The sequence below is a fragment of the Haliotis rubra genome, unplaced genomic scaffold (assembly GCF_003918875.1).
Source record: "Haliotis rubra isolate DU_JTF1 unplaced genomic scaffold, ASM391887v1 Scf2135, whole genome shotgun sequence".
Lineage (NCBI taxonomy): Eukaryota > Metazoa > Mollusca > Gastropoda > Lepetellida > Haliotidae > Haliotis > Haliotis rubra.
In genome coordinates this window covers 1-62,996 of record NW_025766154.1, presented here as the reverse complement: position 1 = coordinate 62,996, position 62,996 = coordinate 1, and the positions used below count along the sequence as shown (strand labels likewise).

General features: G+C 41.4%; 3 protein-coding genes and 1 long non-coding RNA gene across 4 annotated transcripts; all 4 read left to right on the top strand.

The window, feature by feature from the left end:
* Positions 1 to 18,907: 18,907 nt before the first annotated feature.
* On the top strand, positions 18,908 to 22,419 carry LOC124276822. Its single transcript, XM_046712472.1, has 3 exons — positions 18,908 to 19,044; positions 21,855 to 22,138; positions 22,414 to 22,419. Exons 1-3 carry the CDS (start codon positions 18,981 to 18,983, stop codon positions 22,417 to 22,419), a joined length of 354 nt encoding a protein of 117 aa, XP_046568428.1. The 5' UTR covers positions 18,908 to 18,980.
* Positions 22,420 to 25,944: 3,525 nt separating this feature from the next.
* On the top strand, positions 25,945 to 40,678 carry LOC124276821. Its single transcript, XM_046712471.1, has 13 exons — positions 25,945 to 26,192; positions 26,680 to 26,775; positions 27,235 to 27,285; positions 27,574 to 27,658; positions 28,181 to 28,240; positions 28,685 to 28,861; positions 29,214 to 29,340; positions 30,811 to 30,919; positions 32,219 to 32,291; positions 32,945 to 33,109; positions 33,731 to 33,864; positions 34,385 to 34,580; positions 40,628 to 40,678. Exons 1-13 carry the CDS (start codon positions 25,945 to 25,947, stop codon positions 40,676 to 40,678), a joined length of 1,572 nt encoding a protein of 523 aa, XP_046568427.1.
* A 5,450-nt stretch (positions 40,679 to 46,128) lies between these two features.
* On the top strand, positions 46,129 to 49,359 carry LOC124276820. Its single transcript, XM_046712470.1, has 5 exons — positions 46,129 to 46,207; positions 46,537 to 46,784; positions 47,162 to 47,307; positions 48,791 to 49,028; positions 49,321 to 49,359. Exons 1-5 carry the CDS (start codon positions 46,129 to 46,131, stop codon positions 49,357 to 49,359), a joined length of 750 nt encoding a protein of 249 aa, XP_046568426.1.
* Positions 49,360 to 50,035: 676 nt separating this feature from the next.
* Positions 50,036 to 51,985, top strand: LOC124276819. Its single transcript, XR_006898668.1, has 4 exons — positions 50,036 to 50,097; positions 50,796 to 50,892; positions 51,400 to 51,495; positions 51,962 to 51,985. It is a non-coding gene; the product is annotated as an uncharacterized LOC124276819 (long non-coding RNA).
* The last annotated feature ends 11,011 nt before the right edge of the window (positions 51,986 to 62,996 follow it).

Genomic DNA, 62,996 nt, shown 5'->3' with positions numbered 1-62,996 from the left:
CTGGAAAACATGGATATAAAGACGTTTAAAATATGGTGCGGTTGCGGCTCGTAATGGGTACAGGACTGTCATGTCTGAGTGGAATTCATGCTTCACTGCGGCATGTCACTATGCCAGCAGTCTGGGCTGCAGCCGCATACATACACGCGAAATATCAGCACGTTAAACCGTTTCACCTCACCTGTTGTTTGGAAACACCTCACCACCTACTCGATGCCCATTCATATACTGTTTGTCATTCTGTCTTCAAGCATGTTTGATGAAACACTATCTCCGTATGCTACAAGCGAGTCGACCCTCCGACAGTGGTGGCATCGATTTGAACGGGTGGAGTCGTAACACAACGGGCATGTGAACTGTGAACGACCGGGCGTGACGAAATACCTTCAGCCATATGGTATATCCTTCAGTAACTTCAACATGATGAGTTCCGTTATGGTATTGCTGGTATTACGTACACTGTATTTGGTCATTAAGATGCGTGGTCGTGTTAAAATAGTGATAATAGTGATAATATGGTTTATATGCCAATCGAGTCGGGAACCTTTGCATATTTATCGGATGATCTGGTATTATAAACTCATGATAACAAATTCATATTTAAAATTGCCAAATTGTCAATGCTGGTAACCGTAAACCGTTAATTCACCAAACAAAAACTGGAGATTTCTGAAATGTGTCGATACCTGCAGTGGTGTTGAACAGAATGCTTAATCCAGCCGACTCCTTCGCCTGGATAATCGACTGGTCTCAAATGAAACTGATAACTCCTTTGTGGTCGGGATTGTCCTTCCGCCAGCAATGATTCTTAAAAATATTAACATGAAATGCCAACTGTCAACACCTTGTCAGTGGATGCCTTCCTTAGCGAAACAGCATAATAAACGACAGGTGGCATGGCCGTTTACCGTCTCCGTACCTGTGGCGATGCGGGTCATCGTAACGTGAACATATCGGAAGCGTCATGGAAAATGATGCTCCAGGTGGGCCGCTCAGGCGCCGGAAAAACCTGATTGTCGCTTATTGAGCCCATATCGTTGGTTTCTGTCCTTTGACGGCGTGTTGGCAGGAAAACATGGCACTTTAATATTAAGCGCGGAAACGTCGTCGGGCCATTTATATTTGGTTTGGTACCTCCAGCGTCACTTTGCTCTGACGCTGCGAATGCGGAACGTATCGGAAAGTTCTTGCTGGGTTCGACAAACAGGCGTTTCTGGTCTATTCGCTGTGACAGGGGCAAATTTCAATGGTACATGCCGGGTCACAATCTGTAAACATAATATGTAGTCATCAACATTATGGTTATCAGCCTCTCAAAGTCGCCGACAAGTATGTTTAACTGGACATGTTACGTTAGTCTTCAGCCCGCTGTTCGCCAGTTTGTGTCATCGTCATTTCGTGAAACGTCAGCGGTGTCATCGTGTCGTTCGACTATTCTGTTCTAAATTTATTTCTGTCGGTGTTAACGCTCCATGAATAACGCTGGATTCGTCTCTAATGGTCGATGCAGAAATTTCGTGGGTAACTATGAATGCGTCATAGCGTATTTGCAGCCAATAAATCCCTGCCGTACAAACTATATAACCGTACAGGGGCGAATTATCAAGCCGCTCGGCCACAAATACGCTGCCGTGGTGGTCGTACAAAACCTCCGTGGTGGAGTTAAATCGCCGGAAGCGATCGGGTTTTCGATCCCGAAGGTCATACCAAAGACGTTATGGTACTGTTGGTCCTGGCATGGTGCAAGTTTGGTCGGCTCAGGTCAATGGTGTTATGCCAGCTGCGGCATGGGCCATAAACAGCCGTCTGAACGCATATGAAGAATATTCAGCACGACGTTAAACCCATTTCACCTCAATACAGGTAATTCTCAAGCCGTACAGGATGACGATCCATAATACTATCAACGTCCAGGTGAGCGCCAGGTCACGGGCATACGTGCGTATGTTATAGGATATCTTGTTGCGTATCACAATGGTCAAACTGTGATGCATACCCACTGGGAAAACGTTAACCAGCCGATGGTGTGAAATCATCACGTAATGCTCCTATCCTGGCAATCTTCACATTTCGAGGAAGAACCGTATTTTCACCGCACATTTTCAGGCGTCGACTTTCCAGTTAATCAATGAACAAACCGAGCCGCATGCGTCGACTGTTGCGTCAGTTATGTCTTTGTTTTTCAATATTGTTAACAGTTTTCTGACATGGATTGGTCCGGAATGCATAATGACCGAAGGTATAGATGGTAAATAAAGATAATCTGGTGTTTGGCAGTCGTATTACAGCCATACCATTTGTAGTCAGTTGCCGAAATAAACATGTGAAGTGAGCACATAAGCGATATATCTACCGTCGCCAGTCAAACACATCGTCAATGGACTAAATTGATCAGCTGCAATCCATTAGTCGCGTGAACGCGCTGAACTAGTATTCCTTTTCTGAAACAAAAAGATCGACCAATGCTGGTTGTCTGATCAGGTTCATCACAGAGACCAGATGAGCCAATATTACTGAGAGACTGGCGTACGTTAGCACCTTTTCTCCAAACATCTGTCGCCAGTCACCGGTTTGCCTGGTTCAGACCAGATGATATTTGCAGAGATTAACGGCTGGAAATGGTGTTGACCGCCGAGATACAATTGATGTTGTGTCAATTATTCAGTCGGTCCAGCAAGGTCCTGGCAACACGACCCATCACCTGATAAACATTGACAGAGGCTATCCATCAGTGAGTCCGCGCACTTTCATATTATGTCTATAGTCGATGTAAGTCAACTCTTTGTTTATGCCAGATATATACTGAACTGGTGGCCATAGAATGGAGGAATGAGTCAAATTCGCAAGTGGACACTTAATGATTGACATCTTCCCGGCGTAATGCGTCATTGCAATGTGAGCATTCAAGTGACGAATAAGGATTAACGTAAATGTAACACAGTCATAGCAAATACTGGAGGGTGCATTCCACAAGCGGGATCGTGATTGTGACTCCTGACATGAACCGGTTCTCGTCAGGTTTCGCTTAGGATTTAGAACTTCTCGTCAGCTGGAGAGTGTCGTTGATTATATAAACAGATGAATCGTGTTGGCAGCCAGTCTGTAGCTGGTGGTTGAACTGTTCAGGCCTTGAATACCGAAACATGACGGAAGTACTTCTATCTGACATCGTCGGTAATGTAAGCATATAGAGTTCTGGGATGAGTCAGAGGGTAGATTGATGGCGTTTATGGCGGTTCTGGTTCAATGGGTGGTCTGGAAGTTACTCTGAATGTGCGACTTTGGGTTAATCAGGCTGTATTTATCAGAGTGGGTTTAAACTAACACTATGTCTGGCTTCTCTTCAGACAGTGGTGAAACGGAGCCGTCGATTCATTTTGTAAAGGGCAACTTCTGGTGGTCATGTTTAACAGTTCACGTCTGAAAAACACGAGGGTGCACATTTTTGTGTTGCTTCCGTACCGTACGAAGGAATCAAACGCAGTAGTAGCCCAACATCTGTACCATGGCCTCGGTAACGTCAGCACCATCTCCAGTAACATCTAAACCCATGTACCTCCGTTATATGAGCGTATGCCTCTTATACGACATTTGTCATTAATTTATGACACCATGTACTCGGTTATGCTCTAGTGACGCCGTATGCAAAATGATTATGAAACCATGCCTCGATATGACACCAAACAGTCAAGGCACATTATAATGACACCATGTACCTCAGGACAACATGATTGCAACAATTTCACCGTCTGATTACATGAAGACAGGAACGTTTTACCTGGTTATGCGATGAACATATGCCGCATTGCCTCGGTTGTGTGACCAAACACAACATCACCATCCAGTGCCTCGTTGATGGGCACAGTGGCGCTTAAATTCTGCGTTATGGACGCCGTGGTGGATGTCTGTTATGCGCATTGCTTATGGAGATACCTCCGGGTATGTGATTAATACTCTGCATTATATTCAGTTACGCCGTGTTTACGTTTTGGGTACATAATGGTCATTACATGTAGGTTTCGTGAATCCCGGACTGACTTAACCCCGTTATGTGACGCCGTGGTACTCAAACTTCTCCGTTGTAATGACCAAGTGTGCCGTTAATATGACATAAATGTTTTTCCGTTAATAATGACTAATCCCAAATATTTATGACATAACATTGTTTATAAGTCCCGTTATGTGGTTTTTGTTGCCGTGTGCGCTGTATGTATGACGCGGCAGCTACTGACCGCACCCAGTGGTTTTGAAATACCGTTGTGCAATATTCATGTCCCAGTTCTTGCTCAACGTATTCGCTATTTAACATCGCCACTCTTGATTGATAATAGAGCACGGTCAACACTGTTGTCATCAAGTACGATCTATAACTTCCTTTCAGTTGTTTTCATAACATCACCATGCCACCTGACAACCCGAACATACTTTCAGCATTGTTTACTAATTCAGTGTATAGAATCGATGTTTCCGATACTGTGCTGGCACTTGACCAAGAATTACCAATACTGATTTACTTCCAGGAAAACCCTAGTCCTTTCTTCGTGCTGAAGGTCAAGCGACGCGCATCATTCTAAACCAGGGCGGTACAATGACTTGCTGTATCAGGCATAACTGCCTCAGAAAGTGGTTGGCGTCTGTTGGCATGTTCAGGTAAGCTGCGTGCACCAATATGATTCGGAAAGGCCTGAAATATATTTATTTTAACCTCAAGTGAATCCGGGTTAGAATCAATCTGTAACCACTTCAAAGGTGGTATCATAACCCGTTTTATAGTACTTGAGACATGTTTGAGATCGACTAATTTCAAACGGAAATTGACCATTCTTTATGACCGAGTACAGCAAATGAATGATAAATCAGAGTATCTGATATTTATTATGTTATAATTGTGACCCACTCAACAGGGAGGACGATGCACTTTGTCAGGTCAATTTGCAGAAAATTATTTACAGACAACGAAGACCATTGACAAATTCCCTAAAGGCAAAATAACACGAATTGAAAAATGGAAAAATCGCTGTTCAGTTAAATAACAGACAAAATAAACTTTAAACAGGAAACCCGCTGGGCAACATAATAGTCATGCATATTTTTGCCATGAGCATGATAAGCGGCGCCCCGAATTGATCTTCTGAAACCCGTGCCGGTCGCAAGAGGCGACTGTAACGGGACGTGGGTCAGTGCAACCCTGCAATGCATGAAAATAACTGGATTTTGGTCACCAGGTTGTTACATGTAATGTCAAATCGCCGAAGACTGATATCAAAACCACTGTATGATCATACGCATTACTTCACTGGATTGTTCGTCCAGACTCGAATATTTGTGTTCCTGTGGTTCTGCGAGACCGCCGCCGTTAAACAACAAGGAGCTTGATATGTTATCAATCAAATTTCCTTATCCATGGTGAATGCGTAAAATTTTCCATGATACCATCTGCTGATTCGAGTGATGGAAGGGCGAAAAGTGAGTCCCAATCTGCGAAGGCAAAACATATCACCCGTGTCCATGTGGACCAGTGAAGATAGGGCTGACTCTAACCTGACGTCTATATTCGCCAGTGGTCTTTAATGAGTTGCTGTCTTCGCAAGTACAGACTTCGGGATCTACCAGACGAGCTTCATGGGACTCCTTATGATTTTGCTTTTTCTGTCTCCAGTCACTTTGAGCTTTCTGTTCAATAAAGGAGGCTTCCATCGACCTCAGCGAAGATGGTACCAACTATTTTTACTCAACTCCATAGATAATGACATCGATAGTTAATGTCGTCACTTGCCAAAGGATATGCAATATTGAAGAACAGGTTATATATTTCATCGCCAGTCTCCTGGTACTGTATTTGGTGAGCCACCAGCCCATGGTATGGTAAATGTTCAGCGTTCGGATCATATTATTCCATGGCATGTTATAACAGAAATAATCTAACATCTTCATTTGAAATAACCTAACCCATTCTATTAATAATGTAAGTTACAGGGAAATTATAAAACCGTTACCTGAAAGATCAGGCCTACACCTCGTCTGTCCATATCAAAAGCGAGTGCACTTTACGTCGAAACAAACTGGCATGCCCAGATTCAGAAAACCTTTCTATTTGTTGGCGGATACTGTCATCTCGCAAGTGAATGTCTGGGCTCACAAGAATTAAATGCTCGAAATGATGCAAGCCTGGCTTGTTATTTGTTATTTGTCTGTAGACCCGGTCGCTGGAAGATCCGTAGAATAGTTGGACATGCTAAGCAACCCATTCTGGAGGTCTTGTCATAAAAGGTTTACGATTGTGTGGAGGCTCTTCGCTTGTCGTAAAGGCGATAACTAACGGGATCGGTGGTCAGGCTCGCTGGTAAACATATTCAATAGATGACCTCTGGCTGACACATGTCATCGGTTAATTCCCACCAGCAGATCGACAGCTACAAATTGCCAGGATGTTGATCACTGGATTGTGAACAAAATCTGGTCCAGACTCGATGTTATTTACAGACCGCCGCCAGAGCAGGAGTATTACTGCTGAGGCGGCGTAAACTAACGATAAGGAGTAAACTCACTCACTCACTCAATCACTAAACCACAGGTTCGTAATTATTTGTGGGCTTTCTGAAACCTTATAACCATGTTAACGTTTCAGATTATCACATTCTGACTGCAGTGTGAAAGTGGAAAATAATTAAGATTACCCACCGGCTCGCTTGCCTGGATGAAGTCGACTATTAAGCACCAGAGCTGGCTTCACAGGCGCTTTTAACATTGTTCAGGACCAGTCACTGCATGATTCATGTAAAGAATAAAAATATTAACATAATGTCATTATTGCCAATGAATTTGCAGAAGACAATGTCCAAAACAATGTCGATGGATGCGTAACAAGACGGAACATATCTTAACGATGATTTAATAACGATTGCTTTCATTTATCGTCTTCGCCTCACCCCACTTGGCTGACCGCGACCTGTGAAGACTGGTGTCAGGGTGTCATGGAAATGATCTTTCAGTGACCGTGTTTGTCGTAAGAGGCGACTAACGTAATGGTGGTTAGGTTTGCCAGCCTCATCGGTTCCTACCGTATAGATCGATGCCAACATTGTCATGCTTTTGATAAAGCCAATGGATTGTTTATATCATTGATTTTCTGATGTCCAGATTGATATTTACAGCAACCAACGCCATATAACTGGAATATTGCTGAGGCGGACCTCGCGGCGTAAAATAACTACATCCAAACTCTTTTCACTGGTCAGGCCCCACTCACCTCTCGGCGCCCTTAACCTCATCAATCCCATGTTGTGCGCAGCCTACGACACTCTGGAGCAGGGCTGCCGTGTTCATGACGGGATGAGTTCTTTTATTTCCTGGTTATTCATATTATCTGACTGCCAGGATGAACCCTCTGCCTTTTCATCTTAACCTCAAACATAAGTAGTAATAATCAAAATGAATGCTATTACATTTGTTAACGTAGTAGAGTTTGATCTATTTTCATATTGAGCAAGACGATATCTGTTTTCTTCTTTAGTGCGAAATGTTGATAAACAAACACCAACTCATTATTTCAGGAAAGTCCCAATTATGCCCGAAGTCCATGGTGCATTTCAGGGCTGCTCTTCGGTAGTGGTTGTCGTCATTTTCCATGTTTATGGTTGCTGCTGGAAGCTTCACCCACATGTATAGACAATCCTGGTGTGAAATTATGTGGCTTTCATATGCGGTCAGCTTCTGTCGGCTTTTCCAGACCCAAACTCGACTGTTGCGCCTTGTTTGAGCGGTGCAGTTGGTCAACATGGGTAGGGTAAGCGGTCGCTGATATAGTATCTCCCAGTAAGGGAATTAATGAAGTGGTCGTTTGAGACTGGCGACGAGGCTGAAATATTCACTGTGCCAAGTAAACCAACACAACGCTCATCATGAAGTGAGTACAAGATGAAACCAAGTCCCAGTGAAGACGCCACCATGCCTGTAGGTGTCAAGATACTCATACATCACCTTTTCTCATTCATTCAGTGGCGCTGGATTCCGGTTTTATATGTTGCCTGGTTCCGAACCGATCGATATTTACCGAACTAACGTGGTTCATTGACCGGTGCAATGTCGCACCCAGTCAGTTGTTGTTCATAATATCCATCATTCAGCAGGTCCTATAACATCCATACTTTCGACAGGGCGGCGTTACTGCTCAAACAACAAAAACATTTCCAGAATTACATTACGTCGTATACTCGTCAAGACTTTTCCCATTTACAGTTCATATTCCTTTCTATGTCTATAGTCGACTGGTGTTGTATTTTTGCCAGATATAAACTGAACAGTTTTGTTTTATTAATTGCAAAAGATTTTATGGTTGTCCTGTCGTAATATTTTCATCAGCATAGCATGAGTGTCGCCGGGACGTAGTTCGTCGGGTTTTCGGTATGAACGTCAGTGTCGTTGACTGGTGTATGACGGCCGGTGGCACGGGTGGTGATGGTTCGTCAGGGTGGACCGTACTGGGGTTGAAAAATGTATTGGTCAAATTAAACATGTTCCATTCTTCATCAGACGGATGGTGAAAACAGGCGTCCTGTGCAAAAGGAATTCCATTTAGCACATTGCCTTGGTGAACTAAAGGCTCACGAGACCTCATTTACGGCAATGTTGAAAATCGTCTGATAGATGGCTACCTTGTTATGCTGCTGGACTTTGTCGGCGATGCTGTGATAATGATTATATAACAAACAGTCACTATCACCAATAATTTCAGGAGCCGCAACATGACGAGATGGCACTATTTCGTCATTACATGAGACCGGACTACCAATTGCTGTATGGCAGGAACGCCCACCATACAGGTGAACATGGGCACCGCTGCGTCAACACGAACATCACCATCCGGTACGTTAACCACCGATATAAACCCAACAGAGTTTATACCCGCCGTCACATTATAACGCACATTTCATTACATTCGAAACTGCAAATGTGATTAACTTGCATTACTATTCAGTTACGGTGTTTGAATTACATAATGATTTCAACATCATGAGGTTTCAGCAGGTATCGACAACCCAAAGTTATCTCCCTTGTAGAGGGCGTTCCAAGATGACTAATCCCAAATGGCAGCGCTCCAGTTGTTTATAGAAGTGTGGTCGACTTTTTGCTTGTAGCCTGCACCGTCACTAAGATGGTCAACTTGATTCGTTTGCATCATCTTTTGCTTCCAATGCATCCTTGGAACGGTCAGCAAGGTTTGGGGCGCCACGCCATCACACCCAGCTCGACAACCCTCTATCGCTGGTCTCAGTTTGAGGTGCAGACTGACCAGAATACTTCCATAGATGTGTTTGTAATACGCAGCGTTTCTTGCTATAATCATGGCTGAAGCGCGTGGCATAATAGACAAACCACAAGTGACAAACTGGCGATCTTCCTCGCCGACGGTATCAGGTGGTTGGTGTTCTATGATCTGCAATCAGCATGTTCGGTTGCGCCAACAGCCAGTAAACGATTTTCTTGTAGAGTGAATCCGTACAGCGATATCAGCAAAACACAACGGACCTCAAAATGTTCAACCTCATAACCCAGGCCACCGCTGGCCGAGGTCTCTTTATATTGCTCAAAAGGACGTCTGACGGTTCTGAGATCCCCGCGCACTTTACATAGGTAAATCAAAATATCGATAAAGGCAGCTATATGACGGAGGATATTATACATAAGCACTATCGGTCTGTTTCATAGCAATAGTCACCTGTAGTGGTGAACAATTCACTTGCATCGAGCCCTTCTGTTACTGTTCAGATAACATTTTACTTAGGTCAAGCCTCAGTAGTCGTGCGTCGCCACTTTATATGAGCAAGAGTTCAGCCCGTGCTGTCATAGGACGAGCCAGCAGAATGGTCCAGGCTGATCGATGAATTTGTTCACACGCCGAGCTGTCTGTTGTCACTGGTAAACGGTCCGGGCGTGACATCTTATGACAGACAGTAATAGATGCAAACTCTGACGCATATGTTTTCTGGTCCAAACTCCTGGTGAACGTTTCTATTATTGACTGTCCGTCTTATCGCTGCGGCCAGTGGGCTGATGGTCATAGGACGGTATTGCTTCGTACGAAGATGGTACCGATTACGGATGACGGACAATAACAAAATCAAGAGCGTGCTTATTGATGATATGCCACCCTTTGGTTACGTGACGCCCTGATCCGGGTGATATTAACAAACGCATATAGTCATCTACATTATTCGTCTTCTCACATACGCAAATAATCCTAACCCATGCTGTTTTGAGGCACGACCCATGATATATACCGTTACTCTTTATTAAATCTCAGTAGCTCCGTATCAAAGCGGATATTAAACGGTGCGTCGTTTTATCCCTTTCCTGCCGGCACTACAGAGGCCCGGACTGAGGGATCTGCTGTCAGTGGCGATGTGTAGAAAGTTTGATGACTGTGCGCCGTTCGTAGACAGTCCGTTGTCGGGTTCAGCAACTTCTTGAATCGTAAAGGCGACGTTTATACACAATCGTAAAACGACTAATATGCCTCTTGTCTGGTAATCTAGCCGCCGCATATGTCGTCGGTTTGGCCGATATGCACAGATATTGCTCATGATGTTGATCACTGGATTGTCTGGTCAGACATCTCCACTCATTATTTACAGACCGCATATGTACCAGGGAAGTGGTATTGCGGCGTAAAATAGCCGCTACTGTTCATATTATCTGGCGGGCTGGTTATAACCGCGATAAACTTGCCAGCCGTTATTCCTGATGAAGATTGAAATAATTAAACTTACTCCATTGTTCCATACCCACAATTCAAACTTCACAAGCACTTTCTATTGTTCATATTATGGTAAACATGCCAAATAATGTCTAAAAATTTAACCCGACCGTCGGCTGATAATATCCCTCACCCACCGTGAGAATCTGGCAGTCCGTGACCCGTGTTGTAAATAATTCTTTGATGGTCGAAACTCGCTGTCCTGGCGGTGGGGCAGGCAGCATGGAACGCTGATAAAATTCTCAGTCCGGATCTTCAGTAACCCATGCTTTACAAACCGCCTTAAGAGGCGACTGGAATATTGCTGGGGATCGGTGGCCAGGCTCGCTCGACTTGTTGACACATTGCTGCACAATCAAAATGGTTCCCAGTCATGTAGACCGATTTGATTGCTCTGATCACTGGACGGATTGTTTGGTCCAGACTCGTTTGGCTGATTAAATTCAATCTACAGACCGCCGCCATATAGCTGCTGAATAGTGCTGATGAGGTGGCGTAATACTAAATCATGAAACTTCACCACCGTAGCCAGTCAGTAACTACAATAGAGACGAAACGGCTTCATTTCCATAAAGGCGTTTGGCGACGAAGGTAATAAATAATGAACATAGATCAAAGTGGCGTTAAACAATCACATCGCTCACTGTGTCCTGAATGGCACTGTATATGCTGTGCTTTGAGTCATCATCTTCAATTCATATGTTGCCTGTTGTCGGTGATTTCTCCTCAAATACCAATAAATTGTTTCAGGATGCCATAAGAGGCGGCGTTAAACAAAACATCTTCAACGCTGGCGATCCCGTCAAACTTTCCAGCAGCACGACTTTACAGTTACATATTCTTCTGTCACCGACGACAACCTTTTCGGGATTCAGTTTTGTTTATTATTTTAAGCATTTTGTTGCATATTTTCTTTCGTGGGACACACCTAGTAAATAACGCGTTCTTCATCAATTATTTCACACGTCCTATTCATTCAGGGCATTGCCTTAAAGCAGACCTCGTTATTGATGGATCATCATTAACCCCGCGTAGGTCCATCCCAGCTCATGTTTGTGGTTGCTGTCATAAACTTAATTGGAGTATGTGGCGGTTTATACATTATAAGCGAAGGACCCTTCGGTACATTTCCAAAAGATACATTTTGAAACTGTAACATTTTGTTCATCGGGCAATAACTTTACACAAACAATATTTACGCATACCAACAAAAACAAAACAGATATCACAATAACGTGATCCATTTAGTTTCTCGGTTACCTCATGGTATCGGCTTACGGTTATCTCCTGTAGGGCGTTTAGATGGCACAGCAACGTGCACCGTCATTAAACTTGGGGACTGACGTTTATTTATCTTTAGCCAATCTGCAAAGACCAGGACTATGTGTCCTCTATCCCAGTCCACCAGCCAGAGGTAGATCACAATACTGTGTTTATATGCGTGAATGGCACCCTCTGCCTGTCGTAACGTTTTAAATGGAGCCGCACAACTAACATCTCTCGGCGCGCCCCAGTACCATGATCAGCAGCAGACAGAATTCCAGGAGCGAGATAAAACGATGTGCAGTTGAGATTGACATCCAACGATTAGCAACGGGGGAAAATACCACGTTCCAGCCTTGAGCACAATCAGGTTGCTCGGCAAAGGTATATAAAACATCCCAGAGATTCATACAGAGTAAGAAACTGGAAAACAACGATAAACGCTATACATAGCTGCCACGTCATCAACACATTTCCACTTATAATAGTCACACCTTAGTGAACGTTCATGCGCCGACAAACAACTAACCAAACTTACATTTGCTGCTCAGCTCGGCATCGCCGCGGCAACAAGGATCATGGGCGAACTGATCGATAATTTGTATTGCTACAACGCAACATCTGGACAATGGATACCATATGTGGTCGTCACGACAACGTTGTCCGTTCTTCAACGTTACCGTCGGCGTTTGACGTCATCACCAACAAAATCAGGAGCGAAACCAGGGGAGTCGCGTCCGGTGTTGTAAAACGCATATGGATAACCGCATACACAAACGAACGGGAAATGACCAGGATATGGGGCTCTGGCTTAAATTCCCTAACTCCGTGAACAACGACGGAGCGGTGCGTTTACCCTTGTTTGCACGAGGCCAAGAAGATGAAAGCACCGGACTGGGGACTCAGTGTCGGTGACGTGAAAAGTCAGCCACTGTCATCGTCGTCGTTCGATCATGAAATCCTGACGTTGCTGTCGTGGCGTTACTTGTCACCAATATGTGCCTCTTGTCTGTAAACTGTTTTAGCCGCATATATCTATAGATCAACGATATGGCTGAACGTGAAGTTGCCGATGTGACGTTAAATGTATCGTAGAACACTCACTCACAACCGCATATGTACCGGTCAGGACTGGTAATGAAACTCAAAACTTCAGCCGGGGTGGGGACCACAGGGCTGGTTTAGATGTAAAACTTGCCAGCCTATGACAAAACGCACATCCTACCCTGTATGGTGCGTGATCATGTGCAGCACAAATTTTAGCCCGACCGTCGGGCTGATAAGTGAAAATCAGGAACCGTGCCAAATAAGCACCCGTCGGAGGGCGGTCGACAGGCAGATATTTCGAAACACTTTGATCAGCAGTAACCATGCTAATTTTCGCTGACTATTACGTCATCGGTTCTGATTGCGTAGACGTGCCTTATGCTGTTGTCACTGGTTGTTGGTCAGATGTTTATGCAGACGCATGAATGCAACGAGTGTGGCAGCAAACTCGCTCAGTCAGCAACCACGACGTGCACGTCAAGCTCAACGATAATGAATAATAGACATCAGTCGACCTTATGGATACATCAACTTCTTGCTTATTGTATAGCGCTAAGTCATCATCCTCAAATAAAATTGTTTCGGTGTGCCAGGCCAGATTCTTATATCAGCACGACCTCCGACGACAGCCTTCACGGCAAGAATCTGACTGTACCGCCGAAACAATAAACAGGAAATTGTTATCTACGTCCCGATCCATAAGGCTCCAGGTAGGTCCATCTACGTGGTTGCATGCTTCATTATTATGTTTACGTTTAGTCAGCGACCTTCACCACCAACTTCTAGGGACGCCAAATTGTCACCATACTGTTCAACCACACTTTCGACATTTGACACAAACTACCGACAAAAACAGATACAGCGTGATCAATTTAGAGTTATTGTCTTTATTGCATTTGGTTATGCTAAGCATTTCCGTGCAAGTGCATTAAACGAAGAAATATGACACTGTGACATATATATCTGTCCGCTTGTGTGAATGGAAAAAGACCGGACAACACTCAATCAAACTTGTGCGCCTTGAGCAAGGCAGGATGAACACTATATACTCCCAGGGAGTGATTGAATAGGTCTTATGTATAGCCGCAACTATTTATGTTTCACACATCGGAAAAACATGAAGACATTTAACACTTTGATAGAATACCCTGATATATTCTTAATATCCATAATAGAGTAAGCCATTTTCTGTGGGAATTTACTTATGGTAATTTTAAGATATATCTAAACTGATCAAGTTTGTTGTCTGTCAGTATTGTGCTTCAGAAAATTAGGTCATGACTTTCTGGACCAATGTCACGACAACATACTCATCCCTCTTCCTCATCACAAGACATACAAGACCCATTGGTGCCTTTTCAGATTCCAAATAAGGAATGTTGTTGTGGTGGCGTTTTCGGATCTGACCAAAGGCATTGCGCAAATGATAATCTAGTTTCAAAACAAAACTGATAAGATTATATCGTGGCGTTTTTCTGCATGACTGTATTTGAATACATAATCAATATGAAAAACGAAGCCATATCATTGTAGAACGCCAAGTTGTGGTTTGTTTGATTACTCGAAACTTTTTAACATATTGCCTGTTTGTAACAAAATAGCATTTTTATGCTATTGCGTGTTGAGATATCAGCACAGAAGATTTATTTCGAAAGAATACCTGGAGAGGAGTCGGATTTAGCACTGATCAGCACTTTCAAGATTTTGTAGCAAGACGTCGATCAACATAACATCATACGAATGGATTTTATGTGGGAATTGAACCTGGCTTCTTGGCGACGAGCAAAACTTTAAACAGTAGACTACTCTATGGCTGATTTAATTTCACCCATTGTTAAGTTCTTGTATCATTAATCAAGAGTTAACAATTCACCCCACCACCCCTTGTTAAACGGAATAATAAACAGAGACTACCCACCAATCCATAGATAAATCTTCATTACTCTTCATAATAGACTTCCACCAACTTCCTGTTAAATGTAGAGTTATCCACCACCACTTGTTAAAATAGATTTCATAACCACCCATTGACCATCTGTTGTGGGAAGGTAACACCAATAGACTACTTCCAGCCCGATGGGATCACCACTTGTTAAAAATAGACTTTGTATGGCTTCCCACCACCCATTGTTATGTGTTTCACAGTTATCAAAAACATTAATAGACTATTATTTCTTTGTTAAATACCACAATTAGATTCTTATAATAGATCATTTCCATTACCCCTTTTGTTATATATTAAGGCTGATCCGAGTTTGCTGTCTGTCTTGTGCGGAGTGTCGTTTTCGTCACATCCTCTTCCTGCAAGACATATTAGATTACTCGCATCAATTTCTTTAAAGAACAAGAGATTCTTTACTTCAATGATTGTTACGTTTTCAGTTATATATTAATAGATTTTCAAGACCATTGACTCCAGATTTTTCTTCAAAGAAAGAGCATTTCACACTCATGAATAGATTGAAGCCATATTACTTCCACTCACTTTTGTGCGCATATATATTAGCTGGATAAACATTTTCACTCTTTTGATACACAATAGATTCATTTCCACTAATTCTTTATGGTCGGTTGAGCAAAGTTAAACAATATACGATGGTTTTACATATCGAGTCGAACCAGCCTTCACTTTTGTTGTAAATAAATAGACTACTTCCACCACCCCTTGTTAAACAATAGACTACTTCCACCACCCTTTTTGTTACACAATAGACTACTCCACCACCCGTTGTTAAACAATAGACTACTCCACCACCCCTTGTTACACAATGGACACTCCCACCCCTATGATACACAATACACTTCTCCACCACCCCTTGTTGTTACACAAAGACTACTTCCCCACCACCCCTTGTTACACAATGGACTACTCCACCACCCCCGCTTGTTACACAAGAGACTACTCTACCACCCCTTGTTAAACAATAGACTACTCCACCACCCCTTGTTACACAATAGACTACACCACCACCCGTTGTTACACAAAAGACTACTCCACCACCCCTTGTTACACAATGGACAACTCCACCACCCCTTGTTACACAAGAGACTACTCTACCACCCCTTGTTAAACAATAGACTGCTCCACCACTCCTTGTTACACAATAGACTACTCCACCACTCCTTGTTACACAATAGACTACTCCACCACTCCTTGTTACACAATAGACTCCTCCACCACCCATTGTTAAACAACAGACTACTCCACCTGCCTTGTTAAACAATAGACTACTCCACCACCCCTTGTTACACAATAGACTACTCCACCACCACTTGTTAAAAAATAGACTTCCCCACCACCCATTGTTACACAATAGACTACTCCACCACCCTTTGTTACACAATAGACTACTCCACCACCCATTGTCAAATAATAGACTACTCCACCTCCCTTGTTACACAATAGACTACTCCACCACCCATTGTCAAACAATAGACTACTCCACCTCCTTGTTTACAATAGACTACTCCACCACCCTTGTTACAATAGACTACTCCACCTCACTTGTTACACAATGTACTACTCCACCACCCCTTGTTACACAATAGACTATTCCACCACCCCTTGTCAAACAATAGACTACTCCACCTCCCTTGTTACACAATAGACTACTCCACCTCCCTTGTTACACAATAGACTACTCCACCACCCCTTGTTACACAATAGACTACTCTACCACCCCTTGTTACACAATAGACTACTCTACCACCCCTTGTTACACGATGAGCTGCGGAATAGTCATGATGGTTCATATGGAGATCATCTATTAAACCGTAACAGTTACAGCGTTATCGCGTGTGTACGTGCGCGTTATTTCACATGGATACTCCACTCAGAGCGTGTGAGTGAGACAATCCAGTGATCAATAGCATGAACATTGAGCCATTCGTCCACATTTCTCCCTAGCTAACCAAGCCGAGGTTACTCGCTCTGGAGAACAGACGCACACATCATTGGCTGCCAATTCATCCTATCAATTGTGTTTGTCAGAGATTGGTTTCAGTTATCTCTGGTAATATAGGTTATACATGTGTAGTCTAGTTGTACCAGATTGTACATTTGTTCGTGGATTGGTAATCAGTGACCCTTGTCAAAGCCGATTTTGGTTTTGATCCCTCAGATCTTTTGTTTCAGTTAGCTACTGATAATAAAACTGCGAACTTTTACCATGTTTTCTTATTTAATGACATCCGATTTAAGAAGCAGCTCCGTGACACCTCGACATATAATTTCACATTTACTGTCTTCCGTTGTTGTGCTGTTGTGGTATCTCGTTATGCGGAGTGAGTTTAGTTTTACGCCGCAGTCAGCAATATTCCAGCTATATGGCGGCGGTCTGAAAGTCTTCGAGTCTGGACCAGACAATCCAGTGATCAACAGCACGAGCATCGAACTATGCAACTGGGATACGATGACAACCAAGTCAGCGAACCTAACCACCCGATCCCGTTGGTCACAAGCGTGGGTTGCTGGAGACCAATTCTAACCCGGACCTCAGGGGTTGGCAGGATACGGCAGGGGATGGGTGTAACTACAAGATAAATACAAGACTCAAATACTCTTTGACGTCTTTACGATCAGCTTTTTCCACACCTCAGAAAACACTGCATTTGATGTTGTGGTAAGCTACAAGCAAGGTTGAAGAGACTCAATGCTCATTGTTTCATATTTCAATACTTAATTTCTGAAAATTTGACTCCTTTTTAATTTGTTAACCATGCCCATGTTATGCTACACTTCAAGACTATGTTAAATGTTTAACAAATCAACTAGAAGTAAAAGAGAATATAATCCAAACAATATGAGCAAGACTCATTACTTTAATGGGAACTTTGTTTATGAAGAAAAACTGCAACTTACAAATGATGCTGGGCAGGAACTGCTCCGTTTGTCTCAGGCGCTAAAACATGTAGTGCAGAGCTGAGTTCCTTAGACTGACCTGTACGCCATGTTTGTAGGTTAGAATTCTGATTCTGTCATGTAGTGTTTCCAGACGTTTTCAGCAACATATCATGCTACTACGTGATAAACGCCACTTTCCTTCCCCAGTTAAGTTGACATCAAATACCTCGACACGGCATACTGCTTTTCACTTGTATGGAGGAGCAAGAATGCGCTCCGAAACGAAAAGAAAAGCAAGGTTTATGGATGTCAACTTCTTTGTTGTGAATAACACCACGTTTCGAACGGTATGCTTGCTCATTCATCCGAAACGCTTCGAAACGTCGCGTTATTCACAATAAAGAAGTTGACATCCATAAATCTTGTTTTTCGAATGGTCTCATGGTTCTCAGATGACAGTAAGGAACCGATAATCCTTGCAGGAATAACAAATTTTCGATCTAACATCCCCAAATTAGCCAACAATTACTACTGTCAACAGCTGTGGTTGAGCATGGTTGTACACTTATAGTCTAGCAAAGTCATATTTGGCGGTCGCAAACTGGTTCTTGAATATACCAAACCAGCTTAATACCGGAACTCCGAAGTAGCGCCTCGCGAGACTTACAGGCCCTATTTCACGTTTTGGCATGACCAAGTAGAATAGGATATATCTTCTAATTTACTAACTTCTGTTTATGAGTTGTGAGAAACCTTATATTTTCCTTATGATCCGCAGGAGAACACCAACCAACATGTCCACAAAACGTCGCATTACCTCACAAAATATTCTTTTCCACCACACACATTCCACATTTTCAATCAACCAGTCCCTATAGTCAGTCATTATCATCACCACTGAAACTATGACGGTTTGATAAGGGCTGCTTTGGTTATGGGTCACGTGATTAACGTACCGCTATACTACACGTTGTGTACCTGTACTTTGTCCTATACGAGATGAAATACGGGGTCACTAAGGTGACAGATAACGCCTACATCGAAACAACAACAGTTGACCGCAACTAAATCATGGCTGGCTACTGGTCCGGTGCAGTACTACTTTGTGTGTGTTTCACCTGCTTCCCAATTACAGGTACGTTATGTCTGTCGTGTCACAGATAATATTATCAATATATTCCTACGCGTTCGGAAACAAGTCATGTTGACTGCTGTTATCTCAATCCCGTGAAATAGGGTCTAGAACTGTGGCCTATATGTTCACAGTTTACCTGTGACAGTTAATATGTGTTGAATATGATACTGATTGTCAAAGAGACCCTGGAATGTCACAAAGAAATCATTAACTTGTAACAAATAAGAAGATCCACGTCAATACACATATCTTTACATATAAACTAATGACGGAAGACTAGAGAATGATACCTATTTAACATTCGAGTTACCGTAAAACACCGTTGTGTCGAACTTATGACTGTCTGGAAATAAAATTGTGGTCCCTTCGTATGCTTTCTTTATTCATCATTTTCGGCTTAGTCGAATCTCGCATTACGCGAAGTATTTACGTTGGTCACTTCACACGACGCCTTCGAGTGCTCGACTGAAATGAGAAATATATTTCTAAACAGTGCCGCTACATGTGTTGGATTCAAAAGCTAGTTATAATATGAGGTTTGGGGGCTGGCGTATGCAAAGGTGAAATACCAACGTCACCCAGATACAATCTCTGCCTTCGCTTCGATTTCGCAAGTCAATACGTGCCAACCAGCGGGTGTATTTCCCGTTTGACCCTGTATCATGGTGACATCCGTGTTTGCCTAGGACACTGCCACTCCTTATCTCAGTAACATTTTCGAACGGGATCAGTGGCTTTATTGTTACACTGACGGTGACAGTGAGATGTAGTTGGGTTTATTGTTACACTGACGGCAAGAGTGAGATGTAGGTGGGTTTATTGTTACACTGACGGCAAGAGTGAGATGTAGGTGGGTTTATTGTTACACTGACGGCAAGAGTGAGATGTAGGTGGGTTTATTGTTACACTGACGGCAAGAGTGAGATGTAGGTGGGTTTACTGTTACACTGACGGCAAGAGTGAGATGTAGTTGACTTTATTGTTACACTGACGGCGAGAGTGAGATGTATTTGGGTTTATTGTTACACTGACGGTGAGAGTGAGATGTAGATGGGTTTATAGTTTATTAATCGTAATTGTCCAAGAGACATATTTCAGGGACAGGGACGTCCACATTTCTCCCTAACTAATAAAACGGAGGTTACTCGTGGAAGAGATCAGACTAATCATTGGTTGACAATTCATCTTGTCGATTGTCTTTGACAGCGATTGGTTTCAGCCATCTTGGATAACAGCGATTATACTTTGGTTATACCAGGATGTACTTTTGTTCATGGTTTATTTATCACTGACCCTTGTCAAGGCCGATTATGGCTTTGATCCCTCAGATCTTTTGTTTCTGTTTGCTTCTGGTGATACAACTGTGTACAATATTTTCTTATTTAATGACATCCGATCTCAGGAGCACAGCTCTGGGACACCTCGCGTCTTCCCATGTTGTACTGTTGTGGTGCCTCCGGCTCTACAGCGTGACGACCGAACACTTTAACCACTAGGCTACCCCACCGCCCTCTAAATCTCTAAATTAGAATTCGGTCGCATATCCTGTTTGTAAAGATGATCTTCATACAACTTCGGGTCTTGACTTGATGTGAGATGAGAGAGTCACAAGCTTTCCCACTTGTGTAGCATCTTCTAGAAATGTCTGCTGGATTACTCTGCATCTGCTACGATTACAGGTACACTTGATTCCACAAACATCGAAATGTAGTAACTTCCAAACCAGGGTTTACAATGTAACGCGTTCCTGACAGCTAGGTTTATCAGAAACGAAGTGCTAAAACGTTTGGTTCCAACTCTACAGTGGGACTGTTTCAAGTAGGAGCCACAATAGGTTTATCTCCTACATCGGGTGTTTACTGTGTGTAACCTTGACCTTGACATTTCATGATGTCCCGATGGTAAGGACTTCTGGCATCAACCAACGCACTTGCTCAGAGAGTCGTGATTTTTTTGCAAAGCTAAAGAACCTGCCTCCTTTCAGTGACAACGTTCATATTGTTATTTTTCTTTGGTGTTCATAACATCGTCTTGGTAATGAAGTCACGTATCACGATTGTCGTAAACATTTCCTACTTGTTTGGTGTATCCATTGTTGATGATTACCGGGGCGATAGCATGAAGTTAGTCTGGCTCACAGTTACTGGTCCTTCCGTGAAGTCCTTTGTGTAATGGGGCCGGTAGCCGTTTGGTTAAAACCTCCGCTAGTAACTCTGAAGACCCGGTTTCGATTCCCCACATGGATATACAATGTATGAAGCCCATTTCTGGTGTGCCCCACTGTGATATTGCTGGAATATTGCTAAAAGCGGCGTAAAACCATACTCACTCATTCACCTACACGTGTAATGCAAACGACACGTATGAAGCAAGTGTAGGTTTTACTCAGGTCCAGAATCTCCAATCTCACAGGGCATTTCAGTCTAAATGGAGAAGTTTGTTCTATCACAAATATTTATTTTCAGGGACTGAGCGTCAAAGGAACATCTACCGACACTTCAGAAACCTCAAACTTTGTAGTATTTAGAATCTGGTATGATGAAGAGGAATAACATTAATGGTGCTTCATTTCGGTGTTAGCATTTTGTCTATCCATAGAATTTGTTCCTATTCAACTACCACAAACTACTGTCTGAGATACCCGGGTGCCCTTGGACAAATAATCTTAGCGCATGGTGGTCGTTTTCCCCATTCCTTAACAGAGACTTAGGTAGTCGTAAGACTAATGTTGTTTGTATAGTGGCACTCGGTTCTATATAGTCCCACCCCAGAGTTAAACACTTACACGTGTATAACCGAATATGTTTCAGCCGATGCCGATGTCTTCAGTGTAGTTACCTTCCCAGACGGACGTTACGAGATAAAGATCAATAATGTCACGTGGTTGAGCAGCGCCCCAACATTCTTCGTCATCAACGACACGCGCTTCTCCGCCGATGATGGCAGCCTCGTTCTCGACAGTATCAACACTACCATATCCGGTACAGGCCAGTTCGGGGTCGAGGTCTCCAAGAACTTCCATTACCGAGCTGGTGACGTTCCAGTCATCACGAGTATCGTCATATACGGGACATCAATCATGTCCTTCATAGTGGTAATGTACATTTCAAACTTTTCAACGTTCAGAACGCAAAAAATAATCTTTATTGTAGATGGATGTAAATACATTTACACGTCCCACATTGATGCTTCTCATTTCGTTTTACATTATTGTAATTATTGTTACGTTAGGGAACAGTCTTTACTTATAACATGTTCTTTCTACGACACACATCTAGCTGGAAATTTCGGCTGCGTTTGTAAATAGTTACGTTATCTGATTGTTTCGGACTTCCTCTGTTCCCGTCCACTTGCTTTGTTTTGTATAAGTTGTAAACAATATATGTTTGAAGTTTCTGCAAGGAAGCACTTTAAAAAACACGAGGATAATTTGGATATTCATGATGACTCTTTCATTTCATCCTCATCCATTCATTTGATGAAGCGCTTCCCCGACGGAGCCTCAAACACAAATCAAAGCAACATAGACGGTGTTATCTGTGGTTACCCCGGATTCAAACTGGACACCACGTCCAAACTGGGATACATGTCGTTCGGGGGAGCTGACTTTCAAGAACAGTCCGTCGGAAGGTACGCTACTCGGTGAATAATAGACAAATTGCTATTTGCACTGCAAGTAACAATGGCGATAATAAAGTTGAATTCATGTCAATCCAAAACTTTGTTTTCTAAGTAAGGATTAGATATAACTTCTTTGTTTACAATGTAGACCAACGATTCGGTGTAGATTCTAACACTGCTATAAAACAGGTGATGTACAGGGTGGTGTAGGGAAGCTAATATACAGATATGAAGTAGCGTTTTACAACAGAGCATAGACGCCTGTTGAATACACAGGAGAGAATCTGAGATACATTAGGTCCTTACAAATGAAACCAGTCGAATATTAACACAGAAGGATTACCTCTCATTGAAGTCTTTGATGAGATGATGGTAAGCTGGGGTATGTATCAGCCTTGGTCATGACTGATAGATGGTTGAAGTCTTAAATATGGATGTCTTCTTGGAGATGTCTGAGTTTGAAGTGAGGGCTCTGATTTTGTCGTACTGGATGCTGTGGTTTTAACGAATATGGTCAGATAGATCTGATTTCGTGTCTTGTTTAGACACCGAGTAATGTTATGTTGATGCTTGTTATCGTATCCCAGCAACGTAGATAGATGCTCCAGGTGTCAATCACCCGATAGTCTTGTTGAGACTCGACTATGTACAGGCCACTGTAGCTGGTTTACTGCGTGTCTCGAGACAAACGAAAACTGGATACGATCTATTCTCTTGTCTCTTACCTGACGGCACGTATTTGGCTTCTTGGGCTTACTGCATTGATACATTGACTCAATGTCAACTAATGAAAAACAATATATGTCGGAATCTCAGTGTGTGAAATAATATCAAATGCTGGAATTACTTCCATGGAGTGAGTGAGTTGCTTTGAGTAATATTCCAGCAATATTGGGACACCAAAAATGGGCGTCACACACTGCACCCATGTGGGGAATCGAACCCAGGTCTTCGGCGTGACGGGCGAACGCTTTAAACACTAGGCTACCCCACCGCCCCACTCCCATGGAAGATCGTAAAGATGAGTAAGAACATATAGATCGAAAAATGTCTTTTCAAAGATTTGTGCAGTGTCGGGGTTACAGCACGACAGCTTTGAGATTGGTTTGTACTAGACCTTATTGGGATGTTTCGAATGTTCACCCTTCAGTCATAATTTCCCAAATGTCCTTTCTTCTATTGCGGGAACACTTGACTTGCCTCCGACTGCCACCCGTGAGCATCTGCTATGATCCTTATGACACAGTGGAATCGGTGATTTGTTATTACGAAGACATGTTCCTGTCCCCAATCATATTGAGTACATTTCGTCACCCGAATTAGTTTATTTCTTATTTCAAGACCCCCAAAAAAACTGCAATTAAATTCCCATACATAATATCTCCCTGTTACTGGAATATTCTGGTCTGCCTGTGGTCATGCACGAACATATTCCTGTATCTGACACTCACGAAACACTGACTTTTCTTCAGATGGGATCCGTCCGCATCCATCCATGATGGTTTGGAAGGTTCCAGCCCCTTCTCAGTGTTTGACTCGAGTGGAAATGCTGTGGCATTTGCACAACTGAATAATGTCATGACGACACCAATGTGGCACGACAAAACCAACAACTTCCTGTACTATGGAATTATGGGAGGAATCGAACAGATCCCGACAAATTTCTCCTACCACATTTTGGCAGCATATTCCTCAGGGGGACCTGAAAGTGTAAGTATATATTCTATTTAGTGAACATCTCGTCGGCTCGTTTGAGGAATAAATGGTGTTTAAAGGGTTATTCATTCAGCGACTATATTTTGTCCATTTCTGAATTTCAAGTAGGTTCTAAGAAAAGGGTGTTTGGATCAAGTCAATAAACAAAATGGCTGCCGTACCTCGTTTTCATCCAAATACTAAAGACACCAAACGTAACCCTTGCCACATGCACGAGTAGAGCACACACAAGGTACAACCAGACATGTCGGTAGTCCTTGTGTCTTCAACAGGTATTGAAGGTTAATGTTGTTTATGAGTAAACAGAGTTTCAGTGTTGTTGGTCGGTAGGCATGTCGTTATTGTTGGTTTCAGTGCACACCGTGTCTTCGTCCTTACTATAGGCACCGTGTTATGGACGCAGTTCTGTCGAACATATTAAAGACAACCATCTGCTCTGAATATCATCCTCTATATACATGGGAATATGTGTTAGTCTGTTACGATTAAGATCTACATTTTTAACTTATCCAAATGTGTTGGGATTTGAATGCTTCTATTTCTGAGATGAAATATTTCAATATATTTTCATTGAAAACACAGAAAGGCATCCCTTCCATACCAAAAACAACCTCAACATATAAAACATCCATATGGTAGGATAATCAGTTATGTTGTACATAGTTTCATCAGCGGACTATCATCGGGTTCTGCCAGGACAATATGCCTGTGTATAGCTCTGGAGTATAGCTCTGTGATACCGACTAAATATACATGTATACCCAGCACACTTTGAAACTGTCGACAAACCAATATTCGTTAGCAGAAACTAAAACTCTCTCTCTTAATAGATTATTGTGTGTTCCTGACTTTAGATAATGTTTCCGTACAACTGCTTCAAACTGGTGATTTTATTTTCAACTTTTCAGAGTCTGTCTGTGTGGGGTTTCGTAATCAGGAGCTTTGTATACAAGGAAGATAAACCGGCGGATCCCTCTGGGGACACACTGGGGTACTGGACAGATGAAGGTGACCTTAAACAATTTAATTAATGTCTACTTTAGGTCATTGCTGTTTGACAATGGTACAAGAATCCGTATAGACGCGTCTCACCCACGAAATACAGAAGTTGTTATCCATAAAGTGTGTTAAATAGTGAGCTTGAGGTCTTGGCTTTGAATGTTTTGAGACAGTTTCAGGGCAGATTTGTGTTTCTCCGCAAACGTGTCAGTTGTAATGTTATTGTCTGAATAGAGTACGTGAGTATAGTTTTAGCAATATTTCGGCAATATCATGAGATACAGGCTTCCCACATTGTACTCATGTTGGGAACCGAACCCGGGTCTTCAGTGTCACGAGCGGACGCTTTAACCTCCAGGCTACCTGTCTCAATAGAAGTCATCAAGCAATATCTAACGACTCAAAGGCACAAGATAATAGTATCACCAACATATGTCACACTGAAATCCCCTTGTGTACAATTATAACTTCCAGTCACCTAAATCGAGGGTTTGAATCCCACTTGGTATTTGTCTAGGTTTGGTAGCACCATACAAATGTTCTTTTGTTTTCGAAGAGTGGTGAATGCCTCAGTGGTGGGACCTTCTGCCTTCATGTGCCTACTGTTTCCATGTCAAGGCGTCAACGTCCTACTTTTCCCATGTCAAGGCGTCAACGTCCTACTGTTTCCATGTCAAGGCGTCAACGTCCTACTATTTCCATGTCATTGTTACAGGGTCCTACTATTTCGATAAAACCGATGGAACATCAACGTATGAAGATACATTGATCAAAGTGTTTGCTGATGCCCGCAATAGAAGTATAACATACAGGTACCTGTATAGTTTTGGTACAATAGGACAACAATTGATAAGATGGCGTATTGCGTCGATGAGGCAATGTATTTATGATTAATTTACAGTATATATATCTTGATAACTAAAACATCTGGGCGATTGAGTCGCCTGAGGTGCAGATTTGTGTGACATTTATGTATTTCCGATGACTGAATATTTTAGACCAAAATCATGAAAAATGGTTCCAGTGCCGCGATATGTGATTAACGTGAACATATCCTGCAACGTAGCATGTTACCCATACGCTGTGATATATCTCTATTTGCACAACAGATAATCTTTATTCCTTGATCTTTTTGTTCGGAACATATATCCTCATTCCTTTTTCTCCTCTTTCGATGCTTATCTTTCTTTATTCCTAAATCTTCCGTATTCCTTGGTCACGTATTCTGCAAATGATCTATTGTTATTCCTAACGCATGCACTCCAATAAAGGCTTATTTCTGTTTCATATCTTCTGCAGGTATGTAGAACTGGACACCTGGTGGTTTACAAAAGGTCAAGGTGGAGGGGTCAAGGAGTGGACAGCACCAGCAGACATCTTCCCCAACGGCATCGAGTACGTCTACAGTAATCTAACATTACTGATGGTAAATCAGTTTCCATATTGGCACATTGATATTAATGGTAACACTGTACTACCAAATAGTTTTAGTGTTCATCAATACATAGGTAGCCCGACTGAACAAGATTCTATTCGATTTACAACTTTGTACAGATTGTGTTCGGTTTTACACAAGTTCTGAAGGAGAAATTGAACGTACTTGATAAATCCCAGCAACCCTCAACCCTTATGTAGCAAGTCATTCGCAAACGCACGCACGCACGGAAATAGAAAACAGAGTTTTTGGTGGAAGGGTAGTTGTCTTGACATATCCCGCTTTAAGACCTGACCTGCCCATTGAGAATAAGATGATGACATGGATTGTTTTGTTGTGGACTAGTCGGAAAACACCACCTTCAGAACGATCTGGGAAAACGGTAATACAGATATAATTTATGTTATGTTTGTTTTCAGGTATGTCCACAGGAGTTTGAACGTACCTATTGTGGCGAAAAATAATTTCTGGTGAGTTGTGAGAAGGGAGCTTCGCAGAATGAACTAAGTGAAAGCATTAACATACTTTAGTCTTTGACGGCTCAGTAGGGAAATGATCGGGTTTTCTGTGTCTTTGTTGGGTGAGAGGCCCCTCCAGTTGTCCTGGAGGCAGTGACTTCGCTACACTTCCGAGGACATTGTTTCGTGGTCTGTTGCGGAAAGAACTACGATGTCCAGAAGGACATTAATTATGTTACGTTGATTCCGTGAAACTGTGGCACTTTCAAAAGAACTCATTTCAATATTTATTTATTGCAGGTCCAGTGATAACATATATGCAACACAAAATGGCGGAAAGTTCAATTTTGAAATGGAAGGAGACATGGCAATACCGACAGATGAGGCATTTACAAATATTATTGATTTATACATATAGTTTACATTGAGTGTGGAACGGTTTTATTTCATCAAAGTAACTGGTCTTGTTTCATAATAATATGATATATTTATGTAATCAGTTCTAATACTGAAATATGGAACCATGAAGATTTAGTATTTGAAATACGACAAGTGTATCACGATGTGTCTACAAACAATGTCAGTTAAAGGAAGTGATCTACTGATCCACTCAATTTTTAACCACTCTGACCCTGACTTTAAACCACTCATCAACGCCCTGTGGTGGTTGTAAGAGGCGACTAAAAAGATCCTTTGGTCAGACTAGGTTGTTTAGTAGATTGCCTGTCATCATACTGCGAAAGCGTGGAATGATTGAGAGAGCTGGATTTTTACGCCACGTTTTAAAGCTTGTCTGATGCTGAGGCTGCCTCAACAAGCAATGGAACAATCTACCAATGAAGTAGCTGTGAAAATACTTTTCGATTCGGAGCCATGTGACGTTAGAGAATGATTTGTTTACTTCCAGGCGTTCTGGGACAAAATCTTCAGTGATTCCAAGCAGTGGGGATTAGCCACATATATACAGGTAGGATTTGCCACCATACGCTCTCAGTTATATTCTGCAATGAATTATTCATCGATATTTCTGGGAGAAGGCTTTCTTAGGACGTTTAACGCTTATGACGTCACAAAACAATCAGACGTTTCAGAGTAATCACCATTGTAAAGAGGCGGTCGTGAAATGTTTTATGGTACATATTGAACAAAACAGGGTATTAGCAGAATGTTAGCAGTAAGTGTATGTCACGGTGCTTATTGTTATACACGTGAAGTGAAAGTTCTATACGGAACAAGATATGCTGCATGCTTTATATTCACGCAATTTCTAAACAATGATGATAAAAAATCCTTCCTGACTGATACATATTAGTGCCTGTTGGCTCCAGTGATGTTTACATATACCTTACAATACCGCTGATTACGAAGTTTAATCCATGTGTGTCAGTCAACAGAATATTGTCTTCTGCAGGACAACATGACGGAAATATTCCGTACTTTCCCACGGATGCAGACGGACCTTAACTTTGCGCGAGATTGGTTGGTTAAAATGGCGACGTCTGCTTTGAGACACAACATCACCATCCAATACAGTGGCGCCACCCCAACGATGGCGCTCTTGGCACTCCAGTTACCGGCTGTCACCCAGGTCAGAAACAGTCGTGGATGTTGATGTCGGTACATTTAGCATATTCACAGTGACATAATACGCTTACTGTGCATCCACTTTAGGACAAATTATGCATCCAGTCATAAGAAAGGTATGATCCAGTCTGATGTTTCCCCCGATACAATCCTCTGTCGCAACAGGACATATTTTGTCATATGCCATGACGTATGAAACGACAGTGAAACATCGACAACACTATAATTGGGCTATAATAGTTACATTCAGAACGCGTCATTTTACTTCGTTTCGAGTTACACAACTCAGATTTGCTGCTCCGAATGCTTCTCACTCGCACCGAGAATATATGTCGGATATTCATGCCTTTATCCAGGTGCGCGTCCTGGGAGGCTATGGCACAGAATTGGACCAGAGGAATATTCTTGCTTCGTCCGTATTCTCTTCACTTTTAGATGTGTTGGTCTTCAAAGGTGTGCTCCGTACACAAGACCAGAAGGGAGGTGGTAACATTTTTTATGGTTGCTATTGTGGTTATGTTAGTTTACGTTTTTGTTGTTGATGATATAACCATTCCCGTTGTTATCGGGAGCGGCCATTAAGCCTAGTGGTATGGACGTCACGTCTAAACCCATTCTCTTCCCACAGAGGTTACTCCTGTCATATCTTCCTACGTAACCTCTGTTCTAATACGGCCATATTTCCCGGTGCTCGTAAAATCCCCTAGCGGCAAAATATCGCAACACGAATTATCTCCCCTTCTTTCTATCCAATCAGAACACATGTTACATCGACTTAGATTCAACTTTACCATACCTGTCAACTCTCACGCATTTGGCGTGAGTCTCACGCTTTATTGACAAATGTCACGCTCTCACGCCTCCAAATAATAATCTCACGCATATCTGGTGCCAAAAATAATTTCAAAATTAATACGCATTTTCGTTCGTTTTTGCGTAAAGTTGAACATTGAAAGAACGCCTGAATGAACGAAGTACTAAAACGATGTTTATGCGAATGATTCGGCTTATTATTATTTATTAGCATGCATCTTTTAGTGTCAAAAAAATGCCACCATAAGGTTCCAAATGCTCCTGAAAATCACTAAACTTCGCCCCCCAGATACCCCCCACCAGGGCGTCGCCCTCGACATGTACCCGGCGGGACCCCGGCTTATTTTTTTCAGTCTTACTCCAAACCATCTTTATAGGGTTGACAGCTCTGCTTTACAACACAAGCAAATGTGGGGCCACAAATATCCCCCCATCTGCCTGGGACTTGTGTTGATGTTACACACAAGACGTTTAATGGCTAGCTTGTCCGTTGTCAACGAGGGCGATGGAGACGCCACTGATCCGCCGTAACATGACTGAGTTCTGTCTAGAAGAAACGTTTGTGCATCGTGCAGGGGAAGAAGTTTAGTTTTCTCGAAGCATACGGAAATTACCGAGGCCTTGCGAATGGTCACTTTTGAAACAACGTCGCTGATTGCACAACTAAATCTGATTGCCTCCAATCACGAGTCTTGAACGCTCACACCATGAAAGGGCCGTATCAGAACAGAGGTTACGTAGGAAGATATGACAGGAGTAACCTCTGTGGGAAGAGAATGGTCTAAACCAGGTCAACCAGCATAAATGCATACAACTGTAAAATCTCTCTCCTTCAACTCCCTAATCAGCTTCGACAACGATGACATTGAGCTTTGATCGCTGCCTGACTAACCCGAGACATTTGATAGCAAATCCTTTTATTGAAACATTTAAATAGGATTTGATCCGCAATATACATTTTGATGTTCGAAATTCGTTAAAAAACGGCGACATGATAATTGACTCAGCTCAGGTACAGCGAAAATTATTTTGACATCTTAGAATTGTTCCAACCTGTGAATGTGTAAGGCATGCATTACCTATATGGCTGAAATTATCCGATGTGGACTAGTACAGAGTTTAGCAATGCTTTCTTTCAAGGCACTGGAACAATCTCTGCAGCTCAGAGCAGCGTGATAGCTGTCCTGTCGAGGGGTCCAGTGGGGATTGGTGACCAGATCGGACATACCAATACTTCCATCATCAATCGGTAGTTACTGTTTCATCTATCGCCTCCCATCAATGATAATAATTATGCACAAATGGCCTGAAAAGTGAAACAAGGGGTTTTCTGTTTCCCATCAAGATGTAAATATAGGTGACTTCAACGAGACTGAATTTAATTCTTCTCCGTATATGTAAGTAAATTTTCTGTCCCTTTTGACAACCTGAACCAGGAAAAACACTTATATAAAGCAATATCCGGAACATATGAAATGTCCCCAGCACCAAGTTGTCCAACTGTTCTTGGTGCCTTAGGTTTAGTACCTCCCAGTCTCTTGGTGCCTTAGGTTTAGTACCTCCCAGTCTCTTGGTGCCTTAGGTTTAGTACCTCCCAGTCTCTTGGTGCCTTAGGTTTAGTACCTCCCAGTCTCTTGGTGCCTTAGGTTTAGTACCTCCCAGTCTTTTGGTGCCTTAGGTTTAGTACCTCCCAGTCTCTTGGCTGTCGTTGGTAGAGTGTCCGAGTTGGCTGCCAGGAACACAACCCTTCTGACTCTCTAGGTAATGTAAAAGGTTGCAACGTTCAGCACTATCACCTCTAGTAGGCCATGTTTATGACACTCTCATGTCTGTAGAAGCCTATTTCCATCTAGTGACTCTCATCTCACTCTCATCTCTAGTAGGCCATGTTTATGACACTCTCATGTCTGTAGAAGCCTATTTCCATCTAGTGACTCTCATCTCACTCTCATCTCTAGTAGGCCATGTTTATGACACTCTCATGTCTGTAGAAGCCTATTTCCATCTAGTGACTCTCATCTCACTCTCACCTCTAGTAGGCCATGTTTATGACACTCTCATGTCTGTAGAAGCCTATTTCCATCTAGTGACTCTCATATCACTCTCATCTCTAGTAGGCCATGTTCATGACACTCTTATGTTTGTAGAAGCCTATTTCCATCTAGTGACTCTCATCTCACTCTCATCTCTAGTAGGCCATGTTTATGACACTCTCATGTCTGTAGAAGCCTATTTCCATCTAGTGACTCTCATCTCACTCTCATCTCTAGTAGGCCATGTTTATGACACTCTCATGTCTGTAGAAACCTATTTCGATCTAGTGACTCTCATCTCACTCTCACCTCCATTAGGCCATGTTTATGACACTCTCATGTCTGTAGAAGCCTGTTTCCATCTAGTGACTCTCATCTCACTCTTCTCTAGTAGGCCATGTTCATGACACTCTCATGTCTGTTGTAGCCTATTCCAATCTCGTGACTCTCATCCCACCCTCAGCTCCAGTACTGTCCATGACAAACAAATAGATATCTGGCAATTTTGTTCTCAGGATATGTAGCTCTGATGGAACTATCCTCAAACCAAACAGCCCTGTACTCGAAATAAATGCTCAGGTTGTGCAGGTGAGTAAGCTGTGAGCGACCCCAACTCCGCTTTTTGAACAGTTTGTATGTAATGTCACGAACTGACAAAATAATCGATACCTCGACATTGTTTTACCAAGCGTAATGGTTTTTAATTGCGAATATCTTAAGTTTATTATCTTAAGCGATATTATTTCCAAAACCTAGATTGTGCTAACGTTTGGTTAGTTCTCAGAGAATACCTGACCATGGTACTTTCGTGTTAAATTTAATTTCATTTATGACTTGATCTATCAAAGAAAGACTTTTTTTGTTTAGCTCGTGATGCAAAATGTATGCGAGTGTAAATCTAGGACACATATCATTGACGTTTAACCATGCAAATGAAACCATTAGTGGATCTGTCCATGATTAAGGAACACAAAGCTTCACCAATCTGTTGAGAGACTTACTTGCTAAGGGTGCAACTCACAGGTCTCTACGATTCAACTCTGTTAACTTTTACATCAGTTGCTATGTTTTAAACATCACATGGTCATATCAGTAGCACATAATGTACCCGTTGAGGTGAAGAGCGCTTGTCTTGTCTGCAGGTTCAGTCAAAGGTGATGACGTTTTAACACGTGTTTATCAAAATATGCTGCTGCCTGTTTAAGAAAGTAAAATTGCAAATGCCGTCCACTATGTACCAGATGACATTTCAAGATGGCAGCGGCCCAAACGCCGACATCTGGGCGACACTCACCGGCGTGTATAAGGGTGGGTCAGCCCCGGAACAGGTGTACGGGATTATCTATGTTTCCGGCTTGAACAGGACCTTTGACATCACCCCGACGGCAGCCAATATTGGGTTTGAAGTGAGTATGCCGTACGTATTTAAAGGGAAATTCGGCGCGAAGAAAGCGCAAGTCCCAGCCAGTATGATTCAAGTAGTTTAAACATCACGTACGTCATCAGTGATGTATCATACCTGTAAAGAATGCGTTAGGTTACGAATGTGAGACGACTTGCACTTTAGATTATGCATGTTGTATCGACGGTTCAATTTTATATGCATATTGGTCTATCAAGCACATAAATTCCTACCCAAAACGATACTTAAAATGGCACGTGGCAGTACTTCAATACTTCAAACATTAGCTGGAAATTGTGTGTTTCCAATGATTGCTCTTCAAATGGATAAGTATCAGTTGGGTATGAGTTACCTCTGTTAAGTAATCCACACTTGGTACTTAATCCTCATCAATGAGATCGGGTAACAGCACGTTGAACGTATTTCAGGTACATGTAAATAGAGAGCGATGGGATAGCCTTGTGACTGAAGCGTTGGTTTGTTACGTTCACCTTCTGTGGTGTGCCATGGGTCCTGGAATGAAGGAAAATCACCGAAGCAACAATTAATGTTGGCACATCAGACAATGGTGCTTCCAATGCCTCAGTCTTCAGGCTTCAGCACCTACACATATTTACTGTTGCAGTACCCAGTGAGCAAGATCTTCTCTGCAGCTGATCCAACAAAGCAGTACGACTTCAGCGACAGCAAACCCTTCACCATCCCGCCATGCCAACTGGAATTCTGCATGTACTATACGTCACCAGTTATAAAATATAAGTAAGGCACCTATTGTTCATATTTCGCAAAAGTCAGCTTTCCAGATTGATATGCAAATACGTCTCTTGTGAAGTAAGAACATCGAAGAACATTAAGAGCTATCTACAGCACCAACTTCAAGGTAACGTGTTAACTGTTCTTATCAGTTATGTATGTTTCACGAGGTAAACAGGAAAATATAAAGGAAATATACATTTGTATCATCTTCCGTAGAAATCTGTTTTTTGAACATGGGACTTAAATATATTCCGTTAAATTCCACCAAATTCCGTAGATGTTTGTTGGCGGTGGGCGGTGTTATCCACATGGGTGCAGTATGTGAAGTTCACATCTAGTGTCCCCGACAGCGATAATGGTCTCAGCTCCATCTTTCTGCTCACTGATTTCACCCAAGTGTTAAATGTCTAAGATCTGAATCACTCCCATCTTTCCTTCCACATCAGTCTGACAGGCCGTTATGTAACTGAAATACTGTTGTACGCTGCAGTAAACACTTACCCGCATTGACTATTTGTTGCAGAAATAGAGAAGTTCTCGTCCTGGGTGAATTGGAAAAGTGGGTACCAATGTCTCACAACAGGATCGTTAATGTCACCGTCGGCGACGTCATCACTGTCCACGCCGTCAAGGGTCAGGCGGGAGAGAGTGTTGAGATGTGGTTTGCCGATGATGTACGGTTCGGTGCTTTGAAAACTATTATAGGACAGACGGCCTGGGTAGTATCATATATGAAATAAAATCTCATCCTGTTAACAACTCTGACCTCAGAAGAGCTTCAACGGTTGCTGTTGTCATGGGTATCCTAGCAACAATGATGCTCATGATGTAAGACGAAACTGACTGCATTGTTGCTGGTTGGTCGACACAAGGCCAAAACTCCATCTCATCTCATTGGGTTAATTCTGTATTAATAAGCAGTTACATTTTGATGGTATACTACTACTTCTTTAATGTGACAGAGATATCCGTACCGTTCGATTGGGTGTTTTGTTCTTTTAAAGCTTGGTGCGGATTTGAACTGAACCATTCTGTTCTTCCAAAGTCGGCACAAACAAAGCTCGTTCATAATAGGGTCCTGACACAACTGAAGAGTATCAGGCATTGTGCAATACATTTACCATTCTAGATTTCTTCAGTTGTTCTGGGCTACTTTCTATTACATACAAAAGTTAACATATTATGACCTAACATATCTTTTCCAAGCCTGTGAATGATGCACAATTAGTACCTGCTTTGGTACTAATTTTTCGTAATAAACTATCGGAATCTGTGACCACAAAAACATCTCCCAAAACAAAATGTGCAACTGTCAATGATCACCTGTATCACACGGAATCAGCTCCATGCGAAATGCATAATGCCAAGGTATATGTTTGGTGGGAAATGTTTTCTATGGGACTAATTCCCCCGAGAAGATGTTTACAAAGGATGTTTACCGCTATGGTAACAGATACTCTTTGGCACCGTCCCTTTGAATTGGTGCGTAAGTGTTCTTCTTCCTATGCATTAATTGTTTGACCTGTCGAAAATCAGAATGTTTTGTCACACACACATAACTATAACACCTTTGTTCACTTGGCTTGTTTTGTTTGGAAGAATGTATCAGAATGTATGGTGTTTGCTGTGTACCTGGGCCGTAAGATAGTCGTAAGTTTATGTTAATGTAAGGCACTTACGACTATCTTAGCGCTTAGAGAGCTTCGAAAATCTGGGCCCTTACCAAACAAGAATTGTGTTTGGGACCGAAAATTTAACTCGGTTTACATTGAGTTCCGTGTAAGAAATTAACATGGTTACTTTTTTATCGTAAAGTTTTTATTAAATCAATGTTTGGTTTGGGCAGGTTCCGCTCTAATGTTATGTTAATCGATCGACCGTTTAGTCGAGGATCCAGACTGGCAGATACTTTACAGCAGGTCACTTTAACATGTTGTACAGTTCCGGTGGTGAGATCACTGCGGGGTGATCCAGGAGACTGTTGTATCAAAGCCTTGTAAGCGATAGGCTGTTCTAAGCCCTGAATGGTTCCATCTTCATGTTTCATTACTTTATGGTATCAACAAAATGGGTTGTGCAAATCGGTTATTGAACTGCCAGATTGCCAATAATGTGTCATTAGATTTGTATATTCACATATTGTTGTCCGACAAATCCGGTTTGGAAACAATTACTTTCTCCTTCTGTCTTCTTCAAAGTGGTATGAGTTCTTACGATTATTTCTACTTGCCAAATGTATATCTTCTGACAATCTTTTGGTAGTTTACTTATGGTGTTCACAAAAATGCAATGCAACACATACAGCCATGTGCTTGCACTAACGAAGCATGTCTCCATCTTAGCGCATATTATCGTTGATGTTTTGTATAAAGCCTCCTGTTACGTAAGTGCCACGCTGAGGTATGGATGGTGTCATTGGAAGTTTGAAAAAATCTATGTATTGTGTTTCCAAATTAATGGGGGGTTTACAACTTGTTAGTGAAACATTTTAGTTTTAATCTTGCCTTCATGTAAAATACATTAATTTCATTGGTCAATGACGCTTTAACAAGTTTCCGTGTCACCAATCCCAGGAGGGTGACAACTGGAAAAAATATTACCCGCTGCCACTGTAACCGCCAAGCTCTCCATCGAGAAGCTGTATCGCTAACAATCGTATGACGTCATAACATGACGCATACAGTGCATGGAGTTCGAAACCTGTTCGCTTACCTGTTTTTGAGTTCACTTTGTACACATTTGTTTGACCGGCTTTCAGTTCTTTATTTAATTACTATTATATATATTGGATCGTTTTGCACACTCTTCGTAACATAATTAACCATTTTTATGGCAGCTTTTAGAACTTATCCATCTTCAAAATAAAATGATATTTTGTACATTTAACATGGCGGTAGGATAAATACGTTGTAAACGGCTCGGATGACACTACTACAATGAAGCGTACATCAGACCATATTACGCTCGAGAGAAGCATACAACTTATAGCATCAACCCTCCCCATGTCATATTACTGCTATGAAATGTACGTTTGGCGTCAGATCAAACCTTGCCATGACAAGGATCCCTTTTTTATATTAAAGCTTGTACAATAACAGTCTGGTGACAAGGGCTTTAAGATGTGAGTATGTATGAAAATGATTTCAATGTCTACCTTTGTCACGTGCGACTACTTGCGGTTTGGTCGGGTAACCATACAGACTGTATACTGAATGTGTTTGATGCTATTGTATGTAACATGCACTGTAAGAAGACATGACATTGAAGAAGTGATGAAGGTTTGACCCTGAAGTCGTTTGATTGGCACTGTGGGCAATAAGAGAAGAGGTCAAAAGCTTTGTTACACCATTGGTTATCATATATCGTTTTGATTAGTTTCTATCACCGTTCATGATTATTGCATCCAGTTAGAATGTGTTGTATTCAAATATATGTGTCTTGATCTTTATAATAAAGCTAACAAATATCACCACGTGTTTAACGGTACCCAAACCTTAGCCTTTCACGCGGGCTGTGAAACTTGAGCCTTCATCGGGAATTCTTCAGTAGAACATTGTTTATTTGCTTATTTTTGTCTTTTTGCAGTCAGCAACGTTTCCATTATATTGCAAACACCCGTAAACAATCGACTATTAAAAGGCCAACTAGTGGTTTCGGTATCTTTAACAACTCCCACAGCGCGGATACGATGGCAAGAGATGACTGAGCACATACCAAGACCATCCGATGTTCTTAAGTCGGCTCTTTCCACCTGCATGGCATAGATGAGCCATGGATATATCAGTAGATGTATACACATTTCACTCCTCGTGGTGGCACACTTGTACCTGATGGTCAATGGTTTGAATGGTTGCGTTATGCCAAATCACGTCAAGAGATGGTAATTGTTTCACATGGATACTCCTCTCAGACACAGTGTAGTGAGTCCGGACAGACAAGTCTTTGTTTAATCATGTTCATGCCTTGCGTCACGCAGGATATAGCAGGGGGTGGGGGTAAGTACAGGACAGGCAGTTGCTGGCAACGAATTATTAACTGAAATACTCTTAGACGTCTTTACTATCAGCTTTTTCCACACCTCAACAAACATTGCATTTGATGTTGCGGTAAGCTACAAGCAAGGTTGAAGAAACTCATATGCTAATTATTTCGTATTTCAAAATTATTTTCTTAACATTTGACTCTTTTTTTAAGTTGCTGGCCAAATGAGCCCTTGTTATGCTACACTTCAAAGCCATATCAAATGAATGAGTGAGTGAGTGAATGATGCTTTGATCCGCATCAGCACTTTTGTAGCTATACTGTGCAAGCATCTCAAATGCTTACCATATCCATGAGAGGTAAAAGAGAATATAATCCAAACATCTATCATTACTTTACTGGGACTTTGTTGATAAAGTAAAACTGCAACTTTCAAATTATGCTGGTCAGGAATTGCCCAGTTGTCTCAGGCGCTAAAACATGTTGTGCAGAGTTGGGTTCGTTGGACTGACCAGAACGCCATGTTTGTAGGTTAGAATTCTGATTCTGTCATGTCGTTTTCCTAGATGTTTTCAGCAACATATCATGCTACTACGTGATAAACGTTTTAGATCCACATCACTTCCTTCCCCAATGAGACATGACATACTGTGTTTCGCTTGTCAATTGAAACTGTAGGATGTTCATAGAACGATGAAAAAAGATTCTGAAACAAAATAAAGAAACAACAAAAAAAAAACCCATAAATGCATCAATTTGAATGCTGTCATGCTTAAATTATTTTTGTCATCTCTGAATACATTATGTCATCAACAAAGTAGTTCTTGAAAGGTATTTAGAACTTTATGACAAACATAAATATAGGACACGTTGTATAGATAACTTCTTTTTATTCTTTACACGACGTTTACAGCTAATTCTTGCTCCTTCATCAGAAGAATGAATTATCGTGAGAAAGAATAGAAAGAAGTTGTTTTCCATAAAGCATGTCATGTATTCATCAACAAAATAGTCAGTAAACGATATGTTTATACCTAACTAAAACAACGGTGGAAATCCACGTCTACATATTTGACAATGATCAACGTATCCAACCTATGGGACAAGAAATCCTTACGCCTATGAACCATTCTACGTATCTTACGTCCCATGGAGGAGATAAAGATATGTTTTCATTCGGTCGATTGACGCTTTCTTTCACATGTACAACCACACAGATCAATTTTCACTGTGTCTTCAACAAATGTATGCAGAGTAATAAGATCTCCCTCCTCTTTTGGGGGCATGTACAAATGTACGGCACTTCGCGAGTCCTTAGTACTTCCGGTGACAAACAACGTTTCGAATGGTCTCATCAAATCCGTGAAGGGCACTTAGAAGTAGAATGCATGAGAAGAGCAAGATTTATGGATGTCAACTTCTTTATTGTGAATAACACCACGTTTCGGAGCTTATGCTTGCTCCTTCACCCGAAACGCTCAGAAACGTCGTGTTATTAACAATAAAGAAGTTGACATCCATAAATCTTGCTTTTCGAATGGTCCCATGGTTGACAGTTGACAGTAAGGAAGCAATAATCATTGCAGGAATAACAAATTTCCGATCTAACCAACCCCCATTAACCAACTGTTACGACTATCAACAGTTGTGACAGACAAGCATGGTTGTACACTTGGTTCGGTCTAGTAAAGTCATATTTGGCGGTCCCAAACGGGTTCATGCTAGAAACAACTACGTCTTACAAATACTTAGAAGTTTATTTTACAAACCAACTATCGTGGTCCTTTCATGTCAGAAATGCAGAGATCGATGCAAGCAAAGAAAATACTAATTGGTAGTATCAGATATATTTATATTTTAGGTGACTTGTCAAACAAATGATTTTTGAGAATGTTTGATGCTAAGATTAGTCCCATACTTCTATATGGTTCTGAGATTTTGGGAGTCCAAACATTTGATACACTAGAAAAAGTAAATTTGAATGCAATTAAAAGATTTCTCGGTGTGAAAGTTACTACTTCAAACATAATGGGTTATGGTAAATGTGGTAGATTTTCATTATTTGTTGAATCAAAAGTGAAAGCAGTAAAATATTGGTTAAAACTCTTAAATATGCTATCTTACAGATTACCACAAAATGTTACAATATGATGATTTTGTACGATAGAAATCATTATGGAAAACGTAATTAGGTCACAGATGTTAATGTTTTTTTATTATTTCCTGCCGGTTTCGGTAATATATGGCTAGAACAGTGCATAGACTTGCATCCAAATTTTCTCATGTCCATTAAACAAAGGTTACAAGATATATCTGTATCAAATAAATGCTTTTTATTACAGAATGTTTAAGCAATTTACATACAACAAAACCTATTTATCATCTTTGAATGTTCGGAAATATTTGTTCATAGAAACGTATATATATTGGAATAAGAAAAGAAGATGGAATATGTAAAATGTGTGATTTGAATCTAATTGAAGATGAATATCATTTTCATTGTGTCTGTGCAGCCTACCACACTTTGAGAAATATATATATATTAAGAACTATTACTTTGTACATTAGAATATTTATAAATTTATATCTCTATTAACCTATTCTAGCAAGGAACACCTGGAAACATTGTCAATTTTTCAGTATCATGCCTTTCTACACAGAAAAAAAGTACTCTCTCAACTGCCTAATAATAATAGTGTCTGTATACATGTACTATAGGCCTGTGACATATTAAGTGCAAATACAGATTGATTGAACTGGTTCTTGAATATACGTTTGTGACCAGAAATCTGGTACTGGAAGTAAGCTGGGTCCCGTCTCGCACATCGCAAGTTGACGCCGTCAAAGGGAGACGGGAACCAGCTAAGTACCGGAAGTAGCGCCTCGCGAGACTTACAGGCCCTATTTCACGTTTTTGGCATGACCAATTAGAATAGAATATCTTCTAATTTACTAACTTCTGGTTATGAGTTGTGAGAAACCTTTATTTCCTTATGATCCGCAGGAGAACACGAGCCAACATGTCCACAAAACGTCGCATTACCTCACAAAATATTCTTTTCCACCACACACATTCCACATTTCCAATCAACCAGCCCCCATAGTCAGTCATTATCATCACCACTGAAACTATGACGGTTTGATAAGGACTGCTTTGGTTATGGGTCACGTGATTATCGGACCGTTATACTACACGTTGTGTAGCTGTACTTTGTCCTATACGAGATGAAATACGGGGGCCACTAAGGTGACCGATAACGCCTACATCGAAACAACCAGTTGACCGCAACTAAATCATGGCTGGCTACTGGTCCGGTGCAGTACTACTTTGTGCGTGTTTCACCTGCTTCCCAATTACAGGTACGTTATGTCTGTCGTGTCACAGATAATATAATCAATATATTCCTACGTGTTCGGAAACAAGTCATGTTGATTACTGTTATCTCAATCCCGTGAAATAGGGTCTAGAACAGTGGCCTATATGTTCACAGTGTCACCTGTGACAGGTAATATGTGTTGAATATGATACCGATTGTCAAAGAGACCCTGGAATGTCACAAAGAAATCATTTACTTGTAACAAATAAGAAAATCCACGTCAATACACATATCTTTACATGTAAACTGACGGAAGACTAGAGAATGATACTTATTAAACATTCTAGTTACCGTAAAACACCGTTGTGTCGAACTTATGACTGTCAGGAAATATAATGTGGTCTCTTCATATGCTTTCTCTATTCATCTTTTTCGGCTTAGTCGAATGTCGCATTACTCGAAGTATTTACGTTGGTCACTTCATATCCGACGCCTTCGAGTGCTCGACTGAAATGAGAAGAATATTTCCAAACAGTGCCGTTATAAGTGTTGGATTCAAAAGCTAGTTATAATATGAGGTTTGGGGGCTGACGTATGCAAAGCTGAACTACCAACGTCACCCAGATACAATCTCTGCCTTCAATACGTGCCATATCAGCGGGTGTATTTCCCGTTTGACCCAGTGTCACCCACTAATGCCACGTAAATGTAACTTTAAAAAGCCAAAACGAGATGTTAATTATGTGCCGTGCATCATCATAAACAAGTCATAGAGGGGAATGTACACTAAATCGCCTTTGTAACATCAGTGATAAGCAATCCAATCTCAGTATATAGATACGCTTAACTTGTCTACTTAATGTGTTAATGTCGTATATATCGTCATGATTTCAGAGTTAATCCACATCGTAAAAAGAAAGACAATGATAATTCTGATACAGAATCTATTTGTGTGCACTGTGATACGAATGTTGTACAAAATGAATACTATGTTTTCTTTATCTGTAATAGATATTTTCTTCTCCGTAATGAATACTTCTTGTCCATCAACAAATATTGTAAAACTAGATTAACATTACAACAAATATCAAACACACCTGATGTAAATATACTACGTTTAACATCTATATATTTGCTAAAAATATTGGCTGAAGATCTTCTTAATAATTTGGTCATGTGACGACTGTATACCTTACAATACAATTGTACTGTGGGCCATTTGGCCTAAAATATGGAATAAACTTGACTTGACTACGAGCATCTTCAAGAATGTCTACTGGATTAATCTGTATCTCCTATAGATTATTACAGCGTACACTTGATTCCACAAGCATCAACAAGTAATAACTTTCCCACCACGGTTTACATTGACATTTGTAACACGTTCCTGACAGTTCATATTTATTAGAAACGAAGTGCGAAAACGTTTGGTTCCAACTCTACAGTGGGACTATTTCAAATAGGAACCACAATAGGTTTATCTCCTAAATCGGGTGGTTACTATGTGTAACTTTGACCGTAACATTTCATGATGTCCCGATGGTAAGGACTCCTGGCATCAACCAAAGCACTTGCTCAGAGAGTCGTGAAGGTTGGTAAAGTTTCCGTGGCAACGTTCATAGTGCTATTTTTCTTGGATATTCTTAACATGCTCTTGGTAATGAAGGCACGAATCTCGATTGACGTAAACGTTTCCAGTGTTAATAGTTAGAGACCGGGGCGATAACATAAAGTTAGTCTGGCTCACAGTTATCTGTCCTTCTGTCCAGTCCTTTATGTAATAGGTCCGGTAGCCTTTTAGTTGAAGCTTCCGCTAGTAACGCGAGTATACACTGTGTGAAGCCCATTTCTGGTGTCACTCGCCATGATAAGGATGGCATACTGCTAAAAGCTGCGTGAAACCAAACTCACTCACTCACCTACACGTGTAATGCAAAAGACACCTATGAAGCAAGTGTAGATTTTACTCAGGTTCAGAATCTTCAATCTCACAGGGCATTTCAGTCTAAAAGCGAGAATAGACTCCGAACCTCAAACTTTGTATGATTTAATAGTTGTGCACGATGTTTAGTCCGAGGCGCGGTAGCGCCGAGGACTAGACTTCGTGCACAACTATTGTCGTGTTTGAGGAGTCTATTCTACTTAAATCCTAAATTCAAGACTCCGTTATCCAAGTTGTTGGATATTGGCGTCTTAAAAATAGAGCAGCTACAGCGGTGTGAAAAGCGCGAGAAGCACGTGCATTTCGCATATCGCGACTATTGGAGACCTTTATAAGGCGGCGTATACACGTGCATGATAGTTGCAACAACCACATTGAGATTTACACGTTCAGTGAGTATGTCGAGCGACACCGATGGAGAAATATTCCTTACCCAGACCAAATTCTCACAAGATGCTGAGATTTCATTTGATGAAACAGACATATACTCTGAGTTTCAAGAACTGATAGATTCAGACTATGCAAAGCCCGATTTTGATATTGAATATGACTCTGACAAATCTGAAATAAAAGTAGGCAATGATTCCTCTGATGAAGAGCTTTGCGCGCTTCACAACAAATTGAAAAAGAATTTTCCAGCTGCACTAGTTCTTCTCGTTTTGGAAAGCCCCTGACCAACGAGGAATGTATGGATTTACAAAATATGTCTAAAAATAAAAATACTGACAAAAAATGTCAGTGGGCCGTTCGTATATTTGACTCATGGTACAAGGAAAGAAAGGGCACAGATTTACGTTTTGGGCAGACTCTTTTGAAGTTAAGTGATGAGGATTTATGTAAACAATTGGTATTGTTTGTGACAGAAGTGAAAACCAGAAAGGAGGCGAATACCATGGAAATACCATTCATGAAATCCTCATGTCAATTCAGTATTTCCTCCGGGAAAACGGTAGGGATGTAAACTTCAATGCTGATTTTGAATTTGCCCCTCTACGGAAAATGTTAGACGCAAAAATGAGATCATTGGCCCAGAGTGGAATCGGTATTCATAAGCGAAAAGCTGACGTGATAACTCGCGAACAGGAGGATTTACTATGGCAGAAGGGGATACTGGGCGATGAAACACCACAAAAACTTCTGGACACAATGTTTTACATAAATGGTATATGCTTTTGTCTTCGGGGTGGGGATGAACATCATTCGTTGAAAACTGGGGAAAGAGGCAATTTCAGCATTGTGATGAAGAATGGTCAAAAGCATTTACGATATTCTGAGGGTGTGACAAAAACAAACAACGGAGGTCTGAAACACAAAAATGTAAGTCCTAAGTGTGTGGTAGTTGCAGAAAATAAGGAAAATCCCCAACGATGTCCTGTCAGGATTTATGAGAAGTACATGTCATTAAGGTTTGTGCTGATATAGTGTAACTGTAATATCCCCACACCCCACACCTCAACATCCCGCACCTCCACAACCCAACATCTTCACACCTTACATAAGTCCCCATGGACCCTAATTATGGTGGTCAACCTTCTATAGCCCATGTTTTATATTGTAACGTGTTCCTAAATTGAAATGTTTTATTTCTTCATGCTAGTTTCACGTTCATAACTGTGATATTCTTGTAATTTTACTGTCCTTTGTTGACAGGGTTTTACAATTTATCATTAATTTATTTGTACAGATTGTTCTCGTCACCATTTGCCTGAGATATTGCCGCTGTGACGTTAAATATTAACTCACTCACACCTCATGCCCCAACATCTCACAATTCCGCACCCCACACCTCCACACCCCCATGAAAATGGCGTTCACAATAGTTATTGTTATACTGCAGTGATATAAACCGCACAATGTATTTTAATACCCTCACCAATCAGTTTGTTGGCATAACTCTCAACTATTATTGCTGAAAAGGCACCCACAAAGTTCTAATCCTTGCATGATTACGACAGAAAGGGTAGTCTCAGATGCCACTGTTCGCTATGCAGAGTTGCGTCCCTTGTGCATGCCAGGAAGTTCTACACGTGCGACACATTCGACATTTGGAGCTTTCCTTCCACTTTTAGCTGATACGCCGTAATATAGCTGGAATAGTGCTCAAAGCGGCGTTGATCCATGCTTACTGTTCACGTAGTACTGTATGTAATGTATGAAGTTTTCATTCAAAGAAAGGTTGTACGTATTATTTCTACCTGACTGATCATGATATGGTCTTCTCATCATGATATGGTCTTCTAATCACACAAATCGCATAACAAACCCTAAAAGTCTATTCGTTGCCAGTTGACAGTGGGGTTTGATTCGTTTAATAAATCTAATAAACGTTTACTTTTCGTTTTAGAATTAGAACATACTTTGAATTTGCGCTGCAAGCCCACTTTCTCTATTTTATGACAATTTCGAAACACAGAGTCTGTCTTTATAACAAAACGTTTTACTGCTTTCTTGAACAGACCAAGTGAGTGCGACGCATTTTACGTCCGTGCTTTGAAATACCCCCAAGCCTGACACTTGGTACTGCTCCGTAGCAGTGGGGAGGCACACCTTGTCTGGCGTTGTGAAGAGGCTGTGCGAAATGGCTGGCTTTAAGGGATTCTTCACAAACCATTCTCTCCGAGCTACGACAGCCACACGCCTATACGAGTCCGGCATAGACGAGCAGCTGATCGCCGAAAGAACCGGACATAGATCCTCGGCAATCAGAGAGTAAGTAACTCTCATTTGTATTTTATCTAATATATACACGCGTTCATTCATACGTACTGAAAAAAAACACACCAATATTTTAAAATTTAATATCCAAACTTGAAAGTTATGATAAGATGTATTGGGTTTCATTATTAAAACCTAATGTATAAATTCAGAAGAATGTTATCATGCATTGTGCATACTGATAGGACAGATTAATACTGTGTTCCTTCCTACAGGTACAAACGGACAAGCGACCAGTTGCTGAAGGTTGTCGACGACGTCGTACAAAAACAAACGTCGAGCAAAGCCTGCAACTTCTGCTGCGACATTACCATGCTCTTCCCGCCAGGAATCCTCATGCACTTCCTCGCCAGCTCCGGACAAGTCTCAAACCACGCCAATATCATTTACAGTTGAGAGAAAGGGAACCAAGATTTCGTTCAAAATGTAGAGAAAAATAAATTCCCGAATGGTTTGTGTTTTTTGTTTGTATATTTTGAAAAGGCTTCAGTGAGTAGTGGAATAGGTTTCACCAATTCAGTAGACCGAAAAATAGTCCTAGTACTATTGGCGTCCTACTTAGCACTATTGGTGCCCTACTTAATACTATTGGCGCCCTACTTAGCACTATTGGCGCCCTACTTCGCACTATTGGCTTCCCACTAGGAACTAATGGCTTGTGCCCATGGAACTAACCAACTCCAATTTAGGTTTAAGTCTTCAGTGTAGTTACCTTCCCAGACGGACGTTACGACATAAAGATCCATAATGTCGTGTGGTTGAGCAGCGCCCCAACATTCTTTGTCATCAACGACACGCGCTTCTCCGCCGATGATGGCAGCCTCGTTCTCGACAGCATCAACACTACCGTGTCCGGTAGCGGCCAGTTCGGGGCCGAGGTCTCCAAGAACTTCCATTACCGAGCTGGTGACGTTCCCATCATCACGAGCATCGTCATATACGGGACATCAATCATGTCATTCATAGTGGTAATGTACATTTCAAACATTTCAACGTTCAGAACGCAAAAAATAATCTTTATTGTAGATGGATGTAAATACATTTACACGTCCCACATTGATGCTTCTCATTTCGTTTTACATTATTGTAATTATTGTTACGTTAGGGAACATTCTTTACTTATAACATGTTCTTTCTACAACACACATCTAGCTGGAAATTTCGGCTGTGTTTGTAAATAGTTACGTTATCTGATTGTTTCGGACTTCCTCTGTTCCCGTCCACTTGCTTTGTTTTGTATAAGTTGTAAACAATATGTGTTTGAAGCTTCTGCAAGGAAGCACTTTAAAAAACACGAGGATAATTTGGATATTCATGATGACTCTTTCATTTCATTTTGATGAAGCGCTTCCCCGACGGAGCCTCAAACACAAATCAAAGCAACATAGACGGTGTTTTCTGTGGTTTCCCCGGATTCAAACTGGACACCACGTCCAAACTGGGATACATGTCGTTCGGGGGAGCTGACTTTCAAGAACAGTCCGTCGGAAGGTACGCTACTCGGTGAATAATAGACAAATTGCTATTTGCACTGCAAGTAACAATGGCGATAATAAAGTGGAATTCATGTCAATCCAAAACTTTGTTTTTTAAGAAATAACTTCTTTGTTTACAATGTAGACCAACGATTCGGTGTAGATTCTAACACTGCTATAAAACAGGTGATGTACAGGGTAATTTAGGGAAGCTAATATGCAGATATGAAGTAGCGTTTTACTTTGGAGCATAGACGCCTGTTGAATACACAGGAGAGAATCTGAGATACATTAGGTCCTTACAAATGAAACCAGTCCTTACAAATGAAACCAGTCCTTACAAATGAAACCAGTCCTTACAAATGAAACCACAGAAGGATTACCTCTCATTGAAGTCTTTGATGAGATGATGGTAAGCTGGGGTATGTATCAGCCTTGGTGATGACTGATAGATGGTTGAAGTCTTAAATATGGATGTCTTCTTGGAGATGTCTGAGTTTGAAGTGAGGGCTCTGGTTTGTCGTACTGGATGCTGTGGTTTTAACGAATATGGTCAGATAGATCTGATTTCGTGTCTTGTTTAGACACCGAGCAATGTTATGTTGATGCTTGTTATCGTATCCCAGCAACGTAGATAGATGCTCCAGGTGTCAATCATCCGATAGTCTTGTTTAGACTCGATTATGTACAGGCCGCTGTATGTCCCGAGACATACGAAAACTGGATACGATCTGTTCTCTTGTCTCTTATCTGACGGCACGTATTTGGCTTCCTGGGCTTAGACTCAATAATATATCAACTGATGAAAAACACATATGCATCGGAATCTCAGTCTGTGAAATAATATCAAATGCTGGACTTGCTTCCATTGAGTGAGCGAGTGAGTGAGTACAGTTTTATGCCGCTTTTAGCAATATTCCAACAATATCACGAATAGGGACGTCAGAAATGGGCTTCACACACTGCACCCATGTGGGGAATCGAACCCGGGTCTTCGGCGTGACGAGCGAACGCTTTAAACACTAGGCTACTCCACCGCCCCACTTCCATGGAAGATTGTCAAGATGAGTTAGAATAGATATAGATGAAAAAATGTCTTTTCAAAGATTTTTGCGGTGGGTCGGAGTTAGAGCACGACAGCTTTAAGATTGGTTTGTGCTAGACCTTATTGGGATGTTTCGTACGTTTACCCTTCAGTCATAATTTGCCAAATGGCCTTTGTTCTTTTGCGGCAACACTTGACTTGGCTCCGTGAGCATCTAATATGATATTTGTGATGGAATCGGTGATTTGTTATTACGAAGATATGTTGCTGTCCCCAATCATATTGAATACATTTCGTCACCTGAATAGGTATATTTCTGAGACAAGACCCAACAAACTGCAAATAATTTCCCATACATAATGTCTCCCTGTTACTGGAATATTCTGGGCTGCCTGTGGTCATACACAAACATATTACTGAATCTGACACTCACGAAACACTGACTTTTCTTCAGGTGGGATCCGTCCGCATCCATCCATGATGGTTTGGAAGGTTCCAGCCCCTTCTCAGTGTTTGACTCGAGTGGAAATGCTGTGGCATTTGCACAACTGAATAATGTCATGACGACACCAATGTGGCACGACAAAACCAACAACTTCCTGTACTATGGAATTATGGGAGGAATCGAACAGATCCCGACAAATTTCTCCTACCACATTATGGCAGCATATTCCTCGGCGGGACCTGAAAGTGTAAGTAGAAATTCTATTTAGTGAACATCTCGTCGGTTCGTTTGAGGAATAAATGGTGTTTAAAGGGTTATTCATTCAGCGACTATATTTTGTCCATTTCTGAATTTCAAGTAGGTTCTAAGAAAAGGGTGTTTGAATCAAGTCGATTAACAAAATGGCTGCCGTACCTCGTTTTCCTCCAAATACTAAAGACACCAAGCGTAACCCTTGCCACATGCACGAGTAAATCACACACAAGGCACAACCAGACATAGGAGTCCGCACATGTCGGTAGTCCTTGTGTCTTCAACAGGTATGGAAGGTTGCAGAACTCGTGTCCATCGGGGGTTGACGAAAAGACGAATTCCACGTACAAAGCATCGCACTACACCACAGACCTTGTTTTATGGACTGGATTCTTGACAGACACCAGGATCTGCTACTGTCCTAAAACGACATGTTTAGGCATATGATATTGTTGTTGATGAGCAGCAAGCCTGTTGCTCTCTATGACCAGAAGTCACATTGTTAATGTTGTTTATGAGTGAACAGAGTTTCAGTGTTGTTGGTCGGTAGGCATGTCGTTATTGTTGGTTTCAGTGCACACCGTGTCTTCGTCCTTACCAATAGGCACCGTGTTATTGACGCAGTTCTGTCGAACATATTAAAGACAACCATCTGCTCTGAATATCATCCTCTATATACATGAGAATATGTGTTAGTTTGTTACGATTAAGATCTACATTTTTAACTTATCCAAATGTGTTGGGATCATCGGGTTCTGCTAGGACAATATGCCTGTTTATAGCTCTGGAGCTGTGATACCGACTAAATAGACATGCATACCCAGCACACTTTGAAACTGTCGACAAACCAATATTCGTTAGCAGAAACTAAAACTCTCTCTTAATAGATTATTGTGTGTTCCTGACTTTAGAAATGTTTCCGTACAACTGTTTCAAACTGGTGATTTTATTTTCAACTTTTCAGAGTCTGTCTGTGTGGGGTTTCGTAATCAGGAGCTTGGTATACAAGGAAGATAAACCGGCGGATCCCTCTGGGGACACACTGGGGTACTGGACAGATGAAGGTGACATTAAACAATTTAATTAATGTCTACTTTAAGTCATTGCTGTTTGACAATGGTACAAGAATCCGTATAGACGCGTCTCACCCAAGAGAAATACAACAGTCGTTATCCATAAAGTGTGTTAAATAGTGAGCTTTAGGTCTTGGCTTTGAATGTTTTGGGACAGTTTCCGGGCAGATTTGTGTTTCTCTGCAAACGTGTCATTTGTAATATTTATTGTCTGAATAGAGTACGTGAGTATAGTTTAAGCAATATTTCGGCAATATGACGAGATATAGGCTTCACACATTGTACCCATGTGGGGAACCGAACCCGGGTCTTCAGCGTGACGCGCGGACGCTTTAACCTCCAGGCTACCTGTCTGAATAGAAGTGATCAAACGATATCTAACGACTCAAAGGCACAAGATAATAGTACCACCAACATATGTCACACTGAAATCCCCTTGTGTACAATGACAACTTCCAGTACCTAAATCGAGGGTTCGAATCCCACTTCGCACTTGGTGTTTGTCTAGGTTTGGTAGCACCATACCAATGTTCTTTTGTTTTCGAAGAGTGGTGAATGCTTCAGACCTGCATCCCTTCAGTGGGACCTTCTGCCTTCATGTGCCTACTGTTTCCATGTCAAGGCGTCAACGTCCTACTGTTTCCATGTCAAGGCGTCAACGTCCTATTGTTTCCATGTCAATGTTACAGGGTCCTACTATTTCGAGAAAACCGATGGAACATCAACGTATGAAGATACATTGATCAAAGTGTTTGCTGATGCCCGCAATAGAAGTATACCATACAGGTACCTGTATAGTTTTGGTACAATAGGACAACAATTGATAAGATGGCGTATTGCGTCGTTGAGGCAATGTATTTATGTTTAGTTTACAGTATATACATCTTGATAACTGAAACATCTGGCCGACTGAGTCGCCTGAGGAGCAGATTTGTGTGACATTTATGTTCCTTCCGATGACTGAATATTTCAGACCAAAATCATGAATAATGGTTCCAGTGAATAATGGTTCCAGTGCCGCGATATGTGATTAACGTGAACATATCCTGCAACTTAGCATGTTACCCATACGCTGTGGTATATCTCTATTTGCACAACAGATAATCTTTATTCCTTGATCTTTTCGTTCGGAACATATATCCTCATTCCTGTTTCTCCTCTTTCGGTGCTTATCTTTCTTTCTTCCTAAATCTTCCGTATTCCTTGGTCTCGTATTCTGCAAATGATCTATTGTTATTCCTAATGCATGCACTCCTCGTATATACGCTTATTCCTGTTTCATATCTTCTGCAGGTATGTAGAACTGGACACCTGGTGGTTTACAAAAGGTCAAGGTGGAGGGGTCAAGGAGTGGACAGCACCAGCAGACATCTTCCCCAACGGCATCGAGTACGTCTACAGTAATCTAACATTACTGGTGGTAAATCAGTTTCCATATGGCACATTGATATCAATGGTAACACTGTACTACCAAATATTTTTAGTGTTCATCAATACATAGGTAGCCCGACTGAAGAAGATTCTATACGATTTACAACTTTGTGGAGATTATGTGTTCGGTTTTACACAAGTTCTGAAAGAGAAATTGAACGTACTTGATAAATCCCAGCAACCCTAAACCCTTATGTAGCAAGTCATTCACACACGCACGCATGCACGCGTGCGAAAAATAGAAAACTGATTTTTGGTGGAAGGGTAGTTGTCTTGACATATCCCGCTTTAAGACCTGACCTGCCCATTGAGAATAAGATGATGACATGGATTGTGTTGTTGTGGACTAGTCGGACAACACCACCTTCAGAACGATCTGGGATACTGGTAATACAGATATAATTTATGTTATGTTTGTTTTCAGGTATGTCCACAGGAGTTTGAAAGTACCTATTGTGGCGAAAAATAATTTCTGGTGAGTTGTGAGAAGGGAGCTTCGCAGAATGAACTAAGTGAAAGCATTAACATACTTTAGTCTTTGACGGCTCAGTAGGGACATGATCGGGTTGTCTGTGTCTTAGTTGGGTGAGGGGCTCGGCCAGTTGTCCTGGAGGCAGTGACTTCGCTACACTTCCGAGGACATTGTTTCGTGGTCTGTTGTGAAAAGCACTACGATGTCCAGAAGGACATTAATTATGTTACGTTGATTCCGTGAAACTGTGCCACGTTCAAAAGAACTCATTTCAATATTTATTTATTGCAGGTCCAGTGATAACATATATGCAACACAAAATGGCGGACAGTTCAATTTTGAAATGGAAGAGAGACATGGCAATACCGACAGATGAGGCATTTACAAATATTATTGATTTATACATATAGTTTACATTGAGTGTGGAACGGTTTATTTCATCAAAGTAACTGGTCTTGTTTCATAATAATATGATATATTTAGGTAATCATTTTTAATACTGAAATATGGAACCATGAAGATTTAGTATTTGAAATACAACAAGTGTATCATGATGTGTCCACAAACAATGTCACTTAAAGGAAGTGATCTACTGATCCACTCAATTTTTAACCACTCTGACCCTGACTTTAAACCAATCACCAGCGCCCTGTGGTGGTTGTAAGAGGCGACTAAAAAGATCCTTTGGTCAGGCTATGTTGTTTGGTAGATGGCGTGTCATCATACTACGAAAGCGTGGAGTGACTGAGAGAGCTGGATTTTTACGCCGCGTTTTAAAGCTTGTCTCATGCTGAGTCTACCTCAACAAACAATGCAACAATCTACCAATGAAGGAGCTGTGAAAATACTTTTCGATTCGGAACCATGTGACGTCAGAGAATGATTTGTATATTTCCAGGCGTTCTGGGACAAAATCTTCAGTGATTCCAAGCAGTGGGGGATTGGCCACATATATACAGGTAGGATTTGCCACCATGCGCTCTCGATTATATTCTGCACTGAATTATGCATCGATATTTCTTCAAAAAGGCTTTCTTAGAACGTTAACGCTGATGACGTCACAAAACAATCAGACGTTTCAGTGTAATCGATATTCTAAAGAGGCGGTCGTGAATTGTTTTATGGTACATATTGAACAAACAGGGTATTAGCAGAATGGTAGTAGTAAGTGTATGTCCCGGTTCTTATTGTTATACACGTTAAGTGAAAGTTCTGTACGGAACAATATATGCTGCATGCTTTATATTCGCGCAATTTCTAAACAATGATGACAAAAATCCTTCCTGACTGATACAGAAGTGCCCGAGGGTCTCAGTGATGTTGCAAATACTTTACAATACCGCTTATTGCGAAGTTTAATCTATGTGTATCAGTCAACAGAATATTGTCTCCTGCAGGACAACATGACGGAAATATTCCGTACTTTCCCCACGGATGCAGACGGACCTTAACCTTGCGCGAGATTGGTTGGTTAAAATGGCGGCGTCTGCTTTGAGACACAACATCACAATCCAGTACAGTGGAGCCACCCCAACGATGGCGCTCTTGGCACTCCAGTTACCGGCTGTCACCCAGGTCAGAAACAGTCGTGGATGTTGATGTCGGTACATTTAGCATATTCACATTGGCATAATACGTTTAGTGTACATCCACTTTAGGACAAATTATGCATCCAGTCATAAGAAAGGTATGGTCCAGTCTGATGTTTCCCCCGATACAATCCTCTGTATGAAGATCTAACAACTCGCAACAGGATATATTTTGTCATATGCCATGACGTATGAAACGACAGTGAAACATCGACATATATATAGTTGGGCTATAATAGTTACATTCGGAATGCGGCGTTGTACTTCGTTTCGAGTTACACAAATCAGATTTGCTGCTCCGAATGCTTCTCACTCGCACCGAGAATTTACATTAGATATTAATACCTTTATCCAGGTGCGCGTCCTGGGAGGCTATGGCACAGAATTGGACCAGAGGAATATTCTTGCTTCGTCCGTATTCTCCGCACTTTTAGATGTGTTGGTCTTCAAAGGTGTGGTCCGTACACAAAACCAGAAGGGAGGTGGGAACATTTCTTATGGTTGCTATTGTGGTTAATGTTAGTTTACGATTTTGTTGTTGATATAACCATTCCCGTTGTTGTTATCGGCAGCGGCCGTTAAGCCTAGTGGTATTGACGGCACGTCTAAACCAGGTGAACCAGCATGACTGTAGACAACTGTGTAAAATCTCTCTCCTTGAACTCCTTAATCAGCTCCGACAACGGTGACATAGGGCTTTGATCGCTGCCTGACGACCCCGAGACATTTGATAGCAAGTCATTTTATTGAAACTTTTGAATAGGATTTGGATCTCAATATACATTTTGATGTTCGAAATTCGTTAAAAAAAGGCGACATGATAATTGACTCAGCTCAGGTACAGCGAAGATATTTTGACATCTTAAAATTGTTCCAACCTGTGAATGTGTAAGGCATGCATTGCCTATATGGCTGAAATTATCCGATGTGGACTAGTACAGAGTTTAGCAATGCTTTCTTTCAAGGCACTGGAACAATCTCTGCAGCCCAGAGCAGCGTGATAGCTGTCCTGTCGCGGGGTCCTGTGGGGATTGGTGACCAGATCGGACATACCAATACTTCCATCATCAATCGGTAGTCACCTTTTCATCTATCCCCTCCCATCAATGATAATAATTATACACAAATGGCCTGAAAACTGAAACAGGGGTCTTTCTGTTTCCCATCTGTTTTGCATTAAGATGTAAATGTATGTGAATTCAACGAGACTGAATTTAATTCTTCTCCGTGTATGTCAATAAATTTTCTTTTACCTTTTTGACATAAACGTGAACCAGGAAAACACATATATAAAGCCCAATATCCGAAACATACGAAATGTCCCCAGAACCAAGTTGTCCAACTGCTCATTGTTCTTGGTGCCTTGGGTTTAGTACCTCCCAGTCTCTTGGCTGTCGTTGGTATAGTGTCCGAGTTAGATGCCAGGAGCACAACCCTTCTGACTCTCTAGGTAATGTAGAAGGTTGCAATGTTGGGCAGTCTGCAAATTCTCGGAAACGTATTTGATGGGTTCGACTAAGCAGCGCTTCCTGGTCCCTATTCGATTATTTACAGACAGCTGTCATATCGCTGGAGTATTGCTGAGTACGGCGTTGAACAACAGCCAAACCAATCGACATCAAACCTGTATTAGTCTATACTCATTCCCTTCTCAGCTCTAGTGGCACTCAGCCCGCTCTCACTTCTAGTAGGCCATGTTTATGACACTCTCATCTCTGTAGAAGCCTATTCCCATCTAGTGACTCTCAGCCCACTCTCACCTCTAGTAGGCCATGTTTATGACACTCTCATCTCTGTAGAAGCCTATTCCCATCTAGTGACTCTCAGCCCACTCTCACCTCTAGTAGGCCATGTTTATGACACTCTCATCTCTGTAGAAGCCTATTCCAATCTAGTGACTCTCAGCCCACTCTCACCTCTAGGAGGCCATGTTTATGACACTCTCATGTCTGTAGTAGCCTATTCCCATCTAGTGACTCTCATCCCATCCTCAGCTCAAGTACTGTCGATGACAAACATATAGATATCTGGCAATTTTGTTCTCAGGATATGTAGCTCTGATGGAACTATCCTCAAACCAAACAGCCCTGCACTCGAAATAAATGCTCAGGTTGTGCAGGTGAGTAAGCTGTGAGCGACCCCAACTCCGCTTTTTGAACAGTTTGTATGTAATGTCACGAACTGACAAAATAATCGATACCTCTCAATTGTTTTACCATGCGTATGGTTTTTAATTGCAAATATCTTAAGTTTATTATCTTAAGCGATATTATTTCCAAAACCTAGATTGTGCTAACGTGTGGTTAGTTCTCAGAGAATACCTGACCATGGTACTTTCGTGTTAAATTTAATTTCATTTAAGACTTGATCTATCAAAGAAAGACTGTTTTTTGTTTAGCTCGTGGTGCAAAATGTATGCGAGTGTAAATCTATGACACATATCATTGACGTGTAACCATGCAAATGACACCATCAGTGGATCTTTCCATGATTAAGGAACAAAAAGCTTCACCAATCTGTTGAGAGACTTACTTGCTAAGGGTACAACTCACAGGTCTCTACGATTCAACTCTGTTAACATCAGTTGCTATGTTTTAAAGATCACATGGTCATATCAGTAGCACATAATGTACCCGTTGAAGTGAAGAGCGCTTGTCTTGTCTGCAGGTTCAGTCAAAGGTGATGACGTTTCAACACGTGTTTATCAAAATATGCTGCTGCCTGTATACAGTAAATTGCAAGTGCCGTCCACTATGTTCCAGATGACGTTTCAAGATGGCAGCGGCCCAGACGGCGACATTTGGGCGACACTCAACGGCCTGTATAGGGGTGGACCAAACCCGGAACAGGTGTACGGGATTATCTATGTTTCCGGCTTGAACAGGACGTTTGACATCACCCCGACGGCAGCCGACATTGGGTTTGAAGTGAGTATGTCGTACGTATTTAAAGGGACATTCGGCGCGAAGAAAGCGCAAGTCCCAGCCAATATGATTCAAGTAGTTGAAACATCACGTACGTCGTCAGTGATGTATCATACCTGTAAAGAATGCGTTAAGTTACGAATGTGAGACGACTTGCACTTTAGATTATGCGTGTTGTATGTGCATATTGGTCTATCAAGCAAATAAATTCCTACCCAAAACGAGACTTAAATTGGCAGGTGGCAGTACTTCAATACTTCAAACTTAAGCTGGAAATTGTGTGTTTCCAATGCTTGCTCTTCAAATGGATAAATATCAGTTGGGTATGAGTTACCCATGTGTAAGTAATCCACACTTCTGGCACTTACCTCATCAATGAGATCGCAACAGCACGTTGAACGCGATTTCAGGTACATGTAGATAGAGAGCGATGGGATAACCTTGTGACTGAAGCGTTGGTTTGTTACGTTCACCTTCTGTGGTGTGCCATGGGTCCTGGAATGAAGGAAAATCACCGAAGCAACAATTAATGTTGGTACATCAGACAATGGTGCTTCCAATGCCTCAGTCTTCCGGCTTCAGCACCTACACATATTTACTGTTGCAGTACCCAGTGAGCAAGATCTTCTCTGCAGCTGATCCAACAAAGCAGTACGACTTCAGCGACAGCAAACCCTTCACCATCCCGCCATGCCAGCTGGAATTCTGCATGTACTATACGTCACCAGTTATAAAATACAAGTAAGGCACCTATTGTTCATATTTCGCAAAACTCAGCGCTTCCAGATTGATATGCAAATACGTCTCAGAAGTAAGAACATCGAAGAACATTAAGAGCTATCTACAGCACCAACTTCAAGGTAACGTGTTCACTTTATTCTGATCAGTTATGTTTGTTTCACGAGGTAAACAGGAAAATATAAAGGAAATAAACATCTGTATCATCTTCCGTAGGAATCTGTTTTTTTAACATAGGACTTAAATATATTCCGTTAAATTCCGTCGATTTCCCAGATGTTTGTTGGCGGCGGTGGCCGTTATCCACATGGGTGCAGTGTATGCAGTTCACATCTAGTGTCCCCGACTGGGATATTGCTGAATAATGTCGACATTAATAATCAGTGTTTGCTTTGTTTTAAAATGCCACATCAAACACATTTTGACTATGTCACATAAAAGATATTTGACATGCCCGCTATATAAACCGAATATTGCGTGGACAGACTGCAACTTTGCTTTCCGCCAAATATTGAATCTGACCTTCAATCTAAGTTTATGTCAGAATATGGGATTGAGAAAACGACCATCTGATCCCGTTACCGATATGGGACATAACTGTATCATCTTATGCACCTTGGTTCTTCCAACGTCCTATGCTACAAATCCCTTAAACCTTAGTGCAGTTTCCCGTGTACACGTTCGGGTGTTTTTGAGGCTTTTAGGTATGCTTCAATTACACGTATGTGTGAGTTATTTCACTATACCCTCCCTCCTGTACGTCTCCGGAGTAAATTGTTTCGAACCAGGTTTTGCTTCTTTAGTGGATCACATTTACACAAAAATCGAATATTTACCATTGATCTCCATAGAAACGTTGTATTTGTTGCTAACATTATCAAAGCCCGCTATTACATGTACATGTCGAATGCATCGTCGTACCTTAAAGAAACAATGAAACAAACCAGTTCCTTTCCGAGTACAGGAAGCTAAACAGACCACGCGTACAGTCCCGCACAAAAATGTCGCCAGTTGAAAAATATGTGTGTCACATTCTACATCCGTCGTGATAAACAAAGACAAGACCATTATATTGAACATATACAAGTTTTAGCTACTGGACGGATGAAGATATAAACCACCAACTGGTCAAATACCAACGGATTTTGTGGGTTCTTTTGTGAACAGGGTCGTGTACCGAACACTAGCTAGTGGTTGTGACAACACTCAAAGAGTCTGCACACAAAGTTGACTCGTTGACGGTTTTTACACCCGGTCACAGATGGCTCGATCCCGGCAACTTAAACTGCTAGATCACGAGCCTGGCGTCTTAGACAGCTCGCCCACCACGCCCCTATAATGGTTATCCTTCAAAGGGTCAACTCACCCACTCTCATGTTCCTTAAGTGTTCGGTACAACATTCCCAGTCATCAATCGCACGTCAATTCTCGGTGCATACAAGGCGGGAAATATATGGTGAAGTTGACACAGGTGGTACCACGTTTGCATTGCATTGGGGGTTTTCTCAGCTCCATCTTTCTGCTCACTGATTTCACCCAAGTGTTTAATAGTTCAAGATCTGAATCACTTCCATCTTCCCTTTCCACATCAGTCTGACAGGCCATTATGTAACTGAAACACTGGCGTACGCTGCAGTGCAAACACTTACCCGCATTGACTATTTGTTGCAGAAATAGAGAGGTTCTCGTCCTGGGTGAACTGGAAAAGGGTACCAATGTCTCGCAACAGGATCGTCAATGTCACCGTCGGCGACGTCATCACTGTCTACGTCAAGGGTCAGGCGGGAGAGAGTGTTGAGATGTGGTTTGCCGATGTACGGTTCGGTGCTTTGAAAACTATTATAGGGACAGACGGCCTGGGTAGTATCATATATGAAATAGCACCTCATCCTGTTAACAACCTGACCTCAGAAGAGCTTCAACGGTTGCTGCTGTCATGGGTACCCTAGCAACAATGATGCTCATGATGTAAGACGAAACTGACTGCATTGTTGCTGGTTGGTCGACACAAGGCCAAACTCCATCTCATTGGGTAAATTCTGCATTGGTGTCACAGGCTAATATATGTCACTAACACTGCACTATACTTTCCAGCACCTCACTGATGTTGGTGTAAACAGCCCACCTTACTTGTGGACTGACTGAACATCCTATTTTGGCACATGCAGTCCCTGCAATGTTGCAGAGGCAGGTCACATGACTGCTTCTCTATAAAACTACATGTGTCAGAGGCCCAGCACACACCATGTCATGCAGCAACTTTAACATGTTGTTGTGACCCACAGGTATGTTGTGAATTTGGAATGTTGTGAATTTGGAATGATTGTTTTAATTAATTATGCAAAAGGTATTTATTTCTTCAGGTATGAAGTATATTCAACATGATATTAAACAATGTTATGGGGAAATTGCCAGTGATAAAATTCATTGTTTAAAATACATTTAATTCCATAGAATATATTTTGAGTATTTAATAATTGATAAACATTTATATTATCTGCGTAATGACACACCATGTCAGGCAGCAACTTTAACATGTTGTTGTGACCCACAGGTTTCGTGTATACAATAAATATCATCAGCCAGAATGGACTTTGTAGTTCCTGCGACATTAAAGCAGTTACAATTTTATGCGGATATCCGTACCGCTCGATTGGGTGTTCTTGTTCTTTAAAGCTTGGTGCGATTTGAACTGAACCATTCTGTTCTTCCAAAGTCGGCAGGAAACAGTATTTCTTTTACCACAAACACAGCTATCGTTCATATTAGGTCCTCCGACACACAACTGAAGAGTATCAGGCATTCTGCAATACATTTACCATTCTAGATTTCTTCAGTTGTTCTAATTGGTGCTACTTTCTATTACATATGAAAATAAATATAATATTACCTAACATATCTTTTTCCAAGAAATGTTAGCCTCGAATGATGCACAGAAGATGAAACCTGCCTTGGCACTTACGGTTCGTAATAAAATATCGGAATTCAGTAACCACAAAACATCTCCCAGAACAAAATGTGCAACTGTCAATGATCAACTGTATCACATATGGAATAAGCTCGATGCGAAATGGATACTGCCAAGGTACACGTATGGTGGGAAATGTTCCTAGAAAACTGTTCTATGGGACTTGCCCCCGAGAAGATGTTTACAAAGGAATAATACCGCTATGGTAACAGATACTCTTTGTCACTTTGAATTTGTGGGTAAGTGTTCTTCTTCCTGTGCATGAATTGTTGTTTGCCTGTGGAAAATCAGAATGTTTTGTCACACACACATAACCATAACACCTTTGCTATTTGTTTGGAAGAATGCGTCAGATGTATCGCGTTTGTGTATCTCACAGAGCCTTATCTGTCATTCAGACACCCTAGTCTCCATGTAGTATGTATTGAGAATACCTCTCAACGCTGTTCAAATGAATGTTCTGTGAAATCTGACCAAACATGAATTCTGCAGCGGACCGAAAGTTTAACTCGGCTTACATTGAAAGCCCGTGTAAAATGTTCTACCATAGCCATCATTTTATCGTAAAAGTTCACCGTTTGGTTTGGGCAGGTTCTCCCGCCTCTAATGTTATGTAATCGAGAATGCATCGGCAGATAATTTTTACAGCAGGTCACTTTTAACATGTTCTACAGTTCCGGTGGTGAGATCACTGCGGGTGATCCAGGTGACTGTTGTATCAAAGCTTTCTAAATTTAGGCTGCACTAAGCCCTAAATGGTTCCATCTTCATGTTTCATTGGCTTATGGTATCAACAGAATGGTTACAGTAAATCGGTTATTGAACTGCCAGATTGCCAATAATGTGTCATTAGACTTGTATATCACCTATTATTGTCCGACAATTCCGTTTTAGAAACAATCACTTTCTCCTTCCTGTCTTCTTCAAAGTGGTATGAATTGCTTTTCACTTGCAAATGTATCTTTTCTGACAATCTTTTGGTGTCCACGAAGATGCAATCTCAACACATAAACCCAGGATTGCCTTTGTCTTGTTTCTCCATAGAATCCTTCATGTTGTGTGTGTACAGTCTCCTGTTGCATTAGTGCAACGCTGGAGTTGAAGATGGTGTCATTGAAAGTTTGAAATAACCGATGTATTTGTGTTACATAAATTAATAATGTAAGTTAACAACATGCTAGTGAACATTGGCTACCTTCTCACGCACTACCACAACGCGGATGAGTTAAGCAGGAATACAGACTGCATCCGGAGGTCATGTTGACGCTGATGTATGTAACATGCACAAGTATGCGACATTGGTGAAGTGATGAAGTTTTAACCTGAAGTCGTTTGATAAGCACTGTGGAGACACGAGAAGACGCCAAAGCTCACCTTGTTACACCATTAGTTATTACACATTTTACCTACGTTTTGTTTACGGTCTTTGAGTAATTTTGCAAAATGTATTGCATTCCAATATATGTGTGTCTTCATCTCTATAATAAAGCTAACAAATATCACAACGATTTCAACGGTACCCTAGCCTTGCCTTTCATCAGACCGTGGACTTTGGAGCCTTCATCGGGAGCTCCTTCAGCAGAACATTGTTTGTTTGCTTATTGTTGTCAGCGCTTTTCGCAGTCAGCAACGTTCCCGCTGTACGACGTCTGCACAATCGACTATCGTAAAAGCCAACTAGTGGTTTCGGTATCTTTAACAACTAACAGTGGATACGATGGTAAGAGATGACTGAGCACATACCAAGACCATCCGATGTTCTAAGTCGGCTCTTCACCTGCATGGCATAGATGTAATTACTAATTACTGACAGACAACCGTCGCATAGTTGGCTTATTGTTGAGTGCAACGTGTCTAGTCAGTTATGAACTTTGACAAAAGACATTGTAAAGACTCTCTACTTCTGTTGGGTGTAATACTTGCATAAAACAAGAGAAACAAAAACATGTTATATGCTCTGGACACAAATAATTTTAACTGTTACATTTGGAATCACTTCGACGACGAATAGTCACAGAGCACACGGTGTTTGTGGCCTAAAAAGGTTCCCATACACTCAACAGACGACTTCAAATTCAGAATTGTTCAGAGATTCTCTATTGTGTGTAAATACTATTAAACCTCTCTTACCAAAAGGCGAGGAGAAATAAACCACACAACGCCAGTAGTCGAGTTTTATGAAATGGTCTATTGGGCTAAACGACAGTGGTGGTAGAGACAGTGTGCACAGGTATTTGAAGGAAACAAAAACATTATGTTTTTTTTCAATACATTGTTGATGGTACATATAACCATGAAAGTTGTACAGACAGATTTGATTAAACTAACAAGCTCTAGAAGCACAATTATGTACATACTTTAAAATGGCATAAGATTTATTCCGATATTGGAGGAAATTTTATAGTTTGGCATCTTTTGAATATGTACCGTTACTAGCTGGTATGACTTTTATTGTAAATTGTGAAAATATGTTACAGAATTGAATCTGCTTCACACAGACTCTTGATGTTTGTTTCACTATTATTCAGCATATCAAATGATCTGGTGACAAACCGTCCGAGGATCAATGAGCGCGTGGGTGAGAGGGAGCGTTGACCATACTCAAGCCCCACAACAATTGTTGTTGCATCATATTAAGTTATTCTACATTGCGAACTATGTCCTATTCAGATTATAAGCATTATCAACTATACTGAACCAAAGTTATCTTTTAAAATACTGAATGTGAAGATTTGCTTGTGCCAAAAGTCCAGGGTGATGAGAAAATG

Excerpts from the sequence above, each read along its gene's own strand:
- LOC124276821 (XM_046712471.1), top strand. The coding sequence starts at position 25,945 with ATGCCTCAGTGGTGGGACCTTCTGCCTTCATGTGCCTACTGTTTCCAT. Across the intron at positions 27,659-28,180 it reads TGGCAATACCGACAGATGAG|GCGTTCTGGGACAAAATCTT; the intron begins GCATTTACAAAT and ends GTTTACTTCCAG. Across the intron at positions 28,862-29,213 it reads AGTTACCGGCTGTCACCCAG|GTGCGCGTCCTGGGAGGCTA; the intron begins GTCAGAAACAGT and ends GCCTTTATCCAG.
- LOC124276822 (XM_046712472.1), top strand. The coding sequence starts at position 18,981 with ATGGCTGGCTACTGGTCCGGTGCAGTACTACTTTGTGTGTGTTTCACC. Across the intron at positions 19,045-21,854 it reads CACCTGCTTCCCAATTACAG|CCGATGCCGATGTCTTCAGT; the intron begins GTACGTTATGTC and ends AATATGTTTCAG.
- LOC124276820 (XM_046712470.1), top strand. The coding sequence starts at position 46,129 with ATGCTCTTCCCGCCAGGAATCCTCATGCACTTCCTCGCCAGCTCCGGA. Across the intron at positions 46,208-46,536 it reads CCACGCCAATATCATTTACA|ACGGACGTTACGACATAAAG; the intron begins GTTGAGAGAAAG and ends TTACCTTCCCAG. Across the intron at positions 46,785-47,161 it reads CAATCATGTCATTCATAGTG|CGCTTCCCCGACGGAGCCTC; the intron begins GTAATGTACATT and ends ATTTTGATGAAG.